The sequence below is a fragment of the Cenococcum geophilum genome, assembly GCF_001692895.1.
Source record: "Cenococcum geophilum 1.58 unplaced genomic scaffold K441scaffold_14, whole genome shotgun sequence".
In the NCBI taxonomy this organism is placed as follows: Eukaryota; Fungi; Ascomycota; class Dothideomycetes; order Gloniales; family Gloniaceae; genus Cenococcum; species Cenococcum geophilum.
In genome coordinates, this window is record NW_027137572.1 from 2308471 (window position 1) to 2380559 (window position 72089).

The following is a 72089-nucleotide window of genomic DNA, read 5'->3' on the forward strand; positions in this document are numbered from 1 at the left end:
AAATCCTTTTATATATCTAAGGTCTGCCTCTAGGCCGCTAAAGAGATCCCTAGCTAAGCAAATATTAATACCGTAGAGCGCCATAATATATAAGGACGAGTAGCAGAAAGAGATAATAATGGCAATATAGAAGATAAATAGGAGTTTAAAAAAATCCTTAATATATATAACAAAGACCCCTAGGGCTTAACTTATAAGATTAAATGGAAATATTATAAGGATATAACCTAGCAGCTAAAGGAAGACCTAAAGGGTTACGAATAAGCTATATAGCGCTTCTATAAGCAACACCCTAAGAAGCTAAGACCCCCAGACTAGGCATAAGATAAGGAAAAGTCACGCTAGAGTCGCGGCCGACCACCGTATTAAAATTTATAGTGGTTAAAATGTTATAGAACTTTAACTAGCGGTTAAAGTTATCTAATTAGCCAAATTCTTGCTAAGAAACGCCACGCGGACTAATTTAGGTGGCGGTATAGAGTTCTGCCGGCCTTACTTACTAAACTAACTAATTAGGATTTTCTATGCCCGGTATAGAAAATTGCTATTAGCTTAGTTAAGGGCGATAAGCGGAACTAATATCTTTACAGTAAAAAATAGACAACCCTATATACTGCCTATTTTTAAATTATCTATTCGGTTTAGGGACTAAACTATCTAGGGGAAAGGAGTACTGTTACGGCACTAACCTAACGCATACTATCTTATACTATTTCCTACTGTTAGCTAGCCCACCACTAGCGACTTAGCGGCCGGCCCTACTATTTATATATAATACCCCCTTTCCACCTTCTTCCCCTCTTTATACCGTAACGTAGTTATTTAGTCTACTTTATTACAGCACTGTGACAACATCTATAAACGCTAAAGATTAATTTAACTTATATACCTGGGCTTAACAGGAGCTTAGTAAGGTTATTAGCGTTTTACTTAATACCATTAATATAAAGGAGCTAAATAAGCTAGCTAAGAAAATAGCTAACTTATAGAGTATTATTAATTTAATAAAGCCCTCCTGTTACTTCTTTAGTAAAGAGTATAAGTTATATAGTAAACGTATACGCTAAATAAATCTTAACGCCCTGGTTAAGAAGTTACCCCCTAATATTAGTAGTACTACTTAACAGTATTTTAATTAGTGGATTACCGTAGTTAAGAACCAATTTAAGGTTAATAACACTAACTACGACTATAAGTAACCCACGCGCTAGGCTATTAAAGGTCTTATAAAAGAAAAGATAATTACCTAACTAGTTTATTACCGGTTAGGTACTAAGGATAGGGGTCCTTTACTATAAAATAAGTTTAAAACTATAGTCTAAGACTAGATTAGGAACCCTATAGTAAGACGCTTTAATAACGCTACTATATACTATACGGCTGTTATAAAGGAGAACTAGAGGTTTAATGCCTTTTTAGCCCATATACGTAGCTTAGAGGACCTCTTCTTATATATACCTTTTATTAATCCTAAACAATAGGTAGACTTTTAGTTTTTATACCTTCTAGTTTACCTATCAGCGGAGATTTAAATAATCCGACGGTCAATATTATTGGCCAATATTTAGTATTGGCCAATATCGCCAAATTGCCCAATATTGGCCAATAATTCTTGGCATTCCCCACAACCCTAAATTTCTTTTATAATATTTATTATATATATAATAAAATGGCTTCTAATAATAAAATATTAAATTCTATACTATCTACTAGTACGGAGAGATTAAAAGATAAAAGGAACCCTAAAATCTAGTGCTATAACGTAATACACGGGGTTTTGCTCGTCCCCTCGGCTTGCTGCCGGCTACTACCCGGAAGGAATGTGAGGCTCCGCGTATAAAAGCTCTGCACAAAGCTTTTATATAGAGCCTCCGTGGTAGAGCCGTCCAGAACCGTCGTACGCAGAGCCGTTCTGCAGAGCTTCCGTATGCAAAGCTTCGTACAGAGCTTCGTGCAGAGCCTCGTGCAGAGCCTCCGTACGCAGAGCTTCGTACAGAGCTTCGTGCAGAGCCTCCGCAGAGCTTCGTGCAGAGCTTCGTACAGAGCTTCGTGCAGAGCTTCATACGGAGCTTTGTGCAGAGCTTTATACAGAGCTTCGTGCAGAGCTTCATACAGAGCTTCGTGCAGAGCTTTTATACGCGGAGCCTTACATTTCTTCCGGGTAGTAGCCGGCAGTAAGCCAAGGGGACGAGTAAAACCCTAAGTATTACGTTACGTGGTATCTAGGATAAGTAGCTATATAGCGAAACTAAACAGATCACTATGTATACAGTTATGTAAGTTTTATTTTATTTTAATGTTGCGGAAATATAATTTTCCGGTATATATTGGCCAATAACCCAATATTGACCAATATTTTATTGGCCAATAAGCGATATTGGATCGACATCGTATTTGCTTATTTTTAACAAGCCTGTTACCTATATATAGAGCTCTTCTGCTAGAAATTCGCCTAATAGGTAAGAACCGCTAAGAACCTTTTTAATAAAATCCGCTATATAGAGTAATTGCTTAATACTATAAAGCTCGCGAAAGACCGTATAAGTAGTAGTAGTAAATTATTATAGATAAAGCGTGGTCGTAGTATAGGCTCTATAAAGTTAGGTTTAGGGAATAGAATCTAAAAAGGGTAACGCTTTAAGTAAACTCCTAGGGAGACTACCTAAAAGGCAGATGGCTTAGGGGACCCCCTAGACGCTAATACTATATAGGCGAGTTAAAGGACCGTAAGCGGCTATTATAAGGAATACTAGAAGTATGCTAATAAAGAGAAGTTAGCTTAGCCTTTAGAAAACCTAAAGCCCTAGTAGTGTATCTTTCTTAACTGCAACTAGGGCCTAATATAGAGGGAGAAAAGAAACGTATTATGGTATATATTGCGATGGATATACCCTAAGGTAAAGTCCGCCTACGTACTTTATATAATAATGGGTGCTAAATTAACCTTATTAATTAAGACGTTGTCTATAGGTTTAACCTACCTATATACTACGCGCTATATTTATATAAACCTATTATATATTTCCTTAATAGCAACTAGCTAATAATCTAGAATGCTTATAATCTAATAGTTACTACTAGCGACTTCTAGGGTACCCCTCGCACTATTAGTCCACAAACCTTTTAGGGCGGCTTATTTAATAGTTATAATATAGTTTTTAAATAGGATTAGCTTACGGAAGTAGATCTATTAATTAGCTTTCGTTCTAGATAGTTTATCTAAAGTACTTTAGACCCTAAACGCCTCTAAATAGTCACCCTTAATGCTCTCCTAGTAGACATTAAGGCTAGTAAAATAGTCTATTCACTATAGCTAGAAGACTTCTTCTTTATACTAGTTATAAATATAATAAAGGACCTATTATTACTGGCAGCGAGTACCTATATAAACCCTTTAGATATAGAGATACCAGTTATAAATATAGTAAAGAACCTGCTGTTACTGGCAGCAAGTACCTATAGAGACCCTCTAGTGCTAGCGTAGATTACCTATACATAAGGGGGAGGTAATTAAAACCCTAAAACTATTAAGTATACTATAGCAGAGCTATATATACTCTTAGTGCAAGCACACCTACGTACCGTATATCGGCTATATCCTTCTCTTTACTGGCTTTTAGAAGCACACTATTATATAATAGTCACTTTAACCCCCGTAGCCCCTAGCCTACTAGATATATATAAGGAGGAAATTAATATCTTCTCTAATAAGCTAGTAAGCATACTACTACAGAATTCTAGGTATAACTATGCGATTAACTTAGAAGAAGGCAAAACACTACCGTAAATCCCCTCTATAACCTCTTATAGAAAGAGTTATAGATTTTATAAGAGTACCTAGACAGTACTCTTAAAAAGGGCTAAATTAAGGCCAGTAAGTCGCCTATTAGAGCGCCTATCCTCTTCGTGCTAAAAGCAGACGGTATCCCTTAACCCGTTAATTTAGGTCCTACGGTTATCGATAAGGGACCAGCCAATCAGAGAACCTAGTTTAATGCAGGTGCCTAGTTAAATCTAGTAGCGAATTCTCTAAGGACCCTAACGGGTTAAGGGATAATACGGCTATATGTTAATTATAGACGCCTATATAAGATTACAATTAAGAATTAGTACCCCCTACTACTAGTTGGCGAACTCTTTAATAGGCTTAGCTATATAAAGATATTTATAAAGCTAGACCTTTATAATACGTACTATAGAATTTGCTTTAAAAAGGGAGATAAATAAAAGACCGTATTTAAGATACGCTATAGTTACTTTAAGTACCTAGTAATGCCCTTTAGTTTTACTAATACCCCTAAAACGTTTTAAAGCTATATTTATAAAGCTCTAGAAACCCTAGTAGATACTATCTATATAGTTTACCTAGATAATATTCTTATTTACTGAAATAATAAGAATAAGCACGTTAAGTACGTTAAGCAGGTACTATAATAGCTCCGTGCTTAGGGCCTATTCGCTAAACTATTAAAATATATCTTTTATACTAAGAACGTTAAGTTCCTAGGCTTTATTATTACCCCTAGGGGTATTGTAATAGACCCTAACCGCGTAAAAGCTATTAAAAAATAGCCTAAGCCTAAGTCCTATATGGATATCTAGGTCTTTCTTAGCTTCGCTAACTTCTATAAGCGATTTATTTAGAACTATTTGGATACTATATACCCTATACACGTATATCTTATATAGGAATATTATAACCTAACGTTAGATAGGGAGAAGAAGTAAAAGCATAAGTTAGAAGGGCCTACTAAATGGTATTAACCTTAGTCCTGGCCTAATAACACTTAATAGGCGTTCCGTAAGCTACGCTGTAATAAAGCCTTATAGTAGTAACTACGGTAGACTTATTAATAGGCTAGGTATATAGATAACAAGAAGTTAATAATATAATAATAACTAGTGGAGTGGTTACCTAATAGATTAACTTTAATTATATTCTAAGATTTACTATAAAGAAGAGAACTATCTAGGTAGGGACTATAGTCCTTTAAATACATAATACTACGCCTAAGAAATACTAAGTATATCGGTATATTAAATAATCTAAGTATATAACGTTCTGATAGATCTTATAAATCCTATATTTTAAACTTATAACGTAACTAGCCATGTAACTTAACTACCCCTTATTCTATAGCTTAATCGGTACTAGCGCCTCCTATATTATCTTAACTAACCCATTTATATCTCTTTTTAGTAGTTATACTACTGCTAATATAAGGTCCGTAATACCATCCCCCTCCTCTTTATCTTCGTCCTTAAAGATATCTCCTCTCTCTAAGTTATCTATTAGAGGTATAGCATTCCTATAAGGGTACTTTTAGTCCCTTACTCGGCTACATCCTAGGAGCTCTTAGGGGCTTCTAAGGCTAGCCTTTGGCTAGGCCTTAGCCACCCCTTATAAGCTTCTTAGGCTTACAGCCTCCTTTCTTCCCCATTAGTTCGTCTCTTTCTTTCTCTATACTAGGCTATTGCCTACCCTCATTACTATATCGTCCTCTTCTATCGACTCTCCTTATAACTCACGCTCGGTTTACCTACTCCCTACCATATACCCTAGCAATATGCCTTACAATTACCGTCTATAATTTAATAACCTTTATTATTTCTAATACCTTTTATTAGATCTTCTATATTTAAGCGTTATACTTATATAATTTTAATAATTCTTTTACTAGGTAAAATTATACCTCCTTATTCTTGTTATAAGGAAAAGAAGTTAGTATATATTATAATCGCGGCTCTATCCAGTCGCTAACCTTCTTTTTATACTAAGTGTACGTAAGTAAATATACGATTGTTCTATAATGTTTAATTTATCTCTAATGCTAAGTATATATATCTTATTAATCCTTTAAGTCTCTAACTTCCTTATCTAATTTGCTATAAGGTCCTATATTTAATCTACTGCTATAAAGCTTAATAAAGAGCTCTCGCTGGCCCTAAATAAACTTTATTATTTTTATAAGGTAGAGTAAAAGGTTATAAAAGCTTAGTAATAGGCCACTAAGGCTTACCTAGCTATATCTATTCGGCTACTTCGTCTTAAAAAGGTTTATAAAAAGGTACGCTTAAAGAAGTTTTATTTTATAGAGTAAGGTCTTTATAAGCTTAAGGCTAAGGAGGCTAAAAAGGATTCTAATTAAGAAGAGGCGGAAACAACTAATACGCTAATAGTAGATCCCCTAGATAATCTGGCTCGTCTATTACCCTTAACTAATCCCTTTATCTTTAGCTCCTTCTTAATATTGCCTAATCTATTTTCCTTTAATACTTTTATACCTTTCCTATAGCGTTTCCTAAATTCTATAGCAGCTCCTAGATAGTCTTATTATAGCCTATCCACTTTACTTTATACTATATTTTATTATTAATATCCTTATAACTAATAATCTTTAAAACTTACTATTTGTCTTCTTCTTATCCTCTATATATATCTACCTTATAAACTAGTAGCTCCGCGTTTCCATATACTGGCTCTAGTATCGTAATATACTATATAGGGTAGATCTTTATCTTTATTAGTAAGTTAAGTCTATATATAACCTTTAAAACCTTAGCTATAATTTTAAATAGTCCTAGTTTAACGTAGTTTAACTTCTTACTTAGTTGTTAACTTGTGAAATTTTTATATAATAGCTACACTTTATTCCCCTCCTTAAGATCTAGTCCCTTAGATCTCTTAGCATTATAGTACCTTTTAATTTTTTATACTAATTTTGCTAAAAAAATTAATGTCCTTATAGAAATTTATTAGAGTCTCTATTCTCTACTTTACTATTCTACTTGTCACGGAACGAGGTCAGGAGGCTCTGTGAACGTCGTAGCATTGACTATAGTACACGACAGGATATTGCACGAAGGTGCAAAGAGGTGCGAAGGGACCAGCACTCTATATACTGTGGGGTGCCAAGGCTCGCTAAGGGCCGCCAGGCCGGAATCTGTGACACTACTTATTTTCTTTACCTGTCTTAGTAATAATAATATTCTAGGCCTATACCCATAATTTGCCTAAAATAGTAATATCTCTATGCCTTTTTATGGTGTCACGTTATATATAAACTGTATAACTAGTAGTAATAATACCTAATTATTCTGCGTATAATTAATATAATATCTTAGATACTGCTCTAGTATCTAGTTTAATCTTTCTATCTATTTATCTGTCTATAGATAATATATAGTAGAAGCTACTGCTCTAACTCCTTATTCAACTAAGAATACCTCCTAGAATACTACTATAAATCTTAAATCTCTATCTAATATAATCTTACTTAGTACTCCGTGTCTTATAAATACTTCCTTAATATAGATTTTAGCGATATCCTCCGCTAAGATTTCTTCTATGTATGCTATTAAATAGCCCTATTTAGTTAACTTATTTACTATTATAAGGATTATATTATACTCCTATCCGGTAATAGGATCTTTTAACTTTAGCAACTTTATAATAAAGTCCTATAATATTGTCTCCTATAGACGTTCTAGTACTTTAATAGGCTATGGCTTTTTATACGGCTTATACCTTATTAGCTTATTCTATTAGGAATCTAAATACTCCTTTATAACTTTTCTCGCTAAGCCCTAAATTTTATAAATAATATATTCCTTTTAAAGTCTTAATACTAAGCCTATGGCTCCATTATATCCTTATATTATTCCCTTATAGAAATCTTTAATAAACTTCTCCACTATTCCCCTTAGGATATATATATTTATTCTCCATTTATATTAGTCCGTTTCTACATCCTTAGATTATACCTCTTAGATCCTTCTTATTTAATTGCTTTCTAATAGCTTATATTTTTAAATTACTATAATCTTAGGATAATTATACCTAATTAATCTATTACTATCCATACGTAGCATTACTCCTAATAGTTTTTCTGTTGGGAATAGGGCAAATTGCCGCCATATGCGGCAAATTGCCGTCACGTGAGGCAAGTTGCCGTCACGTATTGCCGCGGCACTAGCGTGGTAAGAAACCTTAAGTTCCTTACCCTTCCCCTTTCTTGGAAGAATATATAAGAACAATTATCATACTATCTACGAACCGTAGCTACGTGATATCCCCTTATAAGTCCAACACTAATCAGTGGTTAACTTTACAGTTATGCTATAGAACAGCTAGGTATTCACCAAAAAAAGACGAGCCACTATACTAGTGCTACTCGTGCTAAGGGAAGCTATTTTTTAAGGTTAGAACTGGTCCTAAACTTTAAATAGAACTCTTCTATAAATCTAAGGATCTAAAAGCCAGAACTAGTCCTAAGCCTTCCCCAGATTATAGATTCTTGCATTTATTACGCAGAACAATACGCGTTACAAGTCTTCGCAATTTAAGGCTAGAACTGGTCTTAAGCCCTATAATTATAAATATATGTTACGAACGCGTACCAAATAACAATCCCTATACTACTAATATTCCCTTCCTCCGAAGATATAACTATAGCCACTTTAAACAACTAGAGAGACTCCTTACCACTAAGGGTAGCTATATACGCGAAACTCATCGATAAAGATTAGGACGCATTTACCTTTAATATAACAACCTATACCGTAAAATAAGTTAACGGCTTTCTCCTACACCATATTCTATTCTACTAAGATAGCTACTACGCCAATTTACAGTTATAGGAATACTTTAGGGAGGATTTTATAGGATGGACCGCCGACACCTAGGCACTTGGCAATATTAATATTATTTAGGATTTTTAAGACTCCCTTTAAAGGAATAGGGTATATATTACTAAGGACGGTAACCTAATTACTAGTAATATTTACGCTGTTTTTACTAGTATAGAAGAACCAGTATAGATGGAAGCTAAGATTATATGTTAACTACGGAAACCTAAAACTAACCTATATTCTTTAAAAGGCAACTTTAATTTGGAATAAAACCCCTAGAACGCTACTCTCCTACCTAAAGGTGCTCTACCACCTAAAGGTGCTCTTCCTCTACCTCTACTACCTCTAACTCCTCTATTTCAGCTAACCGATAAGCCTCTATTTTAAGAAGTCACGAATCTAATAAAGGTATATTTAGACAAAGAGAAGAAGTTTAGAGGAGAATTATATAATATACTTAGAGCAAAACTATAGGTCTTTTATAACTGCTATAATAAGGTTAGAATTTAACGCCACTAGTTCTATTATACTTTCTCTATCATATTAAAGGGACGGGCGGTGACGTTCTATTATAACCATATTACAGGTAAAAACTATAGCTTTAATATAATGCTTTAGCTTACTAGAGCCTACTTTAAAACCAATAAAAACCGCCAACTCTATATATCCGAATGGCGGGAAACTATATTTTAGAGAGTTATCGCTTCTAACCCAACAATAACTTGCCTAGAGTGTCTTTAACTACTCTTTAATAAACTCTAGAAAATCTAATATAATCTTACTAAAACCTATTAAAACGAGAACAGTCTAAGGGACTAGGTTATCTTAGCATACCGTAGCGTTCCTAAGTACAACTTGGCGCTATACAAACCTATAAATATATTTAAAGGAGTATATACTAAACTACGCTTCGCCGTAGGCACTACAATACAAATATAAAAACCCCAATAATTCTATACCAAAAGCCCTACCCAACTAAGCGTTCCCAACCAATATAATTATAACTAGACTAATCGAATATATAGCGGCCGTGGTAGAGAATACGGTAAAGGGTACAATTAATGTTAACTATAAGGTAATTATAGAGGTCCTCGTAGAGGTTTATTTCAAAGTAATTACTAAAAGAAGTGCTACGTTTGTAAGAAGCCAAATTACTAGTTAACTAGACACTCCCTTAATAAGCGAAAAGAGGTATATAATAAGTTCCGTTAAAGTATAAGAAACGTCGGAAATTGCGAAGTTACTATAGCCTACTTCTAAAGCTTCCTAGTTTAATACAAAGGTATAGAAGACCTTAAGGGTAAGGTTAATAAGACTAAACAGCTCCTTATAGATATAGAAATTAAGGACTACTTACCTAACTAATACTTTACTAAGTATGGTAAGGTAAATAGCATATAAACCGTCGCTATTCTTAATGACCAATCTACGCTCCATTTTATTATAAAGTTAAATATCTTTAACAAGCCAAAGGAGAGCTCCGCGTTTTCCTTCAACGATAGATACTCGGCGAACGTCTTCTATAGTATTATACCGGATACTAGAGCCGCAAAAGTATCTATAGTAGGAGAACCTCAAGTTCGAGCCCTTTAGTAGCTTAATAGCTCTATTTAGATTGACTATTTAACGGCAGGCCAACACACGATTCGTTTTAGTAAAGGTACTGCGATTTCTCTCAACACAATTAGGGTTTAAACCCCTTTAGGGTATATCACTTTTCACGTTATTCCCACAAATACCCCATTTCTATTTTGCATTAGAGATATAGACAAACTAGGTGTTAAGCTTAATAACCTTAAGAATATACTCATATAGGGAGATAATTAGGTGCCTATTATACGTAAATAGGGTTACCCTTAGCTGCTCCTTTAACAACCAAAAAAGAGTATTGCTTAGAGCCATTTAACTAAGTTAGAGTTACGCTAACTATACCGTCGTTTTAGTTACCCATTAGTTTACCAATTACTTAGGGTTCTTCAGCAAGTAGGCCATAAAGTTAAGGTTAAGGCAATTAAGCATCTTATAAAATACTATTACCACTACTAAATAAACCAGAGGTCCCCTAGCCGATTTAAGTTTACCCTTAAAAATAACTACGACTTTAACTTCTATATCATCGTCAACATTATATACCTTAGCGGCAAGCCAGTACTCTAAGTTATTAACTTCTTAACCTCCTTCTAAGCCGTATAATTCTTAAAGGATATATTAGCTAGAAACGCATAAGATACCCTTTAGTTATACTAGATTAATATCTACCTAGGACCCCCTAATTAAATCGTCTATAACGTAGGAAAGAACTTCTTATTTATAAAGTTCCGACAATAAACAAAGGCAATAGCAATTAAGGTTAAGGAAGTCCCTATTAAGGCATATAATAGTATCAGAAAAGTAAAGCGATATTACGCGCTATTACACCGCGTATATAAGATTATCTCTTCAAAACTAAAGGATGCTAGTAAAGAACTTACCTTATAAATGGCTGTTAAAGCTATTAACAATTCCGCTGGCCCGGATAGACTCGTACCTATATTACTAGTCTTTAGCGCCTACCCTTAAATAACTAATAATTCTCCACTATCTCCCTCTATTGTGTAATAAGCTAAGGCTATTCGCAAAGCAACAAAGGAGGTATAACGTCTATACGCTACGCGCTAGGTCAATAACACACTAGGAATAAGAAATAGCCTAAATACCTTAACTACGCTTAATCTGCTACTCCAATCTAAAGTATAGGTATGGCGTAAAAAGGGAGGATGGTTAGGCCTATATAAACTTATTACAATTAATAGTTAAACTTATACTCTTTAGATGCCCCATAGACCTACTTAATTCCGTTCAACCGTTATTAGGCCCTACTATAAAGATAACAGTTCCAAGCCTTTACAGGATACCCTAGAAGATGCCCTAGAAGATGCCCTAGAGGAGAACTACAATTAACGTGCCTTAGAAGGCGACTGTAATCCTAATACAATTGTAGTAGACATGCCGCAACCACAACGCGGTAGAGGTCGCCCGAAGGGATCACAAAATCGCCAATATCTTATTAATTTTAAAAAGTAATTTGTTACTGCTATAGAGAGTAAAGTTAAGTTATTAATAGCCTTTATAACAGCTAAAGAGAAGGCTAACTTTAAGCTCGCAAAATAGCTCCGAAAGGAAGGTCGTATTATAACCCCAAGAGCTCCTTTCCAAGCATCCAACAAGCAGGAGATCGACGGTCTTATCATAAGAGGAGTCTTTAAATTCGAGAAATATAACCCTACTAAGTTCAATGGAGTTCGCATCTTTAAGTCAAGAATAGTCAACGAAATTAAGGGCAAAGCTACTAATGCCCCATTTAAGAAATCAAGGCTTATTATTTAAGGTTACAACAATAATAGCAAAGAAATAATTCTTATACAATCTCCCATAATTTAACGAGCTAGTTAGCGAATTATTATTATATTAGCTCCCTCCTTAATAAAGAATAAAATAGTAGTTTATTTGTGAGATATTACTTAAGCCTACACCTAATTAGAGACGCACCTTTAGCGCTTAATATTGGCATACCTTCCGGAGCAAATTCGCCACTAGTATCCTAAAGATATAATTATAGTTGTGCTTAAGCCATTATACAAAATCGCAGAGGTAGGAACTTATTAGTGGGCTACTTACAGTAAGTACTATAAAGAGAAGCTTTTAATAACTACTTTTATATTTAATCCCTACTTCCTTATTACAACTATAGGAACTCTATTCGGAATCGTCGGCATATAAACTAATAATATAATTATCTTAGGAGACGACCAATTCTTAGCTCTTAAAGAAGATAAGCTAGTAAAGGTAAATCTTATAGCAAAGCTAAAGGAAAGACTTAATTTAATAACACTATTGCTCTTTAATAAATATATCCTTTCTATAAATAAGGATTCCATTGCTTTACGCCAGAAGGGTTAAGGCAAGAAGATCAACGTTATTAACGTTAATTCTCTAAAACAAGAATATATAGAATAACGCGCTTACGGGGCTTATGTTACTTTTATCTATTAACCTAAGGCTTCCTTTAATCTCTCTATTGCCGCCTAATACCAGAAACTAACTAAGGATGACGTTCTTGCTCTAAATAAGCGCCTTTCCTAGTAGATAAATCATCTCAACTAAGGGCTACTCTATATACCTATTAATCTCCCCACCGCCAAGATCTTTGTATTTGTTAATAAATCATTTACTAATAATAAAGATTTTAGCTCCTAGTTAGGATATAAGATTATTATTACGAACGAATCTACTAGAGAGAATAACTTTATAATCTACGGCAACCTTATCTATTAGAGCTTAACTAAAAGTAAACGCGTTACTTAAAGCGTTCTAGCGTCAGAGATATACGGAATAGTTAGCGGAGTTAATATAGCAATTATAATTAGAACTACCCTTAAGATAATTATAGATTAACTTAAAATTCCTACTATTCCTACAATCGTGTGCACTGACTTATACTCCCTCTATAAGTATTTAGTTAAGCTTAGCACCATAAAGGAGAAGCGTCTTATAATTAATATTATAGCACTTTAGCAATCCTATAAGCGTTAAGAACTCTTTAAAATTCGATGGATTAATAGCCAAGATAACCCAGTAGATGCGATAATAAAGGTAAACCTAAACAAGGTACTAGAGACATTCGTTAATATAAATACTCTATATATATAAGTTAAAGGTAGGGTTAAGAGGGAAATTTAGAGAAGTTAAGATCTTATAGAACTTCGACCGCCGGTTAAAGTTATCTAATTAGTTAGATTCTTACTAAGAGCGCCGCACCTAATTAATTCGGGTGGCGGTGTAGAGTTCTACTAACGCTATTCGTTAATCTAGCCAATCAGGATTTTCTATACCCGGCATAAAAAATCGCCATTGGCTCACTTACTACTAGCGCCTCGGCGGCCCACTTATCTTCGCGTTAACCCCCTAACACCCTTCCTCTTTTCCTTCTTCCCCTTAGCTTTGTACTTTTATATAGTAGCAATCTATAGGTGTTTATAGATGGCAACTACAAAAAGAAGAGTTGCTAGTGTTGGGAATAGGGCAAATTGCCGCTATATGCGGCAAATTGCCGTCACATAAGGCAAGTTGCCGTCACATATTACCGCGGCACTAGCGTAGTAAGGAACCTTAAGTTCCTTACCCTTCCCCTTTCTTAGAAGAATATACAAAAACAATTATCATACTATCTACGAACCGTAGCTACGTAATATCCCCTTGTAAGTCCAACATTTTCCTTATTCTATAGTTTAGCTTTTCTACTTAATACATTAGCTCTTATATTCTTAGTGCCCTTAGTATACTAAATCTTAAAATAGTATTCCGTAAGCATCTCCGCCTATTTAACTTATTTTTAATTAAGTTCTTTTATTATTAGGAACCCCGTTAAGTTTTTATTATCTATTTTAACTATAAATAGTTTCTCTATGCTTTATAAGAATACTCTTTATTCCTTAAATACTGCGATTATATTTAATAACTCCTTATTATAGTTTAACTCTAATAGTATTATTTTCCGACTATAGTATGCTACTAAATGCTATATGTCTTTATACTTTTATAGCAAATATACTCTTAGTATAAAGTTTAATATTTTTATTTTTATAACTGTCTCTAATCCTAGTTAATAAATTTTAAGGATTAGTTCCTAGGTAAATAACTCCTTAAGTTCCTTAAATAACTTCCTTTATTTGTTTCCCTATATATATAGTTCCTCTTTCTTTATAAGTTTAGTAAAGGGTTTAATATTCTTTAACTATTATATTACAAACCTTCTATAGTAGTTACAAAACCTAAAAATAACCTTAACTGCGTTACGTTCTCTAGTTCTTACTAATTTACTATAGCTTTAATCCTCTTTAGGTCCATACTAATATAACCTAGTTTAATAATAAATTTAATATACTAGGACATAGTTATTAGTACATGTTAAGCTGCCCTAAGGGATTCATATATATAGGACTATAGCGCCATAGCCTAGAGGCTGCATGCGCAGTATTGTACGTAGTATAATACAATGGATATTTAAAAATTTTTTAATAAAATCCGTCTTCCTTATAAAGAACTCGCATTTCTTAATTACTACTAGTATTTGTTCTTCTTATAGTCTCTTTAAAACCCATTTAACGTATTCCCCGTGTTCTTCCTTAGTTATATATACTATAATAAACTTATTAAGGTGTTCTCCTAATACGCTATTAACTCGCTTCTTGAACATTACTAGTGCGTTTATAAGTCTGAATTATATAACTAATAGCTTATATAGTCCTTCCTTTAACCTAAAGGCTGCTTTCTATTTATTATCTTCCTTAATTCTAATCTAATAGTATGCCTATCTTAGATTTATCTTTATAAAGATTTACGCATTACCTATCTAATCCTAGATTTCGCTAATTAAGGGTAAAGGATACCTATCCTTTGTAGTAATGCTATTTAACTACCTATAGTTAATATATAGCCTAAGTTTTCCGTTCTTCTTTAGTACGAATAGTACTAGATATCCTATTAATAACTATAATGATTTAATATATCTCTTTTATAAGTTCTCTTAAACAAATTCTTTAAGTACTTTTAACTCTTTTTTAGTTAGCTTATATATTAGAAAGAACTTTAAACTTATTTCTAGTTCTAACTCTATCTTATAGTCCTATATTATATACTTTAATAGCTTTTTACTTTCTAGGCTCTATAGTTTTTTACTATACTTATAATATCTCTTTAGTATATAGGATAACCCTTTTTCGGTTTCCTTATATATTGCTCTAACTTAGTACTATACTAATTTAGTTACTATACGCCTTTTACGTCGTTAAGTATCTTTAATATCGACTTAACCTATAACCTAATTAATCCTTAGATTATATTTTTGTAACTAAGGCATGCCTAATACTGCCTTATCTCCCCCTAATAGTAAAATATTAAAAGATATCTTAATTTATCTTCCTTTAATGGTTATCTAAATAGGTCCTATTTTAAGGTTAATAATGCCTCCTTTATAGGCTATTAAATTTTTTAAAATTGTAACTAATAGATATAGGTGCTTCTTTTGTCTATATAGTAGCCCTATCTATTTCACTACTACTAATAAGATATAGTTCCTTATTGCCCTACTATCTATTAATGCTTTAAACTACTAATCTTACCAATTAACTTATAAATTTAGGTGTTATTCTTAAATTCCTTTAAGGGTCTAAGGCTCTACTACTAGCTCCCTCTAGTCTTATAGGCCTTTACTTTTCTTAACTATTAGCTACTTAATCCCTATATACTTAGCTTACTCTTTAGCTAATACTTAGTTTACTTCTTATCCTTAATATACTATAAATAGGTATTTTCTAAATATTCCCACAACTATTATCCGTTTAAGTATTCTTCTATAAGGAATCTTTTTAGTTAAAGTATTAAGTCTTCTGGCCCCTAAACTTCTACTAGATGCTATCCGTATATATATTTAGTATTTTTATACTATCGCTTATCTAACGCCGAATATATCCTTATAGGGTACTTCCAATTCTTTTTCTTTAGATTTTTGTATATATTATATATGTTATCTATATATACAATCCATACCAATATATAATATACTAGGTGTCTTAAGTTAACTCTTAGCTCGTCTTTACTTATAAGTTTAAACCTATATCTAGCTAATCTAAACGCTAGTCTATCGTTTACTAGTACTATAATTTACCTTTTACCCCTTTAGTCCTCTAATCTCTCTTCTAGTTTTCTTGCCGTTATAATTAACGCTCCTTTAATATAACTTGTGTGTTTTTCCGTAATTACTTAGTTTTAAATAACTTTTTTTATCTAGCTATATATAAAAGTCTTCCCACTTATTATTATATCGCTGCCTATACTACTTTTAGTATAGCTCTATAAGCGTATATAATCTATCTATAAGGAAATATTTTATTATTACTACATTATTATAACCTTTTATATGCCGTTCTTTAAATCTAGTTAAAACCCCTAGGTTTTCTTCTTATTCCAGTTCTTTAAGCTACTTTACTTTTAGCGTGCCTATTTTTAGTCCATTAGTAATCTTCTATATAGGTACTTTAACCCTAAGTCTACCTAGTATTCTTAACCCTTAGTAGCCCCTTTATTCTTACTACGCTTTAATTTAACTCTTAAATCTTTTTTAGTCTTTTTTTTAGTTTGCGTCTAGCTATAGAATCCTCTAGATCTATAAACTTTATAATTCTAGTATTAATCGTCCAACTCTAAGGCTAAATACTTTATTTACCTATTATAGGTACTCCTATTTACTCTTTAAAGTCTTAAGTCCCTAGGAATTCTCTCCCTATACTTATTCTTATATCTTTAAACTAAGCTACTGCTCTACTCTATTAATTTTCGTCTATTATAGGTCCTTAAATATATCTTACCCTATCTTAGGAATTTTAAGCGTCTCTTATCTCGCCTTAAGAATCTTAAGCCTTTGGCCTTTTGCCTTTATTAAGTACCAAAGTAGTTTACTATCCTACTTCTCTTGCGTTTTATAAAGTAATAGATATTATATATAATAGAGTCTTAATCCCTATTACTAATCCGTCCTTTATAGTAGATTTAACTTCTACCTCTATTATAACATCTCTAAGGTCTATATACTCTTAGTAAGCTACCTTTATTACCTTATTATTATTAAAGGTTTCGCCTATATTAAATTTATCGTCTTTAATATCCGATCTACGTAATAGTTTATTAGTTCCTCTAAACTCTAATAATTTTAGCTCCTATTGTAATGGGGTAAAATGGGCCACTACTATTGCCTTAGCATTTCCCTGTATATATTAAGCCTTTGGCTTCTCTCCTTCTCTCTATTACGACCTACCGGAATACATTCTTTCCTTTCTTCTTACTGACTGCTTTTCTACTGATTGATTATAACTGATGACCGACTAACTAACTAACTGACCGACCGACAGACAGACAGCATTGTGACTTCCTATCTAAGAGGGACCGCGTACACCACTACACTATGGCTAATAGCTTACGCTATACTTAGCGTCTTTATAAATTTAGTATGTGTTATTATAATAAAACGTAAAGCTCTTAATTAAATACTCTTTTATTCCTTATAGCATACTATTATCCCTCTATACGTATATATTGTCTACTAGCCTAGTTCCTCTAACTATCTTTATAGTCTCTAGTAAAGTAACCCTATTTTCTGCAATTTATATAAGCTCCTTTTTTAAACCATTTTTCTTATTATGGAGTCCGCCTAAACGTCTTTTACTACTAAGATCCCTGGTTTAGCCTCTACTTCTTAGACCTTTAATTACTTAATTCTTATCCTCTAGGTTTCTATAGTCGTTTACTTCTATACTCTTTAGTACTACTTAAGTCTATTAGCTCTAGTCCGCTATTTTATAGTTTCTAACTTAGTTAATACGTGCTTTACGCCTTATATAACTATAGAACTCTATTCTAACCTTTCTTAGCTTATTGCCTTTGGTAGATTTTATTATTAATCTTAATTGCTTAATTAATTTATTCCCTTAGGGTATCCGCATCTTCTATTAGGATAATTATATCTTAGACTTTTACTTTAAGTCCTTATTTATACTATGCTATAAGCGCCTTATTGTTCCATTTAACTTATATAGCTAATATTTAAACTATATCGTATACTTAATTACTAAGGTTCGTTGTACTAGGTTTTAAAGCTTTTATTTTACTATAGTAGTTACTTCCGGGTTTCTAAATATCTATATTAATTATTCTGCGAACCTATTTTAGCTAGTAAATATATATTGTACTTCTTAATTAGTAGTTACTATACTGTGTTCCTATACTTCCGTAAGGTAAGATTTAAACTACTTAAGTGCCCTTCCTGTTAGGAACAATCCTATATAGACTACTTAGTCTATAGCTGTTACTAACCTCCCTCCTTCTTACGTAACCTTAAAGTGTATTTGCGTAAAGAATCCCTTAAGCTTTAACTTTTCTCCTAAGAATTACTTAATTAATAATAGCTTAACCTTTACTACTCTAATCCCGTTAATCCTTTCTTTAAATATCCTGTTATTATCTGTTAATTAATTAACTATTTCCTATAGCTGTCTAACGATAACTAGTTATAAGTTAGTATCTGCTATACTAGTGTTATTACCTAATTCTAAAGTAGTTGCTGCCGTTAACGGCGTTATAGCTGCTATTTTTAGTAATATATTGTTTAACTTATTAATACTATAACTAGGTAGTAAATATGTAATAAAGCCTTATAGTAGTAACTACGGTAGACTTGTTAATAGGCTAGGTATATAAATAAGAAGAAGTTAACAATGTAATAATAACTAGTAGAGTAGTTGCTTAATAGATTAACTCTAATTATATTTTAAAATTTACTATAAAGAAGAGAACTATTTAGGTAGGGACTATAGTTCTTTAAATATATAATACTGCGTCTAAGAAATACTAAGTATATCGGTACGTTAAATAATCTAAGTATATGACGTTCCGATAGATCTTATAGATCCTATATTCCAAACTTATAATATAACTAGCTACGTAACTTAGCTACCCCTTATCCTATAGCTTAATCGGTTTTAGTGCCTCCTATACTATCTTAACTAACCCATTTATATCTCTTCTTAGTAGTCATACTACTACTAATATAAGGTCCGTAATATACGCGCTGCGTTTATATAGGCTTTACTACTTTATTACTTTAACCTAAATCTACTCTTAATAGTAATTAATAACGCTTCTAATTATGCCTATAGCGGTATACTTCTATAGCCTTTAGGATATAGAGACTAACTCTACTAGTACCTAATTGCTTATTATAGTTAGAAGCTTACTAGCTTAAAAGTATAGTATAATACGCATAATAAAGAACTGCTTACTATAGTATAATACTTTAAGATATAGCGCTATTACCTTAAATACGCCGCGTATACACTACAATTATAATAATCTTAGGTACTTTATAACCACTAAAAGCTTATTTACTCGCTAGGCCTAGTACGCTAAAGAACTAGCTAATTTTAATTTTAAGATTAAATATAAGCTAGGTAAAGGAAATCCTACTAATATACTATTTTGGCGCCCGGATTATACTAAAGGCTTTAAAAATAGTAGTAAGAGGATAGTTCTTAATGATATACTGCCTATATTATAGCAAAAGTTGTAGGTTATAGGCCTTGTGGGCGGCTCTAGTGCTATTATACTATACTAGTAAGTAGCATGTATGTAGTATACGAGCAACCCTTATAAACTTGGCGCCGACGAACTAGAGCGCCCTACTATTCTCTTTAAGACTACTTTAACTGTCCTAATGGCGCTTAACTCTAGGGAAGACCCCTTAGCTTAGGCTACGGTCCCCTATAATAACCCGGCGAGTTACCTATATATTATACGTTACTTTACTAGTACTAACTTTACATAGAGTCTTATGCCACAGTAAGAGGTAGTAGTAGCTGCTTTAGCTAAAACGGCGTTTATAAAATACCCCCCTAAGTTACTGGTTAATTTTATTTATAGAGTATAAAAAAGAGACGCCTTTATACGCTCTATATATAATTAGTTAACCTAGAAATAAGTTCCTACTAGTAATAAGGACTATACCATCAGGAAAATTTTTTTTAGGCGCGTTGTTGCAGCCGAAAATTGGGGTCTGCAAAACCTGCGTAAGTCGCGATTTTAGCGATTTGCGGTAACTTGCGGCAATTTGCTACAAATACACAGGCTACTCNTGCAAATTGCTGCAAATTGCTACAAACACACAGGCTACTTGTGCAAATTGCTGCAAATTGCTAAAATCGCGACTTACGCAGGTTTTGCAGACCCTAATTTTTGGCTGTAACAACGCGCCTAAAAAAAAACCTAATACTATAACCATAAAGCTCTGCATAAAGCTCTGCACGAAGCTCTACACGAGGCTCTGCACGAAGCTCTACACGAAGCTCTACACGAAGCTCTGCGTATAGAGGCTCTGTACGAGGCTCTGCACGAAGCTCTACACGAGACTCTGCACGAAGCTCTACATCTGCACGAAGCTCTACATGAAAGCTCTTGCACGAAGCTCTACACAAAGCTTTGCACGAGGCTCTACACGAGGCTCTATACGAAGCTCTGCGTATAGAGGCTCTGCACAAAGCTCTACACGAAGCTCTACACAAAAGCTCTATACGAAGCTCTACACGAAGCTCTGCGCAAAGCTCTACATAAAGCTCTGCGCAAAGCTCTACACAAAGCTCTGCGCAAAGCTCTACATAAAGCTCTACGTAAAGCTCTACACGAAGCTCTGCGTAAAGCTCTATACGAAGCTCTACACGAAGCTCTACGTACAGAGGCTCTGCACGAGGCTCTGCACGAAGCTCTGCGTACGGGGCTCTGCACAAAGCTCTGCATAACACATTACTATCGAGGTCCCCGCTATATTCCCGATAGCCTCTACACATACACCGTAGGTAGCCACCTTATTTTTTACCCTTCCTTCCTTACATCCTCCCTACCTAGGGAGGCACCAGAACGGCAGCCAGCTGAGGACCGTCCGCCAGAACCAGACGACCGTCGACCGTCGCCAGAGCCAGACGACCGTCGCCGGAGCCAGACGACCGTCGCCAGAACCAGACGACCGTCGACCGTCGACCGTCGTCAGAGCCAGACGACCGTCGCCGGAGCCAGACGACCGTCGCCAGAACCAGACGACCGGTCGACCGTCGCCAGAGCCAGACGACCGTCGCCGGAAGCCAGACGACCGTCGCCAGAACCAGACGACCGTCGTCAGAGCCAGACGACCGTCGTCAGAGCCAGACGACCGTCGCCAGAACCAGACGACCGTCGACCGTCGCCAGAGCCAGGACGACCGTCGTCAGAGCCAGACGACCGTCGCCAGAACCAGACAACCACCGTTCGAATGTACAGCCAGCGAACGGCCGTAGAGAACGATTCGAATTAATACGATCAATCGAATTAGGCGGAGCCTTCAATCGGGCCAACCTTTCCAAATTACAGACAGGTAGGCATAGACAGTAGCACAGACAGGAGGCACAGACGGTAGCACAGACGGTAGGCACACAGACAGTAGGCACAGACAGGTAGGCACAGATAGTAGGCATAGACAGTAGGCATAGGCAGGTAGGTATAGGTAGGTATAGATAGACAGATAGACAGATAGGTAGGCAGGCAGATATATAGACAGATAACAGATAGACAGACAGACAGATAGGCAGGCAGGTAGGCAGGCAGGCAAGCACTAGGCCTAGTTAGGAAATCAGTACACGGCTAGTGGATTATCGGGAACACCGCTAATTGACGATTTGGAGCTTTTGCGAAAGGCTTCCCCTCCTAAGTAGATAGCTCTGTATTTTATATAGTTATAATATAAATATATTTAAAAGTATATTATAGCAATCTGTGGTAATATATATAATTTAGTTACGATTTATATAGTTATTATAATTTGTATAGTTCGTACAGTTTGTAGTTCGTACAGTTTGTATAGTTCGTACAGTTTGTACAGTTCGTACAGTTTGTACAGTTTGCGCGCTATATAATTATAAGGTAGCAAAATGCTAGCATTAGTTTAGTAGTTAAGTATTTTGCTGCGATTTGCTAGTAGACGCTGCAAACTTATTGCGAAATGCGCGGTTTGTACGAATCGCTAACGACCATATACGACCGCCGCGATCGTACAGTTTGCGGCAATTTGCGGCAAACCGCAACAACCTGCCACAAAAAAAAATTCCTGATGACCCTTAATAATTAAGGACTCCTAAGGTAAAATAATAAGGTTTAGGTACTAAATTATATACTACAATAATAGGAGATCCTTAAGCGGAATTATGACGATCCTATAGGCGGCTACTATGGTTTTAACAGTACTTTTAAGGTAATTATATAGAAGTATATTTAAAACGGCCTTACCTAGGACCTCCGCAAATACCTAGATAATTATAATACCTACTAATGCTTTAAATCGCGCCGCTATAAACCCTATAGTAAGCTATAGCCTCTCTAGGTCCCTACCTAAGCCTAGCGGCATTATTTACTTAACTTTATTATAGATTTCCTAGAGTCTAAGACTCCTAATAGCGTAGAGTATAACTCCGTTCTTATTCTTATAAACTATTTTATAAAGCTAGAATGCTACTATCTAGTATGTAAAATAATTAATACTACGATTCGCAGAACTCTTATTTAGAGTCTTTATATAAATAGGGCCTTTAAATAATATTATCTTTAATAGGGGTAGTATATTTATAAGCGAGTACTAGAGCACTATATCCTACTATCTTCGCATTTAATGTAAACTTAGCACTATATTCTACCCGTAGATAAATAGTTAGATATATAGCGTTAGAATTAGGAGCTTAAGGTATACCTACGTATATTTATAAACTGGGAATAGTCTAATTAGGCCTCCCTACTTAAAGAAGCAGCCTTTACCTATAAATTTAAGGTCTATACTATAATAAAGCGTTCCTTTATTAAGCTCGCCTATAGCTAGCTGCCAAACGTCCTAAACGGAGCCCTAGACGGCGTCTAAGACGCCTAGCAAGGTAGGGAGGGGTCTAAGTTAACAAATATTAAACTTATAGAGACGTATTTATAACGCCTGCGCTTTATATATAAGGTAGTAGCGGTGTTAATAATATATACCTAATAGCTTTAGGTAAAATACTATAATCGTCACTATCTAGCTAAGCATTTCGCCGTCGGTAAACAAGTCCTGCTCTTTTTTAAGAATATCTATACAAAACGTCCTTATAAGAAGCTTAACAGTAAGTTTATAGGACCGTTTTAGATTATAAAGCGCGTAGGGCAGTAAGTATATAAGCTAAAGCTCCTACCTACTATAGTATAGCTCTACCTAGTCTTTTATATCTCCTTACTAGAGCCTTATAGATTACGCCCTAGGTTTTAACCCCTAGTAGTAAAAGAGCTTAAGGAAGGCAGCTAGGAAGTAGAAGTAATTGTTACCTATTAAGATCGTGCTAAATAACCATAGTACCTTATTAAATGGCTAGATTAGCTAAATAAGTATAATAAATAGAAATAGAAGACAGAACTTAAGAATTGTTAATAACTACTAGATAAGTACCGTAAGTAGGATACCCTAGCTTTATAGCCAAAGCATAGGCAAAAGTAAATGCTACTATTAAAATATAACCTGCATTAAAGCAGAGTAGAGGACGTCCTAAGGGATTAAAGAATAAGTAATAATTGCTATAAGAACTGCGGCGTATATATAGGGTAAAGTTTTAATTTATTAATATTCTATATAAGCTACACTCTAATATAACCTAGCAATGCTAGTAAGTCGCAGGCGACTTATAGGCGAGGCTATAGCATATGCTGGCAATAAAGCTTAATTTAAAAAGTACCCTTCTTAAACCTAGTCCGTTACTCTATACTAGCTAAGCAGATTGCTTATATATTAGAGAATAAGCCTATTTATAACTAGGGTCTATTTAACTAGAATTTATAACCTACTAGTAACCCGCTAGTAGTAACCTATACTAATAACTTACACTATTTTATATATATACTATATAGATAACGCGTAAGGCTAAAGTATAGATTAGCGGCGGATTTAACGAGTATATAGCCTTACTATCCTAAACCTAGCTATATATAAGTAATCTATAACCTACCTATAAAGTATATATAGCGCTACGCTGGTATAGCCTAAGGCTTAAGTAGGGTTAGTGGTAGATTTAATAGGTATATAGCCTTACCATTTATAAATCTAGCTGTATGTAAATAACCTATAACCGACCTGCGAGGTACTAGCGACCTACCTATATAAGTAAGCTTTTAGAATATTTCTAGTCTACTAAATTTAGGTGACGGTATTAAGCTCTACTAGCTCTACCTATTAAATAGACTAATTAGGATTTTCTATACTAGGTATATAAAAGTATTATTAGCTTAGTTAAATATAGGGAAGTTTAGGTAAGGCAAATTTAATTAATTAGATAACTTTAACCGCCGGTTAAAGTTCCTTAATATCTTCACACCGTGTATATACACCACCTGTCTCTCTATACGAAAAATTAAAACACTTTTTCCCCTCTAAATTTTTTCCTTATTAAGGCTTAAGTGTATAAAGGATTGGGGACAATCCTTTTAAAAGGGGGGGCATTATTAGGTAAAACCTAAGTAGATAGTTATATAGCTGCAAGGTATAGGCGACTTAGGGGTAACTCGCCTATAAGGTATGTGCCCTATACGTACCTAGGGAAACCCCATTCTACCTCGCACATAGACTCCTCCTTTTCCCTTAAGAATTTGTCTCTGTCTATATAATATACCTATTATTCTATTATTGGACTCCCTATTTACATCCTTACTTTATATAAGCATTTAAAATAAGATAAAGTTGCTACTATTTTGATTTTGGAACCGGTAATATACTATATTAGGAAGGCGGTAAACTTAATTAGGAAGGCGGTACTAGTCGACCGTTATAACCCTATCGCCGTTATAACTTTATTACTTACTATGATACAGTATCGCCCTTCTGCTAACTTTATAATGAATTATTTTAGAGCTGCGTATAAGGCCTGCAAATCTTATAAGGTTAATCCTTTTTTTACTCTCTTTTATATTGCTACCTTTTTATTTAACTCTATATATATATAGGATAAAAGAAAGGGATAGGTACGGTTCTAATAATCTTTAATAAAACCCTCTGTAGGCCATAAACCAAACTATAACTGCCGCTGCCCCCGCTGCTACCCCCGCTACTACCCCCACTACTGCCCCCGCTGCTACCCCTACTGCTACCCCCGCTGCTACCCCTACCGCTATCCCCGCCGCTATTCCTGCCACTACTTCTCCCTCTACTTCCCGCCTTCTTATACCGCTTATATCAATTCTGCCGCGACCTATTATAGTCCGTCCTATTACGGACCAGTTGGATATTAAGCCTATAAGTATAGCCACTATTACTATAGTCCGCCCTATTGTAGACTAGTTAGATATTAGGCCTATAAATACGGCCTATAATTACTGCAAAGCTTTACACTAAATAGATAAACGGATTAGTTCTATATGGGCTAAATAGCCTTGCTTTAAGAGCTGCTATAAGTAAGGTAATATTATTCTACCTTTATTTAGACCCCTACCGCGGTATTTATAGACCCTACTATAGTCCTAGGAACGCTTCGCCCGTACATTTTAGGACTAGCTCTATTTATATAACGCAGCTTTAGCTTTTACCCTATTAACTACACCGTTACTAACTATAGTGCTACTTTAGCCAGTATTAATTGTTTCCAGATTTATAGCGAACTATACTACCTTACTAGGCCTATAGAAGGTCCCTCTAAAGCTATACCTTAATATACTTAGCTTTACTTTTATAACCCCGCCTATACTACTAATATCCGTCTATAAACTAACCCGCAGCTTAATGCGGAGGTTTTATAGCGTCTTACTAATATGCTATATAAGATTGGTAATCCTTTTATTACCTTATACCGGACCGCTATAAAATAGCTTTAGGCGTAGGTATAAGCTACGTCTACTTCATTATAGATTATTCTAAACCTATAAATATAGCTAATTATTAAGGCGGGCGCTAATTAGCGCCGTAAAAATCTACCTATAGCTACTAAGGTCGCTATTATTATTCCTAATAAGTATAAAAGCGCTAGCTTCCGCAATATTATTCTTACTAACTATAGCCGGCCTAGGGAGCCCCTATAGTACCACTATATTAACTTAAACTATGCCACCTATATACCGCTATACTACGTACTACTCTTTTCTTACGGCAACCCTAGCTGGCACTAGGGTATGCAGCTCTATAGCGAGTCCTATACCTACTAGTATAACCGCCTTCCCTAATAAGCTTACTTTCGGTTTTACCTTTACGTCTATAACGGCTCTAAATTAGTACCGTTCGCCTTTCGGCGCCTATTTTAATAGTATATTATTAACGCCTAGGCCCTATATAACCAGAATAAGCTTAACTAAATCCGTTCCTACTAGTCTAATATCTATATAGACCTATATAACGGTATTGCGGATACTATCTCTTACGGAGATATTAACCCTAATTCTATTAGCCGCCGCGTTATTCTTCCTTTAAACTACTTTAGTAGCCCCTACTTTATCGGCTAGTGCTACCAAGATTCTATAGCTATAGTCCGCCGTTACAGCCGTTTAAGCCTATTTATTACTTTTATAGCCAATCTATAGTGGGATAAAATTACCTATAAGCTTTTACCTTACTAAACCGCTATTAACCGCCCTAATTTAGTTACCTGTGTCTTCTATATAAAGGTTATCTACCTTCTAAACAACCTTAAGAAAAAGTAGATTTTTAGTAGATTCCTTAGCTGCGTTTAGACTATTAAATATTAAAAACGGTGCCTAGTATATTTTTACTTTCTTCTCTTTTTATATCCAGAGGACCGTAATATGTTAATAGATCTTATAGTTATTAACTATTATATATCCGCAGAGCTTCTATAGCCTTAAAATAACCCTACTAGACGGCTTACCAATATTATACGGACTATAATAGTTTATAAGCCCTATAGTACTAATAACCCAAACGCCCCCTATATAGTCGCCGGTACTTTAGGCCGTCCGCTAGCCTACTTAAAGTAATTTCTAAAGCCGTTCTACCCCGTAATAGCCGTATATAATAATAGTTACCCTTAATATCGCCGCTATAATAATTTGGTCGTAGCCTACCTATATACTAGGCGGTAACGGTGCTACTATAAACCTTAATAACCGCTAGGCTGTACTATATAATCCCTATCTTAGCGTAAAGTATAGGGCCTATATTAACGTTAAGGTCTGCGCCTTTATATAGGCCGTAAAGTATATCTATAAGTATATTTATAAGGGGACCAACCAAACAATTATATAGCTCTTAGACAATAACGACGAAATTAGTAGGTACCTTTATAGTAAATATATTAGCCCTATGGAGGCCATCTAGCAGCTATTTAAGTTTCCAGTTTATAAGGAATACCCCCCTATAATATAGCTTACCGTATACCTTCCTAGCTAGTAGCCTATTTACTTTAACTGGATAAGTCTATAGAGGACCTATAATAACGCCTTAAAATAGCCCATTTAACTTTAATTACTTAGTTTTGGTACAACTCTAAAAATATAAATAGTTGTGCTATGCTTTACTAGGACTTCCCTTATAGATATACCTTTATAATAAAAACATGCTAATAGCAGCACCACGTCTGCCTAAAGGATACCATTATCGGCTATATATATTACTACAGCCCCATTACTAGTAAACGGTATTATTTATAGCTACTACTTACCGCTGTTTCTGGCGCTACCTCTTTTAAATACCTCCGTACTATCGCTAGCACTATTTACCTAACCTTTTAAGCCGCTTGCGTGGCTTTAGGGCTCCTTAACAACTATAAGTGGGTTAACTGCCTATAGAAAGAATCCGTATTCGCTACTAGCGCCTAGCTATAGTCTCTTTTTATAACTACTTTAATCTACGGCCCCATAAGTAACCCTCCTGCCCTTTAGGCAAAATTTAAGCCGTTTCTCTATAATAATCTCCCTTACGTTTTAGAGCGTTAGCCTAATTTTTTAGGTAGTATTAACAATATATATCTAGATTACGGCCTATATCTTATCTAGCGAATGCTTATAGACTATAGCAAAACTCTTATAAATTACTTTTTACCTTTATTATAACACCGCTAGAACCTTATAGATAGTAACCTACTTATTACCGTAGAGCTTAATTACAGCACTATTAATAAAGGCCGCCTTTTTACAGAGCTATATTTTTAGCTAAATTCTAACTAGGCCGCCTACTTTACTATAGTTACTACCGCTATAGATACGGACCCGCAAACCGCCTATTTTTTCTTATAGGGCCATATAAGCACCAGTAAAACCTTTCTTTACCATTATATCTACTACTACTACCGCTCCCGCGGCCGCATTGTTCTCTATATCGCCTCTTTTAGTATAGCTGCCCTTTTACTGCTTAGCAGCCGAACTGCCCACTCCCGTTTTTATATTCCTATTAATCTATATAAGGAATCTATATATAGCGTACCTAAAGACTTTTAGCTAGCACAGTGACTGCGCTCTACTGCCCTTATAATTTAGGACGAAGTGCTAATATAGTACCGTTACTGCTTTAAAGCTATACACTATATACTTATAGACGTCCGTTCTAATACCTAAGCTCTTTTTAGCGGCGTTCCTATTATTTTAGGCGGTAATTTTATTTAAATTCTACCTGTTATAAAACGGGGGACCTATACTAATGTTATTGCGGCCTACTTACGGCAGTCCTTTTTATAGCCTTCCCTCTATATTCTATTGCTACGCTAAAATATACGCGTTTTAAAAGGCGAGCTAAATTAGCGCTTTACTACCTAGGTCCGTAGTCATTCTTATAACCCTACTCTTACTAGCGGCATCTAGTTGCCTACCGGTATCGCCCAGTTTACCAGTCTATAGCCTTTTTTTACACTTTTTTTACCCTCCTACTCTTTTACGGTAGGCCTATACTAATCTCTATACATTCTACGGCCGTGCTATTTTAACTATCTATAACAACACCGTTACTACTATTAATAATACTATTCTCGACTCTCTTTATAGCCCTAAGTTAGTTTTCTACTCTATAGATACTATAGAATAGGATAATCTAAATACTAAAAATACTTTCCCCCTAGAGCTTTTATAGAGCTTTAATCCTATAGGCCTTCCTCCTATACGGCTCTACCTTAAGGTTAATGCTCTAATAATTCTTTTACGGAACCTATATCCTAAAAAGGGCCTCTATAATAGTACCCATATAGTTTTTACCTAAATAGGCCGCTGCTATCTTAAAGCCCGTATTCTTAGCGGCACCTTTACTAACTAGCTATAGGTTATCCTATAAATTAAGCTGTCTTCTATAGAAGGCGAGCTACCGTTTATTATTAATTAACGGCAGTTTCCTATCTATTTATCTTTTATAATAACCGTAAATAAGTTATAGGGTTAGTCTTTTAACTTTATAGGCGTTAATTTATAGATGCCGGTTTTTATACACGGCCAGCTCTATATTACACTATCTTAGGTTATTACCGTAAATAGTATTTCGGTACTGCTTTCCCCAAATTAAACAGAAACGGACAATATTATATATCTAGAAGTTTTGCTTTCGTAATATAGTAGTAATAGTAGTAGCAGCGGGAGCAGAAGAAGGCGCAGAAGCAGGAGCGGCAGCAGTAGCAATAGTGGTAATAGTAGTGCTAGTACTATTGCTTAAAAAAGAAGACAATAACAACAACGATGTAAATAGCTATTATTAATATATATTATATAATTAATTATATAAATTATATAGAGGCCACCTAAGTTAAAACAGCGAAAGGCTACCTGAGTTGAGACAGCGAGACGCCACCTCGCTACACGAAGTAGTAGATTGGATTTCCTCCTAGTAAGATAAGATACTACAGAGTATCCTTTATACACAATACAACCAACTTACTAAACACGAAGCTTCTATTAATACCGCTTATATTTCAACACATCGAGCTCCTAGCGCGCCGCCAAGAATTAGTTATTTAGAGTGGATTTGTAAGCTTTTGCAGTGTATGGAAATTAAACAAGCAACTTGATTGTAAATCTATGGAAATCAAGAGGTATATATACATGAAATGGTGTAGGTAACAGGATGAAATGGGAACAGTGATCTGCAAGCAATATTGATCTGCGATCAATATATAGGGTGGCGTTGAGGCTGTCTCGGCAGCACCCGTAGTCGGTTACTGAGACTCCCCACCTAACGCACGGCCCCCACCTAACGCATAGTCAACACCAAAACTTCGACATCTTCATACGCCCGCCACTACCCCAATATATACGCTATGGAGGCCGCGCTAGAGTCGCTAAAGTCGCTAAAGCTTGGAGAAAAGCCTAATTATATGCAGATTGCCAAAAAGTATAGTATTAAGCGCTTAACGCTGTCGCGCCGTTACCGTGGGGTACAGGGCAGCTGTACAGAAAAAGTTAATATTAGCCGCCTCCTTAATGCTACCTAGAAATCCGAGCTTATACGATATATAGATAACCTTTACGCAAGAGGGCTACCTTCTTTAAGGTAGATAATATGGAATTTCATAGCAAAATTAGCAGAAAAGGAGCTAGGTAAGAACTGGGTTAATCGCTTTATCTTATAGCACCGCATTAATCTAGTTACTTAATAGATATCTAGCATTAATGCTATACGCAAGCGCGCTAACTCTGCCTTTAAGTATAGCCTATATTTTAGGCTTCTAGGCAATAAAATTAAGCAGTATAATATTAAGCCTCGAAATATATATAATATAAATAAAAAGGGCTTCCTAATTAGGGCGCTATTAAGGATAAAGCGGGTGTTCTCCTAATATTAGTATAACTAAGGAGGAATTAAGTAAATAATCCAGGACGGCAACCGTAAGTGGATTACGACGATAGCATATATTTACGCCAACGGCAGTTACCTTACGCCTTCTCTAATTTATTAGGCCGCCTCTAGAAATATATAAGACTTATAGCTTTAAGATTTTAATTCTATAGAGTATAAAACCTTCTTTACCTTATTACCTAGTAGATAGACGAATAATCAGCTAGGGCTAATATAGCTATAATAGGTCTTTAATCGCGAGATAAATGCAAAGGTAAGGCGATCGTACCGCCTAATTATCCTTAATGGCTATGGATCGCATATTACGATAGAGTTTATTAAGTATTGCGACAATAATAGAATCCTCCTAGCTATCTATCTACCTTATTTAACCTATACCCTACAGCCGCTTAACGTCTGCCTATTTAAGCCTCTTTCGTCCGCCTACTCTATTAAGCTCACTAACTTTATATATAAGTGCTAGGGCATCTTAGCAATTACTAAAAGAGACTTCTTTCGCTTATTCTATAAGGCCTAAAATATAGCGTTTAAAGAAGAAACAATCCTCTAGGCTTTTAAAGTTACTGGCATCTCACCACTAGATTTAAAGTAGGTACTTAAAAGATTTAAGATAGAGGAGCTTAAGAGGCCTTCCTCTAGCGATAGTATAACATTCGTACTTAGCGCGTTAGACTAGAGGAAGATTAAACGCTTACTACGCCAGGTAGTTAAAGATATCTACGATTTATGCTCCTAATAGCCAGTAATCTTCTTAGACTGGAGTGGAGTGGATCTGAGCTCAAATCCACTCCATCCAGCTAGTAAATTGTTTGACTCCAAGAGCTCCTTAGAGCTCCAGTAAATTTATATACTAAAAATAGAAAGGCTTGGCATCGGCATAGTATTATAAAAAGAAGAGTAGATATAGGATAACTGACTAAAAGCTACCTATATTACTCCTCACCAATAACCTTAGCCTTGTAGTTAGTCTTAATAGCTATATATTGCTTATCTAGCTCCCCTTCCTCCTTATTAATTACGTTGTCTTCTACCTAAGCAGAGGCCTCTATAGCAACCGCAGCAGCAAGCCGGGCCTCTACCGCTTCCTTAAGGGACACCCTTTCGCAAGGCTCTTCTACCAAGTTATCTACTTCCTTATTATCAAATATACCCTTTAGCGGTGGCCCATATACATGCCAAAGAGCCTTATTTGCCCTAATAATATCTATTTGTAATTAAGAGCGCCGGTTATTAAGAAGAATCTTACAGCTGCTAAAGAGTTATTCGCATTCGTCGCTTATAGGAGGTATAGCTAATATATTAAGCGCAAACCGGGTAAGATCTGGCTGGCTCTTATAGCAATCCTGCCAGTATTATATAACGTTAAGATATTGGTTCTCGGTAAGAAGTACAGTTGGTAGCAAGATATTCTTTAAAGCAATTAATTGGCGCCGGGCCGTACATTTAGGGTGAGTTGTCTTAAGGCGCTTGTGAGCTCGGGTAGAGGTATAGATCTTCTCTCTTGTAACTGGCAGTAAGAAAGAAGATGAGGATAAATTAATTAAAGTAATAACAATGACGACGACGATGACGACGGGCGCAGGAGGAACGACACTTGTATATACCAGAGTTTTTAGATTATATAGCTTGTACACCCAATTAAAATTAAATCTTATTATTGACGTCGCTAATTAGCTCTATCCTTATATGACACCTACCGAATTGGGTTAGAGAATTGGAGCTCCAAGAGCTCCGCAGCTTCAAATCCACTCCATCCAACCAATTAAATTGACAGGATCCACTCCGATCCAAAGGCGGCTCCGCCACAGAGCTCCAGAATTTACCCAGTCCAAGAAGATCACTGCTAATAGCTTAGTTAGACGATCCATACTATCCCTTAACCCGCCGGAATGCGTCCTACCGTTATCGATAAGGACTAGCCAATCAGATCAACCAAATCGAATCGTCGTAGGAGTAAAATCGGGCAGCGGCCATGGCTTCGGTGGTGGCTTTTCAGCATATCGATTTGGCTGAACGTTATACTGAGTCGGTTGGACAAGGCCTATATCATTGGAAGTANGATTGGAAGGCATTTTTAATAGTAATTAGCTATACATGTTATTTTCATTCTGGTGTTCAAGCACGGACCAGCTTCCGGTAGGACGCCGGCGGGTTAAGGGATAGCTATTCAGAAGACGCTACTATAACATAAAAATAAGTAACTTAAAGAGGCCCTAATAAACGAGAAGAAGCGCCGATAGCGTAGCAAGCCTCTACTACTTAAGGCACCGCAGGAGTACAATAGTGGCGCTGTCTTTTGGTCGCCATCTAAGGTTAAGGACGCTCGCGCCCGGTAGGCCCAAAAGGACGCCAACAAGCAGTTACTATAATACCAGAAGGACAAGGAGATACAGCATAAGAAGGCGGTAGAGTGGGCGGAGGTAGATATGCTTAAGGAGAGGTGTTATATAAGGCTGGCGGCAAAGGAACTCTAGATCCAGTAACAGTAGATAAAGGCTGCTAAGTGCGAGGAAGCTTAGATCGCTCAGGCAGTAGAAAAGTAACTCCACCAGGATATACAATTATCTAAAAAGGGTAATCGACGTAGTCATAAGCCTCCTCCACCTACTATAGATGTCGCTGAGGAGCCTAAGGCTGTTGTTGCGGATTTACAGTCCATTGTTAATGAGGTGCCTATATCCGGCCCTATCCCTTTACACGGCAATTTGGGTCCTCAGGTTATCGATAAAAACCAGCCAATCGGAAAAGCTGGGTTAATATAAATATCCAATTGAATCCAGTCGTCAATATAAGCGAACTTGGCAAAGGACCCTGCCGTGTCAAGGGATAACGCGTACCCGCAATATATAACTCCCACAGCGCTATCGCATATAATTTATTGTTGCCAATTAGTTTATATAGCAGCTTAGAGTGCTATAATAAAAAATCTAGTGATAATACGATTTATATATAGCTCTACAGCCTCATTTGTCGTCGTCGTCGACACCCTAAAAGTGTGCGCCAAGAGGGGGTCGTGCGTCAGGTGGGGAATCTCAGTACAGGATTTAAAGGCCTCTACCAACCTACGCCAATCCAAATAGATCACTGCGTAGTTGCCCCCTACCACATCATTATTGTCACAAGCAGTCGATAAGGTGTGTATAAATCGATGGCGCTAGTTAATAGGATAGTTTACCTTATAAAATAAGAATATTAGAACACTGTATCCGAGAGTCAATAAGCATAAGAAACCCCAACTAACTCAGACGTGCTCAATTTTTTCCGCAACTATGGCCTTCTCGATCTCCGGAGTAATACCTTGCTCAGTTGCCACATAGGTGAGCTCGGTACCCCTGCCGCCATGTGTTTTAACAACTAACTCGTGCGTGTTATGGTCGATAAGAATGTCTTCTGCGTAAACTATGACATCTTCAGTGTCTCCAAAGATCTTCGCCATTTCCTCCAGGGGAATTCCTTTCGTTTCGGGCAGAACGAAGAACATGACGATTGCGCCAAGGCCGGTGATGATTATAAACACCTACAACGAACATATTAGCTGCTAGTTTCCTTCCGAGGGGCATACTTACAAGATAAAATTTCCAGCCAATATTTGCAAAGGCTGTAGCACTAGCCTGAAGATAGACGAGATCCGTAATGGCGATTGTGGCCATTGACAAACAAAGACCCTTTGCGCGGACGTGGTTGGGGAAGAGTTCGCCATAGAACACGACCCCAACCACATCAATTCCTAAGCCGTATATCGCGAGGAATATATAAAAGGCGGCAACTCCAACACCCAAACCGACCTTGTTTGTGCCTGCTTCAGCATAAGTAGCTACTATAGCAGCTTCGAGGATGAGTGCTACGCAACAGCCAGAAATTCCGAATAACATGAGCGGCCGACGGCCGATCCGATCCATTAAGGCCGCTCCGACGAAATTAGAGATAATCCCGACTGTTATCCAGCCACATTGAAGTGCGAGCTGGTCCTTTGTGCCGTATCCAAGAGCTTTATACAATGTCGGGCCGTAATTGTTTATGACCAGCACAGCTGTGCTCTGCCCGATAAACGCGAAGCCCATTGCCAACAACGAACGCTTGCGGTAACTTGGTCTTCTAAACATTTCCACCTACTTCGCGTCAGTTCATTTTATATATCCCTAATAGACCGTCCGACATACCCATCCAGGATTTAGAGTTCGGTCAAGCTCTGATTGCTTATGCATCTGGTAGAACTCTCCACGTGCAAACTCTTGGTCGGGATCACTTTTAATTGTGTGAAGCTTGTACACAATCTCTCTTGCTTTCTCCACTTTCCCCTGCATTAAAAGCCATCTTGGCGACTCCGGTGTGAAGAAGGTAATAATGAGCATCATCAGCGGCCAAATTAATGCTAACCCCAATGGCCCGCGCCATTGGGTAACGGGGTCCTTCGCGAAATAGAAAGCCATGCCCATATACGAGGCAAGACCGTATCCTAAAGCAATATTTACGCCGTTCATACCGACGAAAAAACCGCGTAATTCGGGAGGAGCGAGCTCGGCGGAGTATACCGGTGCTACGGGAGTCAGCATTTTACACAACTTTCACCCCAGGCATGGTATACTTACTGACGGCAAGGAAACCCCAACTACCAATTCCAGCAAAAAACCGGGCTACAATAAACATTGCAGCGCTCTTCGAACCGACGAGAAGAGCTCCACCAAACAGGGAGAAGACAGAACAGTATATGACTCCAGCTTTTCTGCCCCATCTGTCCATAACATAGCTCACAACTAGGATTCCGAAGAAAGCACCAGCCTGTCATTATCAGTGCACGATTCCAGAATGGCCCAGATCACACGGACCTGAAAAACTCCGGACATGGCTCCGATAAGTTCATTGGCATTCGAGGTCAAAGCTTCAGACTTTAGGTCGAACAATTTCATGTACACCAAGAATGACGGTTCTCCTAAAGTAGTACCGATAATAGATGCTGGGTATCCAAATGCAATCTGCCCAAGGGAGACAAGAAAGCAAATAAAGAAGTTGTACCAATTGAATTGGCGTTTTTGTAGGGACATGATGGCCAAATCGACGAATAAAAAAGGTTTGATTTCTTGCTTAAAGAGTAAACTCTAAAAGATTTGCACGTGGGTATCCCAAGAGCCTTATATTCTTCCTCTCCATCATAATAGGCTGAATGTCGGATCTCGGATTCCTCTACACTCGACTCAATGTGCCGACGTACGGTGTTACCTTCCTGATAGGGTATAGATTAAGTGGTACCAGTGACCAGGGTACCAGTGACCCACCCACTCCGTGTATTTATCCGCTGGCGTCTACGGAGTAAGTGGTCCGTGCAAAACACCGAATCCAAGCAACGGGTACAGTCGATTGCGTTGATTTAATTGGCTAATTCTTATCGATAACGCGTGGACGAATTTCAGCGGGTTAAGGAATAGAGGCTCAAAAGGCCTCATTTCAAAAGACAGAGGTCTCATTCTTGATCTACCGATTGACACAATGTCGTCGATTGGTAACAACATCATGATTCGGGGGGCGCCCTGTGCCCCGCCTGGAACACACTTCACAGGACCATAAGACTGACTTATGGGCCCAGGCCGTCTCAGCTAGCACCGGAAGGCAGGGACCATATTTAGCAAAAAATCCGGGGAAGAACATGGAGTCAAAGCGAATATATGTGGGGAGAGTGGAGCCTTTTTTGGAACTACAGGCAAAACTCCTTAGTACGATACCGGGTATATAACGATACCATTGGTATTACAATCTACACGCCCTGATCAAGCCTTTTTTGGTGTAATTAACGATAATCTGACTTTTAACGATCCCTTTGTGTGGCAACCATTTCAAGGACTTTTCGTATATGCACGCCTCATAAGCCAATCTAGAGGCTCTATACCGTATAGAGCTTGGTGTTGAAGTCTCGAGTCAGTACGTCAAGGGTGCTGGCGCCTCATTTGACGCTTGGATATTGCGGTGAACAGCAGCGACGTGGCCAGGAAGCCTATAATATTTAGTGTAGTTGATCAAAAGGTTTCAATATTGCTGCCGTCTATTTAATTATTAAATTATCAGTAAAATATCGTCCTTATGCCGCCCAAAAAACGTCGTGCGTCTTTAGCTCTGAAGCCTCCAAAGCCTCCAAAAGCACCTCAAGCCTAGGAGCCCTATTCGCAGACCTTTTAAGCGACGCAGTATATACACGATAGCTTGTTAGCAGTAATTATACAGCCTCTAGAGGCTTTAGTGGCTTTAGTAGCTACGCAGCAGGCAGTGGTGCTAATTAAGGATATTAAGGAGGCTTAGCTAAGCAGCTAGAGAGGATATTGAGGACGAATCAGGAGCCGTTTTTAAGGCCCGTGGCGAAACTACTAAGGATGAGGTAGATAAGGTAGATGAGACTGAACTACTAGAGCTATTAGCTGAAGAAGTTACAAAAATGGGCCTTCCTGCTGTTCCTACTTTATAGGAGCCTATAGCCGCTGTCCCTAAACTAGACCGTAAAGTTATTAACCTTCTAGATAAGTTAATATTTGCCGCTTAGCGTACTGGTAAGCCTATTAGTGGTATTAACGCGGGCGTTAAATCTAATAACCTTCCTAATTAAAATAAGGATAATAAGCGTGCTGCTTATTATATACTAGCGGATTAAATTTATATAGAGTCTAGTGGGTATAGATCTGGATAGAACCTGCCGATTTAAGTATTCCTACTATTCTTTAATATTAGTGTATTTAAGAAGCTTATAATTAATACAAACCTATATATAGCCTCTTAAAATGCTAGCGGATATTACTAATTAGGATAATATATGGGTAAATAATTACAGACGTAAAAGGAGACCTCTGCTAGTAAATTAATAATTTAGGTAGAACTTATTATCTATATAGGCGTCTTTAAAGTCACCTAGGTAAGAGACCTTTGGGCTATAAATCCTAAATATCCTAAATATTTAATTAGCTTATTTATAGGCTAAAAGAGATAGAAGTAACTTAAGCGCTTTTTCTATACCTTACTATCTCCACTAGAGGGTATTAAATATTAGGGTTTTAAGAAAATTAAGCCGTTAATAACTCCTTTAAGCGAGGCGTTTAGGAAGTATGTTATACCTAAATCTATAGTTAGCTTTAATAAGATAATAGTAAGGTTTACTAAACAATCTATAGCTATAATTAAATTGCCTAGTAAGCTAGTACCTAAGGGCTTTAAGATATTAAGCCCTTATTAATATAGGTATTACTATAGCTTTATATTTACCTCACCTAGCTACTTTTTTAGGCTTCCTTCTTAAATAGATTATTAGGATATTGTCCTCTTAAAGACCTTTAAGTACGTCCTCTACTTTACCTAATAGCTCCCTCTTTACGCTTATTGATTTTGCCTATTCTTAAATAACTATTTTACGAATATTCCGTTGCTTTAGGTGCTTTAATAACTTAGAATTACTATAGCTAGTATAGCTTAATTAAACTTAAAGGACTATTTAGAGGTATATAAAAGGGCTAATAATATAACGGAACCTTATAGCAAGAACTACGGTAGGCTCGTTATTGGGCTAGGTGTGTAGGAAATGCAAGTATAAAAGTTAACAACGTAATAACAACTGGTGGAGTGGTTGCCCAATAGATTAACTCTAATTATATTCTGAGAATTACTATAAGGAAGGAACTATCTAGGTAGGGATTAAGGGTCCTTAAATACACAACCGTACTCCTATAAAATCCTTCTTATATGTAATATACGTCTTATACATAAGGTATATAAGTTCCTCTTATTCCTCTTGTTTAATATGTAGCACATTATATAACCCTAGTTACCATTCCTCATTATATAGTTCTATCAGCTCCATCCTAGACCGTGCCTAAATTAACTAACTAGCTTCTTCTGTCTCTTCTCTAAGTAGTTATAACATTATACTTAAAGCGTCCGTAATACCATCTCCCTCCTCTTTATCTTCGTCCTTAAAGATTTAAAATATCTCCAAGTTATTTACTAGAGGTATAATATCCGTCTAATTAATTTGGTTAATATTATTACTTATTATACCTAAAGCAATTTCTTCTTTATATACCCAACGTCGTGCTCGCACTGTTGCTGCAATATTATCTCTTAGTGAGATTATACCGTCTCCGTATTCTCGTTATTTAAAAAAGGGGTTAGTTTATATTATGTTGGCGAACCCATCTTTATAATAACCGTCCTCTTACTTAGAGTATATTAAAGCGAATATTTATTCGTTTTATAACGTTCGCTCTACTTCTAATGCTAAATATACGCGACCTATTACTCTTAATAGTCGTCTAATTCCCTAATTAATTTGTCTTAGGGTTTTGTGTTTAATCTACTGCTGCGCGGCTAGATAGTAAACTGTCGTAAGCCCTTACTAAGTTGGAACGTTCCCGTAATGCGGAACAGAAGGCCCTAAATGCTTAAATTGCGGCGTCTACTCGTTTACTTCGTCTTAAGAAGGTTTATAAGAAGGTTTGTTCTAAAAAGTAGAAACTTATAGAATAAGGTTTATAGGAACTAGGTAATAAAAGAACGGATTCTCCTCTAATAGAGAAGGAAATAAATCCAAGTAGTTTAGTAACTGCTCTTCTTAGGTCCCCCTTAGGTAACTCATTCTTTAGCGATTTTTCTTTATTAATACTGCCTGACCTAATTTCTTCTAATACTCCTATACCTTTCCTATAGCGTTCTTTAAATTCTCTAGTGGCTCCTAGGTAGTCTTAGTATAGCCTATCCACTTAACCTCATACCATATTTTGTTGTTAATGTCCTTATAATTAATAATCTTTAATACTTGCCATTTATCTTCTTCTTGTCCTTTATACATGTCTACTTTATAGACTAGTGGCTTAATATTCCTATATACTGGCTCTAGCATTGCGATGTGCTATATAGGGTAGATCTTCATTTTAGCTGGTAGGTTTAACTTAAATATAACCAGTAAAATCCTCTACGTAATTTTAAAAGGTCCTAGTTTAATATGGTCCAACTTCTTACTTAATCGTTAACTCTTAAAATTTTTGTATAGTAGCTATACTTTATCTCCCTCCTTAAGATCTGGTCCCTTAGATCTCTTAGCATTATAGTACTTTTTCATTCTCTTTTATACTTCCTTTGCTGATTCCATAAGGTCTATATAAAGATTTATTAACGTTTTTATTCTTTCTTTAGCTATACTACTTATTTTCTTTACTTGCCGTGGTAATAACGATATTCTTGGCTCATATCCATAATTTGCCTTAAATAGTAATGTACCTATTCCTTCTTAAGGTGTTATATTATATGCAAACTGTGTAACTAGTAATAGCAATACCTAATTATTCTATGCATAATTAATATAATACCTTAAATACTGCTCTAGCGTTTAATTTAATCTTTCCGTTTAACCGTCTATCTATAAATAGTATGCGGTGGAAGTTACTGCTTAAACTCCTTGCTCCACTAAGAACACTTCCTAAAATACTACTATAAATCTTAGATCTCTATCTAATATAATCTTGCTTAGTACTCTATATCTTATAAATACTTCTTTAACGTAGATTCTAGCAACATCTTCTGCTGAGATTTCTTCTGTATATGCTATAAAGTATCCCTACTTTATAAGCTTGTCTATTATTACCAAGATCGCATTATAATCTTGTCCGGTAATAGGATCTTTTAATTTTAGCAACTTAATAATAAAGTCCTATAATATAACCTTCTATAGTCTCTCTGGTATTTTAATAAGTTGTAGCCCTCTATATAGCTTATACCTCGTCGGTTTGTTTCTTTAGCAATTTAAATATTCCTTTATAACTTTTCTAGCTATCCTCTAGATTCCGTTAATAATATACTCCTCCTAGAGTCTTAAAACTAAGCCCGTAGCTCTATTATGTCCTTAAGTTAGTCCCTTATAGAAGTCTTCTATAAACTACTCTGCTATACTTCTTAGGATATACTTTACTTCTCGATTTTTGTATATATCCGTCTATAGATCTTTTAGCTATGCTTTTAGAATTCTTTATACCTAAAAGCTTTCCGGTGTCTCGTAAACTTTCTCTAGTTTATTATCTTCTTAAGTTGCTATAATTTTTAGATAATTATATCTAATTAATCCGTCTATATCTTTTTGTAATAAAGCCCCTAATAGCTTCTCCTTATTTTATAGTTTAGCTTTACGGCTTAGAGCATCTACCCTCGTATTATCTATACCTTTAGTATACTAAATCTNNAAATAGTATTCNGTAAGNATCTCTGCCTATCTAACCTATCTTTAGTTAAGTTCCTTTATTATTAGGAATCCTATTAGGTTCTTATAATCCGTCTTAATTATAAATAGTTTCTTTATGCCTTATAAGAATGCTCTCTATTCCTTTAATGCTATAACTATACCTAACAACTCCTTATTGTAGATGTTATAGTTTAACTCTAGTAGTATTATCTTTCGACTATAGTATACCACTAGGTGCCATCTATTTTAATACTTTTATATAAAGTATGCCCCTAGTATATAGTCTAATACATCTATCTTTACAACCGTCTCTAGTCCTAGTTAATAGATCTTAAGAACTAGCTCCTAGGTGAACAACTCTTTGACTTTCTTAAAGAGTTCTCTTTACTCCTCTTCCTATACCTATAGTTCTTCTTTCTTTATTAACCGCGTAAATGGCTTAATATCCTTTAACCACTGCGTTATAAACCTTCTGCAGTAATTGCAAAACCCTAGAAATAATCTTAACTATATAACGTTTTCTAGTTCCTGCTAATTTACTATAGCCTTAATCTTCTTTGGATCTATACTAAGTTAGCCTAGTTTAATAATAAATCTAACGAAATTAGTCTTCCTGGTAAAGAACTCGCATTTCTTAATTGCTACTAGCATCTGTTCTTCTTATAGTCTCTTTAAAACCTATTTAATGTGTTCCCTATATTCTTTCTTAGTTATTAAGTAGATAATAATATCGTTAAGATATACTATAACAAATTTATCTAAGTGTTCTCCTAATATATTATTAATACGCTTTTAGAACGTTGCTAGTACGTTTATAAGCCTGAATTGCATAACTAATGGTTTATATAGTCCTTCCTTTAACCTAAAGGCTACCTTCTATTTATTACCTTCCTTAATCCTAATCTAATGGTACGCCCATCTCAGATCTATCTTTATAAAGATTTGCGTATTGCCTATCCTATCTTAGATTTCGCTAATTAAGGGTAAAGGATACCTATCCTTCCTAGTAATGCTGTTTAACTATCTATAGTTAATACACAGCCTTAGTTTACTATTTTTCTTTAGTACAAATAGTACTAGATAACCCGCTAATAACTGCGATAGTCTAATGTATCCCTTTTATAGATTTTCCTAGATAAACTCTTTTAACGCTCTACCTTCTTCTTTAGTAAGCTTATAGATTGGAAAGAACCTTAGACTTATTCCTGGTTCCAACTCTATCTTATAATCCCATACTGCATATTCTAATAGCTTTTTACTTTCTAATAACTATAGTTTCTTGCCGTACTTGTGGTATCTCTTTAGTATATAACTTAGTCCTTTTTCTATTTCTTTATAGGTTGCTCCTACTTAGTACTATACCAACTTGGCTTATTATCACATTTTATAGCGTTAAGTATTTCTAATATTAACCTAACCTATAATCTAATCGATCCTCAGATTATATTTCTATAACTAAGGCATGCCTAATACTGCCTCGTTCTGTCCTAATGGTAGGATATTAAAAGATATCTCGATTTATCTCCCTTTAATAGTTATCCAAATAGGTCCTATTTTAAGATTAATAATCCCTCCTCTATAGGTTATTGGATCTCCTAAAATCGTAACTAATAGGTAAGATTACTCCTTTTATCTATAAGGTAGTCCTATTCTCTTAACTGCTGCTAGTAAAATATAGTTTCGCGTTACTCTACTATCTATTAGCACTTTAAACTGCTAATCTTACCAATTAATTTATAAATTTAGGTGTTGTCCTTAAATTCCTTTAAGGGTTTAAGGCTCTACTACTAGCTCCCTCTAGTCCCGTAGGCCTCTACTTTTCCTAACTATTAGCTGCTTAATCCTAGTATACTTAGCTCGCTCTTTAGCTAATACCTAGTTTACTTTTTATCTTTAATATACTATAGACACGTGTTTTCTAGGCATTCCTACTACTGTTGTCTATCTAAGCATTCTTCCGTAAGGAATCTTTCTAGTTAAAGTACTAAACTTCCTTTCTCTTAGACCTCTGCTAGATGCCATCTATATATATATTTGGCATTCCTATACTATTACTCGTCCGTTATCTAGTATATCCTTATAGGGTATTTCCAATTCTTTTCCTTCGGATTCTTATGTATTTTGTATATATTATCCACGCACGCAATCCATAATAACGTATAGTGTGCTAAGTGCTTTAGGTTAACTCTTAGCTCGTCTTTATTTTTAAGTTTAAACCTTTATTATGCTAATCTAAACGTTATAACTTTATTTATAGGTACTAAGATACGCCTCTTACTTCTCTAGTCCTCTAAATATTCCTCTAGATCCTTTAACGTTATAATTAAGGCTCCTTTAATATACGTTATAGCCTTCTCTATAATTAGGTGGTCCTAGATAACTTTTTTATCTAACCACATATAGAAATCTTCCCACTTATTATTATGCCTTTGCCTATACCACTTTTAGTATAGCTACTAGAGTATATACGGTCTGTCCGTAAAGAAGTATCTTCTTATTACTATATTATAATAGCCCTTTATATATCATTCCTTAAACCTAGTTAGAATCCCTAGATCCTCTTTATCTTCTAGTTCGGTAAGCCACTTAGCTCTTAGTATACCTACTCTTAGCCTATTAATAATTCTTTGTACTAGTGCTCTATCCTTTATACGTCCTAATATACTAGATCTCTTATCTAGTTTCTATTCTTGCTATACAATAATTCTTTACCTAAACTCTTCTATAGTTTCTTTTAGTTTGCGCCTTACGCTCTAATCCTTAAAGTTATCTTGCTTCTTAATCCTAGTATTAATTTTTTAATCTTTAGTCTAAACACTTTGTTTAACTAGTAAATCCTCTAGGTTTATATATTCGTCTCCTAGTCTAATTACTATTTATACCGCAGATTCTCTAATCTATAAAGAAGCTCCTTGCCTCTTATCTATAGGTGTCCTAATTTATACTCCGAATTCTTAACCCCTAGGGTTCTTTAATCCCAAGCTCGCTTTTAACTTAAGCTTAGCTCCAGCCTTAGTCCAACTAGGCTTACTTAGTGTTCTTATCTCGTCTTAAGAGTCTTAAATCTCACTTATCTTGTCTTAAGAATCTTATGCCTGTAGGAACTTCTATCCCGAGCTTATTTGTATATTTTTAAACTAAGCTGCTACTCTACTCTATTAGTTATCGTCTATTATAGGTCCTTAAGCTTACCTTATCTCGTTTTAAGAATCTTGGTTATCTCTTATCTCGCTATAAGAATCTTAAGCCTTTAGCCTTTTGCCTTTATTAAGTGCCGAAGTGGTTCGCTATCCTACTTCTCTTGCGTCTTATAAAGCGATAGATATTATATTTAGTGGGGTTTCAATCCCTACTAATGTTCCCTATTCTGTAGTAGAATTATCCTTTACCTCTAGTATAATATCTTTAAGGTCTGCTCGCTCCTAGTAAGCGGCCCTTATTGCCTTATCGTTACGGAATATTTTACCTAGGTTAAATTTATTGTCCTTAATATCCGATCTATAAACTAGTTTATTAGTTCCTCTATATCCTATAGGTGCTAGCTCTTATAGCTAATAACTTACGCCATACTTAGCGTCCTTATAAATTCGGTATACGTTATTATAACAAAACGCAAAACTTCTAATTAAATATTCTTTTATTCCTCGTAGTATATTGTCGTTCCTTTATACGTATATATTGTCTGCTAGTCTTATACCCTTTACTATATAGTAACTCTGCCCACTTTTATAATCTCTAACATAATAACCCTGTTTTCCGCAATTTATATAAGCTCCTTCTTTAAACTATTTCTCTTGCTATAGAGTCCGCCTAAATGTCTTCTGCTGTTAAGATCCCTAATTCGGCCTTTGCTTCTTAGACCTTTAATTACTTAATTCTTATCCTCTAAGTTTCTATAGTTTGCTCTATCTCTTATAGGCTTCTTTAATGCCACTTAGGTCCATTAGCTCTGCGCTATACCATAGTTTCTAACTTAGCTTTTATTGTTGCGTACTCTACGCCTTATATAACTATAGAACTCTATCCTAGCCTCTCTTAGCCTATTTTCTTTAGTAGATCTAATTATTAATCTTAATCGCCTAATCTATTAGTTCCCTTAGGGTATCCGTATCTTCTATTAGGATAATCGCGTCCTAGACTTTAGCCTTAAGTCCCTATTTATACTATGCTATAAGCGCCTTATTATTCCACTCTATTTATATTGCTAGTGTTTAGAACTATATTATATACTTAATTGCTAAAGTTTATTACACGAGGTTCTAGAGTTTTCTTTCCGCTATAGTTATTTCTTCCGGGTTTTTAAATATCTGTATAAGTCGCTCTACAAATTCTTCCTAACTTAAGAATATAAATCGCACGTCTTAGTTAGTGGTCGTCATTCCGTTTGCCTATATCTCCGTAAGGTAAGATTTAAACTACTTAAGTGCTTTTCCTAATAAGAATAGTCCTATATAGGCTATCCGATCCACGGGTATAGGTAACTTTACTCCCTCTTATAAGACCTTAAAGTGCATCTACGTAAAGAATCCTTTAAGCTTTAACCTCTCTCCTATAAATCTCTTAATTAATAGTAGCTTAATCTTTACTGCTCCTATCCCATTAAGTCTTTCTTCTAATACTATATTGTTAGCTGTTAGCTAGTTAACTATTTCCTATAGCTATCCGACCGTTATAGGTTGCTATAAGTTAGTATCTGCTATATTAGTATTACCTCCTATCCTTAAAGTAGTTGCTGCCGTTAATGGCGTTATGGTGGCTGCTTTTAGTAGTATATTATTCGACTTCTTATATTAATACCGTAACTAGGTAGTAATTATATAACGGAACCTTGTAGCAAGAACTATAGTGGGCTTATTATTAGGCTAGGTATATAGGAAATGCAAGTATAAAAGTTAACAACGTAATAATAACTGGTGGAGTGGTTGCCTAACAAATTAACTCTAATTATATTCTAAGAATTACTATAAGGAAGGAACTATCTAGGTAGGGACTAAGGGTCCTTAAATACACAACCGTACTCCTATAAAATCCTTCTTATACGTAATGTACGTCTTATACGTAAGGTACGTAAGTTCCTCTCGTTCCTCTCGTTTAATACGTAGCACATCATGTAACCCCGGTTACTATTCCTCGTCACATAGTTCTATCGGCTCCATCCTAAACCGTGCCTAAATCAACCAACTAGCTTCTTCCGTCTCTTCTCCAAGTAGTCGTAACATTATACTTAAAGCGTCCGTAACAAATAAAAGGAAGGAAAGGCTACCGTTTAATTTTATTACAGAAGTAGTCATTAGAGTAGTTAATTTGGTGCTTTTAATCGTATAGTAGGACAAGAATTTAGTACGGTTTTTAATAATAGCTCACTTATATAGCAATAAGGATATTATTACGGCACTGACCTAACGTATACTGTTTTATACTGTCTCGTACTGTTTCCTACTATTAGCTAGCCCACCACTAGTACCTTAGCGGCCAGCCCTACTATTTGTATACAATACCCCATTTCTACCTTCTTCTCCTCTTTATACTATAACATAGTTATTTAGTCTACTTTATTACAGCACTGTAATAGTTTATAGTATCTCTAATTGCATCCCATTACGATCTTTATTTTTCCTAATCCACTATCTCTGTTTTCTTAGTATAATTACGGTCTAGCGTAACTAATAATACTATACTACAGTCCTATACAATCTTAGCACAGTCTTAGTATAGCCTTAGTACAGTCTTAGCAATCTTAGTATTATAGTTAGCCTTATAGATTCCGATTGCCTTACCCAGATCTCCTAAAATAGGCGACTATAATATAGACGACGTCCCGCCAATAAACCCTCGCGAAGCGCTCGCCCGCCTCCTTAACACTTTCTATACTAATATTACCTAGGTAATTAGGAACGGTCCTAAATACCTAAAGAACCTTAATATGGCAGGAACCTTTTAGCAACTCTCTATATATGCAGCTTTTTTAACTAGTATTAAGAGCGGCCTTTAAGCTATCTAAAGTAAAGGCTAAGCTATAAAGTCCTAACTTAAAAAAGCTTAATACAGAATTAACTCCCTTAAGACACTTAAACTATATATTAAACAATATAAATAGTAAGCCCTTATATACACCGAGACTATATAAAACTTAAGCTCTTAAATTACTACACTTACCAAGACTATTACCAACAAGAACCCTACTACTAGCTCCCCTCTTTTAACTAAGCCCTATAGAAAAAAGCGTAAAGTAAAAGATCTAACCCTATTTAATGGTAAGGGATCACCAATTAAAAAGTAAGAAAAATTTAAAATATAGGAAATAAAAATTTAAGGTATTTTCTAGAGGGATATGAAGTGCTTTAAGACCCTAATAGATAAAATTCTCTATATATTAGACATGCTAATAGATAAGGCTTATAACTATGTTAAATATAGCCTTAATACGCTATATATATACCCGAACGACCTAAGTAAATAGACCTTTTCTAACTGAGAGTCTATGTTTATATATATAAGAGAACACTATAAGACTATAGATATAACCTAAGCGGCTAAAAATAAGTTGGATATCTTAAGCTAAGGTAAGCGTAACTACTGGTCCTAGAAAGTAGAGCTTAATAAGTTAATAATTAAAGTAAATAAAACTAAGGAATAAAAAGTAGATTTACTTAAGAAGAATATTTCCTTTAAGATAAAGAACCTGGCCCTTACCTTTAGCTGTAAAATCGGCGATACTAACTATAAAGGCTAAAGTAAGTAGATAAATATATTCGCTTATAACCTATAGAACTATACCTATTATACTAAGTTAAATACTGCTAAGCTAAGTGCCGCTAGTAGCTATTAACCTATATTATTATAGAATGACCTAATAGACCTAGACGCCGTTAAGTTTAGCAGTAATAGTAATAGCCTCTTTAATAACATCTAAAGATATTGTATAAATAATAGACTTTATATAGCGTGTGGTTAACCTAGCTACTAAAAAGATGCTTATAACCCCTAGTAAAACCTAAATCCCCTTTTAATACTACCGCGCTAACTCTTCCCTAGCCGCGGCGGATTCTTTAATAGAGGGGATAGTAATTAAGGTAGTAACCACGGATAAGGATATAGGTTTGGATATAAAAACCTATCCCTATAATTCCCTTCCCTAACGTAGCCCTAGCTAATAGTCCTATATATAAACTATAGACAAGTACTCTATATTACTACTAACCGTAAAACCGGCTATATTATTAGCGAAGTACCCCCTAGTATATATACACTGTTAAAGACTAATACGTTAGGATATACTAGCTAAGACTATAGCTACTAGCTAAGCCCTATAACGCAGCTATTAAAAGGCTAACCCTTAAACTAAGTCGCCTTTAAGGGTTAAAACTATACGGAGAGGAGGATAAAGGGATTAGATTTATACTACTAGATTAGTTAAACCTTATTTTAAGCCAGCTGCTATTTAATCTTAGAATAGTAAATAACAATAGAAATTCCATTCTTATTTAGACTTACCTCTCCTTACTATATAACCCACTCCTAAAAGTTCTTATCGAAATAGTAAGCCTTATTAATAGTAGTAGTATAGCACTAGCGTTTATAGATAAAGACTCGCTTATAAAGAAGTATAATATTATAATAAAAAGACTCCTAGTTCTAAAACCACTCCGCCTTACTAACAGACTCCAATCTAGCTTTATTACCTATTACTTTACAGCAAAAATAATAATCGGCCACTATATAGAATCTATACTTTTCTATATTATAAAGTTATTACCTTTAATACTAGTAATTCTTAAAATACCTTAGCTTAAAAAGCATAACCTAAGTATAAACTTCCCCGTTCTAGGGCTTAAGTTTAACTCTAATTACTATACCTATAACTGTCTTTTATAGCATATCCCTAATTATAACTAAGTAGCACTATACAGATGTATTATACGGCTAACGCTTAAATACTATTAGTTAATAGTAAAAGAGGTACCTAATACTAGTGAGCTAATATATATAGTAAACAAAATAGAAACTCTAGAAGACTAGACTACCACCCTACCCCTAAAAAACACCGCCCTACCCTTAAGAATATAAACACCGCTAGAACTATAAGTCCCCTATATATACCCGCTTAACCTAGGCTAGTTAATAAATACCTAACTTTAAGTTATTTGCTATACGTATATATAACCGCGCGTATAATAGCTAAAGGCGTTATAGCTAAGACTAAAACCAAAGCAATTAAGACCTTCCCCCCGTAACGCCTAACTTTATATCCGTCTCCCGCGTATACCGTATAGGGCCGCCGTCGCGTTTCCGCCCCCTAGGGCCAACTAAGCCGCGTTAGCCTAGCTATAGCACTAGAGAACTAAACACGCCCTAAACTGGACGACATTAGATGCACTTATGCCGTTAATTTTACCCAGTTCTATAAATAAAAAGGCGTAAAGGTAATAAGGATCTATATAGCGGAGCTAGTAGAACTAGTTAAATAAGAAGAACACTAATAGCTGCTTAAAGAGCTGCCTATAGGCCTAATAGAAGTATTAAACTTATTAAAAAAGTCTTTCTACTGGCTAGTAGAGGGCGACTATATAATAGAAGAAGCCCGTAAAGCGCTACCCCTTTATTTTTATAATTTCCTTAAGACAAACCTAAAAACTAAGCCTAAGTCTCTACGCCGGAAGATAGTTAATACTAATATTAAAAAATTCCTAAAAGGTAAACTAGGATTAACCTATAAAGACATTTTATAACGCTTACTAAAGGAGTTCCGCGAATATATTAAGCACTTTTTCCCTAAGAATATAGATAAGCTGCCCCCTTACTAACCATAGGACTATAAAATTAAGATTATTCCTAGAAACTAGGCCCCGTACTATAAAAATAGACTACTCTTACCTGCTAAACTTAGGTGTGTAAAAAAGTGGATTAATAAGATATTAGATAAGGGTTTTATCCGTAAATTAACCTTACTAGCTACTATACTACTCCTCCTTACTACTAAGCTTAGTAGTGGTGTATAAATCTATTATAACTACTAAGGCCTAAATATAGTTACTATTAAGAATTAGTACCCACTGCTACTAATTTATAAGATACTTAACGCACTTTATAGTGCTAATTACTTTACTAAACTTAATATAATTGCTATATTTAACTAAATCTGGATTATAAAGGGCTATAAATAGCTTATAGCATTTATTACCTAATTCGGACTCTATAAGATACTAGTTATACTATTTAGCCTCTATAACGCACCCGCTATATTCTAGAACTATATTAATTATATCTTATATAACGCCCTTAACAACTACTGCACTACCTACCTTAATAATATCCTTATTTTTTCTAAAATATATATTAAATATACTAAGTATATAAATAAAGTTATCTAAAGACTTAGTAATGCTAGACTTTAGATTAATATTAATAAGTTTAAGTTCTACTCTACTAAAATAAAATACCTTAGTTTAATTATTTTAACTAATAGTATAACTATAAACCCTAAGAAGGTATAGGCCTTATAGGAATAGAAGGACCTAACATTAATTAAAGAACTATAATAATTTCTTAGCTTCGCAAACTTTTACTAATAATTTATCTAAGACTACTCTACTATTGCTATACCTATAACAAAACTCCTAAAGAAGGATATTAGATAGCTATAGGGACTAAAATAAGCCAAATTGTTTAAGGCCCTTAAGGGAGCCTTTACCTTAGCACTAGTACTAGCATACTATAACTATATAAAGAAGACAGTAGCAGAAATAAACGTATTAAATTAGGCTTTTAGCGAAGTCCTTTCCTAGTACAATAATAACGGTAAATTAAAACTAGTCGCATTCTTCTCCATAAAGCACTCTATACTAAAGTATAACTACAAATCTATAATAAAGAACTCTTAGCTATTATTAAGGCTTTAAAGGAATAGCGTCCTAAGCTATAAGGGACTAAGGAGCCGTTTAAAATTATTACCGACTATAAAAACCTATAGACGTTTATAACTACTAAATAGCTAAATTAACGCCAAGTCTAGTAGGCAGAGTTCCTTTTATAGTTTAACTTTATAATTATATACAGACTTAGCAGCAAAGCTACGCTCCCTAACGCCCTAAGCTGGCTACTAAGAATAAGGCCTAAGGACGCTAATAATAAACGCCTCCGCTACTAAGCCTAAGTCGTTATACCACCCTAGAAAATTAACCCTATAATCTTAGAAGAATTACTATATAAGTCCCATAACTCTAATAATGCGGAGTTTATAGCCGCTTTAGACCCTAAAATAGCTAAAAGGTTACTAGACGAGTTAATCTAGTTAGGATACTAGGAGAATAAACTTATAAGAGATATAGTAGCGGCCCTATATAATTAGAAAGCTCGCCATTAGCTAAAGAAGATTAGGAAATTACTTTGTTGCAATAAGTTAGAATATAGTATTATTAATAAATAGATCTACTTCCGCTAACGTCTCTTTGTCCTTAACGCCCTAGACCTCTACTTAGAAGTTATTTATCGCTCTTATAGTAGCGGCCCTACTAATTACCTTAGCTGGGTTAAAACCCTTAACCTTTTAAACCAAATATATTAGTGGCTAGGAATCTTCTAATTTATAGCTACCTTTATTAAAGACTATACCCTATACTTTTATACTAAAACCCCCTATTCTACCCCGCCTGGTTTTTTAAAGCTATTAAAACTACCCACTCGCCTATAGACCGATATTTTAATTAACTATATTATAACGCTGCTAGTATACTAACGCTATGGTAAGGTATATAAATATATCCTTATTATTATAGACTACCTAACTAAAATATAATACCTTATTTTAGTAATAGAACTCTTAATAAAGGAGCTAGTTAACGGCTTTATTAATAACATATATAAGCTCCACGGTATACTAAGTACGATTATCTCTGATTATAGTATATAATTTATTAGCGACTTTTAGTAACGACTAAGTAAACTCCTTAAGATAACCTTAAGACTAAGCTTAACCTAGTACCTAGAAACAGACGGCTAAACTAAAATTATTAACGCTGCCATAAATAAGTACCTTTATGCTTTTATTAGCTTTATATAGGACAACTAGGTTAACTACTTACTACTTACTAAGTTTACTATAAATAACTAAGTTAATAAGAGTATAGGCATCTTCCCGTTTTTTATAAACTATAGCTTTAACCCTTACCTCGGAATTAAGCCTACTGGCCCCTACTTATTAACACTATTAGTATAAGTAAAAAAGGAGTTCTTTTGCGTAGACTCTATAGCTAACCGCTTTAAGCGGATATTAATATAGCTTAAGGCCCTAGCCCAGATTTTACAGTAATACTATAAAGATAATACTAATACCTATAGGGATAAGAGCGTGTTATTCTATAAAGGTAATATAGTTATAGTTAGCTTAGAAAATATAAAGATAAATAAACCTAAGAAGAAATAGGACGATAAATAGGACGGCCTATACCCTATACTTATAGTATACTAAGGGGCAGTTATAGTAGACCTCTTAGACTATATCTAAGTAAATAAATCCTTCTATATATCTAAGGTCCGCCTCTAGGCTGCTAAAGAGATCCCTAGCTAAGTAAATATTAATACTATAGAGCGCCATAATATATAAGGACGAGTAGTAAAGAGAGATAATAACAGTAATATAAAAGATAAATAGAAGTTTAAGAAAATCCTTAATATATATAACAAAGATCCCTAAGGCCTAACTTATAAGATTAAATAGAAATATTATAAGGATATAACCTAGTAGCTAGAAGAAGATCTAAAGGGTTATAAATAGGCTATATGGCGCTTCTATAAGTAATACCCTAAAAAGCTAGGACCCCCAGACTAGGTATAAGATAAAGAAAAGTTACGCTAAGGTCGTAGCCAACCACCATATTAAAATTTGTGGTGGTTAAGATGTTATAGAACTTTAACTAGCGGTTAAAGTTATCTAATTAGCCAGATTCTTACCAAGAAACGCTATACAGATTAATTTAGGTGGCGGTATAAAGTTCTGCCAACCTTACTTACTAAACTAACTAATTAGGATTTTCTATACCCGGTATAAAAAATTACTATTAGCTTAGTTAAGGGCGGTAAGCGGAACTAATATCTTTACGGTAAAAAATAGGTAACCCTAAATACTGCCTATTTTAGAGTTATTTATTCGGTTTAGGGACTAAACCATCTAGGGGAGAGAAGTACTGTTATGGCACTAACCTAACGCATACTATTTTATACTATCTCGTACTATTTCCTACTATTAGCTAGCCCACTATTAGTACCTTAGCGGCCGGCCCTACTATTTATATATAATACCCCATTTCTACCTTCTTCTCCTCTTTATACTATAACGTAGTTATTTAGTCTACTTTATTGCAGCACTATAACAGATATTAATAAAGTTAATTAGTGTTAACTACGGGTATATAATTCCTTCCTTAAGAAGCTAGTAGCTAATATTTAGGGCGATAATTTAATTAAGAAGTTAACGCTCCTAAGGCTTTTTATTAACTATAATAACTAAATAGGCGGCGTTAATATTTATAATTAGCTTTAAAGCTATTATACTACCTAAATTACTACTATACGTACCTAGCTGCCCTTATTCTTCTAGGCGCTTAATATAGCTATAATTAATACCTATATTATTAGTAAGAAGATCTTCTAAACGTTAAAGAAGCCCTTCCTTTAAACCCACCGCCATTTCCGTATATAACTAGCATAGAACCTTATTATTATAGGCAGTTGGCAGATAGGCCTAAATAAGCATAATACTAAGCGTCTTCTTTATTAAAGCTTACTAAAATCTAGGTGATATTAATCTGGTATTAGGCCTGGTTATAAAAATAAAACAAATTAAAAAACTACCTACTGTTAGCGACTTAGTTAATTAAGGTATAAGCACAGCAAGAGGGACGCGTAAGCCTATATAATTAGTAGTCTATAAACAAGGATCTAAAGCTAAAAAAAGGAAAGGAGATAGAGAGTAGTATCGCTTATCGTTATATACAATCCTCTAGTTATATAATAGCAATTATCTAAAACTATATAAAACTATCTACGACTATCTATAACTGTCTGCTATAATCCACTAATATCTATTAGCTATAATCTACCAGTTTCCACTAGCGCTATAATATTACCCCCCCTCTAAAAAAAAGCCTGCCCTTGGGCTTTATACATCCATATTTATAAGCTTTTGCAGTATAGGAAATAAATAAGCAACTTAATTATAAATATAGCTCTAAAGTATCTATATATACACAAATAAAGGTAGGTCACTAGTACCCCTTAATCTTATCCTCAATATAGCCGTAATTAACATTTTAGGCTAATTAAAGCCGGCTATAATCATTGCGGTCCACAGTACGTGATATAGTAGTATTTATAACGTAGTACTAGTAGTCGGTTACACACCCCCCTAGATTTAACGGTGTAGTTAAAGCTATAGAAAATAAAAATAAATGTAGAGATTATACCAAAATAGGAAATTTAGATACAATTTAGGAGTAGTAAAAGGATATAGTAACCGTGACGGATATTGCGAATATCGCGGATATTGCGGATATTGCGAATGAAATTAATTAATCTAACGTCGAATATCTACCAAATTCAATTGCTTTATCTAAGCCTTATGCTTTTAACGGGGTAGGACCTTAGTAAGGCCGTCAGTAGGCATCTTATCTATTGGGACCCATCGGACGTCAATCTTTTTATTTTAGACTTCCTATCTAAGCCAGTGCTAATACACGTCAATATATCGAAGCTTGGTGTCTAGTTTTGGTATATCTTATCTTAGCAGGCGGATAGTCTGCATATTATTACATAGCAGGGTAAATTCGCGCTCTATATTAAAGCCAATTGCCTTAAAAAATCGTTACCACCAGATGATCTTAACAGTAGCAGTAGATAGGGAGAGAAGCTCTGTTTTGGTAGTTAAGCGAGTTACTAATTATTATAGGGTCGCTTTCTAATTAATTAGTCCTCTAAATAGGATAAAGAGGTATCCTTAAAAGCTCCGTCTAGTCTCCTTATAGTCCATAAATACTGCATTAGATGCTCTATAAAAGGTAATATCTTCTCCTTTAGGGTTTCTAAAGTAGATATAGGTTCTAAATACTTCGCCAGAGTATTTAATAGCTGTAGATTTTGTTCTAAGACAGTAGGTAATAGCTTAGTTTGCTACATTAAGGTGTTTTTAATTTGGATTAGTAAGGAATTCGGCCAGCTTAGAATGCGTCTTAGTAATATTAGGCCTTTTAAATACGGCGAGGTGTGCAAGAGAACTAACCCGCTGCTAGTAGGCTAGTGTCCTTTAAGGGTTCATCTACTGGTCGGATAGAATTAGTTCTTCGGCAGGAAGTAGTAACTTAGGAAATCTTTCTAATAGTTAAATATTAAATTAATTGGCTATCCTTTTAATATAGGAATCTTGGCAGAGCCAGAGCTTTTAATTTAGTCGATCTTATTTAATTTAAATTCTTAGGAACTACTATAGGTCTCCTAGTACATAGATCTCGTATCATTGTAGAAGCTTAGCTTTAAATTCTTCAAGTCTTAAAAAGTCCTTTTTGGTAAATAGAACGGCAATGTCATCTACGTAAAAGAAGATAATAAGTCGTCTATTAGTGTATAGGCAGTTAGTACCTAGAATAGGCTTTAATCCGAATTCGGCCAGTATACTAGTAAGCTCTTTATACTATAGTAGCGGTAATATTTTTAATCCATATAGCGCCATAAGTAGCTTTAGGACATATCTATCTTAACTAAATCCTTTTAGGTAGTAGCAGTAGACTGGTTTACTAAGCTTAGCGTTTATAAATGCGTTTACAGCGTTATACTATCAAATTTACAAATTAAATGCGGCTGCTATAGCCATAAGAGCACGGAATATTCGAGCAGCTAGAGTTGCTGTATAGGTCTCTTCTTTGGTAATCTATAAGTCTCCGCAGACGCATAGTCTAGCTTTAAGCTTTTATAGGTAGCCGTCACTATCGAGCTTATATTTAAAGACCTATTTTAGTAAAAGGATCTGCTTATTGCTTGCTTCTTCTTTTAGTGCAGTCTTAAATGTCCCTTAGCGTTTTAGGTTATTATATTCTTTTTCTATAGCCTTTTAAAAGCTAGTAGTTAAAGGATACTTTCTTAGTTCTTTAAGGTTCTTTAGTTTAAAAGGAAGATTGTCCTAATATAGAGATAAGGATAAGAATCTAGTTCGGCTAATGTCCTTTACTAGTCCTATAGCAAATCCAGCGTAGTAACCAAATAGGGTAGATAGATTAGCTAGGGCTGTCGCATACGCTTAACATCAAATTCGTTTAGATCCTTTTGGTAGGATAAGGTCGGCAGAAGGTTTGGCTAAGACTTCGTTAGCTTATAAAGCTATATTTAACGGTTTTAATAAACTGCTTAGCTAGGTAAGACTTATTTCAATTATATCTAGAATATCGTCTTAAAGTCCTCCTGGTATAGTGTTTGTTTCTAGCAGATCTAGAGATACCGTTCTACTAGGAGTTAGTAACTACTTAGTATCCTTTATAGGAGGCTCTGCTAAATCGTTCGATTTAGGTATAGTCGTTTAATCTATATTTAAGGTAGGTCTATATAGGATAGATTTATCCTTAGACTTATCCTTATAAAGAGGTTCTAGTAGACTAATTGTCTATAGGGTGTCTTCTAATACTTCCCTTAGCAGGTAGTTAATGTTTTAACCCTTAGGGTTATAGAACAAGGTCTTATTAAATATAACGTCTCTAGTTTAAATAACCTTATAAAAACTTAGAATCCAGATTTAATAAATATTAGTTAAATTATAGCCGACTAGGTGTCTAATCAATGCACAAGAAGCTAGCTTATCTCCCCTTTTAACTCTTTTATCTAGCGTATAGGTCTTATAACTATATACATGCATATAGGTAAGAGATGGCGTCTTGCCGTAGGCAATCTTATACGGAGTTTTCCATCCTAGCTACTTATTTAGTGTTTAATTAAGGGCGTATCTAGTAGTAAGGAACGCCTCTAGTCCTAAAGACGGGGGTAAAGAAGCTTCTAGCTGTATAGCCCTAGACCGTTCTATAAGGGTTTGTCTAGATTATTTAGCTCCGCCATTTTATTCTTCTGTATATAGGGCTTAGCATTTAAAAGTAATGGCTTCGTCTGCGCACCATGTCTGTAGGGTATCTCCTATCTATCTAAAAGCTTGTTTATTATTGCTCCAGAAGAAGATAACGTCTTAGTAAAATCGTATTTTAATTAGCCGGTAAGTCTTACAAATAGTAAGTAGGATAGTAGCTTTATCCTTATTCTTTAAGGTGAACATAAAATTAAATTTAGAATATATGCAATAGAAGTATATTATATATCTATCGCCGTTGTACCCTAGTTCTCTAAGGGTAATAATATCGAATACTACCCGCTTAGATGGTTAAGTGGCTAGGAATTTATGTTCTTGTCTTTAAGAGATCTGCTATATATACTTTAATATTAAGCAAACTTTATATTCAATCTTAAGTGGTGCTCGTTTATTAATTAGCTCTTCAAGCTCTGCGCTATTAACGTACTTAGGAAGCTGCTTAATAGTATCAGGTCCTATATAGCCAAGTATTTTATGCCATTTTATAGCTGTGGCTCTGACTAGTTTACGGGCCATTCTGCTTAGTTAGTGTCTTCTTATTAAGAAGGTCGATTAAGTTGTTGAATTTAGGGTATTTATAGGCTTAGGCTGTCTATGCATTAGCGCCTAATAGCCCCCTAATTATTTTGTATAGTATACTATTTTACTAGTTGCTAGACAGTAGAGCAAGTTTCGTCCTAAGTTAAAATAGATATCGTTATCTATAGCCCTTAATAGTGCTATAATATTTATAAATATAGTAGGTACTAGTGCTACATAGGATAGCTTTATTTTTAACTTCCTAGTAGGTGTATTAATAGTAATGGTTACTATTCCGTAAGCTTAAATCTTTTTAAAATTTCCGCTAGTAATTAGGTAGTTGTCTTCTGCTTTTAAGTATAAGAAGGTAAAGTCTTAGTTATTGTAGATGTGGGTATCTATACTAGGGTTGAGTATCTAGGTGTTCTGGAGTTTAAATAAAGTTTAACTAGTATTAAATACGGCAGTATAGCTAGTCGGGGTTTTAGAAGGTAGGGTTTTAGAATTAAAATCAATTATAGATTCTATGCTCTTTTAATTATCCTTCTTCACCCCTCGTTTTTTAATCTATTTAACAATGCGTTTAATCCAAGGTGTAGATAAGATCTTTTTATCTACTTCCTTCTAGATGTCTAGGTTTGGTTTCCATCCTTAAGGGCGCTTATACTTAATAATATAGTAACAGTCGCCAAATTAATATACGAGGCCGTATATGCATTCCTTATTCTATTTAAAATTAAAATTAAAATTGCCGTTAGAATCTAAATTAGAATTAAAATTACCTAGGGTTGCAAAAGCAGAGTTATTAGCAGTAGTAGCAGAGGATGCTACTTGCTGCATGCGGTAGTGCTCCTTAAATTCCTCAATTAGTTTAATAATAGATAGTGCATCTTCGCCCTTCCGTTCCTTGCGAATAAGGTCTACTTTTAGGGCTTCTGCAAAGCTAGCAAAGATAGGTTTAATTGCTTAAACGAAATTATAGTGTGGCCTAAATCCCTGCATATCCGGTAGCTCTAATTGCTCCATAAGCTTATAGACGTTCCGCCAGCTATTTAACCATTTATTAATACTCTGCTTCTTATTATAGGCCTTTAGAGCTGTATATTAATTAAGAATATTATACTTTTAACCTAAGGAGGTAGGGGCAAGTGCAGTCTTTAATGCTTAAAGCCGTTTGTGTACCGTGTTAAGGCCGTTAATAAGTAGAAGTTAGGCTACTAATGTAGTGCAAATGATGTAGTTGCTAATATCGTTTATAGCCTATTTTTGCTTCTAGTATACGCGTAAATCGTCCTTATATTTAGCGTAGAGCTAATTATAAGCAATAAGTTAGTTTGGGTCTAGCTTAGCTATCAATATAGCATTAGGAAGTACGTCCGCTAGTATAGGTCAATGCAGTAGTTCTAGCTTTAGAAGCTCGTCTTTTGTAAATAGGTCGATGTACTGCCATACCTTATTAGTTGTGGCTATGTCTTAGATAATAAAGAACTACTATATCCAATTAGAAGGCTGGTTAAGGATAAGGTTAACTTTTAATTCGTTTATAGTTGTCATTTTTAGAATTTATAGGGTTAGGTAGGGTCCAATTGGTGGCTTAGCAAAAACCTTATTTTAACGTTCCGAACTCTTAATTTAATTCATCAGTTCGTTTATCGGTCGGGTACGGTCATTAGTCGAGGTCAATCGTCCGTTTATTTAATAGGTAAAGAAGCTTAAGACACTTGCAAAGGTAATAGAAGTAGTGACTTCTTAAATAAGGTAGTAGATTAATTACTTAGCAGGTAGTACAACCCGGGCTTATAACTGTAAGCTTTTACAGTATGGGAAATAAATAAGTAACTTAATTATAAATGTAGCTCTAAAGTATCTATATATACACAAACAAAGGTAGGTTACTAGTACCCCTTAATCTTATCCTCAATATAGCCGTAATTGACATTTTAGGCTAATTAAAGCCGGCTGTAACCATTGCGGTCCACAGTACGTAATACAGTAGTATTTATGACGTAGTACTAGTAGTCGGTTACAGTATTATATCTATAGGGTATTCTTATCTTTATGCTTAATAGGCAGCTTATTATCTTCGCTATTTTAGCACTTTATTTACTTATTAAGGTACTTTAAGGGTCTAGGTTTATTAGGGTAATAACTATAAAACTTTTAAAGCTTATAGGGACTACCTATGAAGTTCTATATAGGGTACTAAGTAGGGTCTAGGTTATACCCTTTCTAACTAATATAATATTTTAACGTTCCCCTCATAAGCTTATAGGCTAGTATTTCTTTAATTTCCTATTTATTATTGCTATTAACTTAGATTAATAGGGGAGGTTTATTCTTTTATCTAGGTAATAGGTTGTTTATAGCTTTCTATAGTTTATTTAGAGAGAAAATAGGGTAAACTTTAATTAAATCTAGGAGCTTTACTTTATATAAGTTGCCTATCTTCTTAAGAACCTTATACAGTTCTACTATCTAATAGTTTAGCTTATGGCTAGGTCGTTCTATAACGGGACTAGCCCAGTTACAGTAGGAACGTCTTGGTAAAACACTCGACAGATAAATTCTAACACTTTCTCCAAATTCTGCCGAATTCTACTAGCTTAATTAACTTCTGCCAAGTTCTACTAGACCTATTAAATTCTACTAAAGTCTATCGAAGACCGCGTGCGTATATGCGCACGCATCGACCACCAAGCCCCTAACTATTTAATTATATAATTCTCTTGTTATTCCTTTCTCTTCTTTACGCAACGTCTTGTTCTTAGCAAGAGCTATATACCCTTAGATTTAGATAGAATTTATATCATTCCTTTAAATCTTCCCTAAAGTCTCTTTACGCCCTTACACGTTCTGTTTTTTAGTTCTTTATTATAACCTAAACTATATCTTCTACGATAAAGTTAAGCTCTCGTCTATACTTATTTACCTATTATTATATTAATTTTTAGGCCTTTTCTAGATTTATACAGGCTACCGTCTAGTTTTCTTTTAAGCGCTTAGCGTACTACTATGCTTCCTTATAAAATAGGTTTTCGCGTATAGTTTAAGGTCCTTCTAGTTTTTTCTAGTTAAAGCTTATATAGGGTAAGTAACCTATTTTTAGTTAAATAGGGGCAAATCCTGTAGAGTTATAGGGTAAGGTCGCTTGGGTATAGTTTATTAGGGGTAGTAGTTTAGCCTAGTTATCTTAAAAGTAGTTAATAAAGGGCCGAAGTCTCTAATCTAAGTATTAATTTATAATTTCCGTCTAACTATCTATCTGGGAGTAGTATACTATAAAAAGCTTTAGCTTAATGCCTAAGATTTAGGTAAACTTGTTCTAGAAAGCCAATATAAATTACGGCCTGTAATTAAATATAATAGCATCTAGTAGTCTAGAAATTTGGTAGACGTAGTAAATATATAGTTAGGCCGCTTCTTTAGTATTAATATTCTTATAATATGGGATTAAGAACGGGCGCTTACTAAAGTGGTTAACTATAATTATAACTGTAACCGACTACGGGTGCTGCCGAGACAGCCTTAACGCTACCCTATATATTGATCGCAGATCAATATTACTTGCAGATTACTGTTCCTATTTTAGCTACCATTTCATATATATATACCTCTTAATTTCCATAGATTTACAATCAAGTTGCTCGTTCAATTCTACACACTGCAAAGCTTACAATAACTATATTATATCCGTTATGGTCTATAGGTAGTTTATAAAAGTCTATAGAGATATAGTACTAGGGGGGTTCTAGTATTAGGAGTGATTTTAATAGTCCTAGGGTCTTATCTTATGGGATTATAAATCTATAGCAGCTATTATAGTTCCGTATATAGCGGTTAATATTTATAACTATTTTAGACTAGTAGTAGTGGTCACTAATAATCTTATAGGTCTTATTTTTTTAGGGTAGGCCGTAGAGACCTAGGTATAAGCTTTAGTAATAAACCAGGTCCGTAAGTTCTGTTTTTTACCTACTACTAGCTATTCCTAGTGCTTAAGTAGTCCGTTTTTAAGGGACTATAGGCTAGGAATGTTCTTTACCTTTTTATAGTACTTCTATAGAGAGGGGGTTATTTAGTTAGCCTATAGTAGTTTATTAATAAGGTTAAGTTTAAGGGAGTTAATAGGATATATCTCGGCGCCTAAGGAGTCTATGCTTAGTTCTACCTATATTTAAGGGTTAAGGTATTCTAGTTATAGTAGCGTCTAAGTCTTTAATAAGATCTTTACAGCCGTCTAGTTATTTAGGTCTTATTTACGCCTTATAAAAGCATCCGCACGGTTTATAGTGCCTAGTCTATATATAATTAAGAAGTTAAACTAAAATAAGGTATCTACTTAGCGTGCCTACTAGGCTATAAGGGCCTTAGTTATTATAAATATTCTAGGGCCTTATAATTTAAAACCACCTTAATCGGCTTAGGGGCCCCCTCTAGCTATATACGCTAATGCTAAAAGCTAGAGATAATAGCCAGCATTTCTTTATTATAGATATAGTAGTTTAGCTTAGCATTTATTATAGTCTTTAAATAGTATATAATAGGGTGCTATTCTCTATCTAGTTACTTCTAAGGAAAAATATTAGCTATTACGCTATCTAAGGCATTAGTTTCTAGCATTAAGGGCCGTTTTAGATTAAATAGGCAAGTAGGGGAGCCGATACTAGCCGTTTTTAAGCTTATTAAAGGCCTGCCTATATATAGCGTTAAAGTAGAAGGGCTAGTCTTTTTTAGTAAGACGATTAAGAGGCTAGGCAATTATACTATAGTTTTTAATAAAGCGGTAGTAGAAGTTACAAAAACCTAAAAATAATTATACCCCCTTTACGGCCCATAGGGGTGCCTATTAGTTAATTACAGCCGTCTTTTTTAAGTTAGCTTTAATTCCGTCTATACTAATAATAAAACCTAAGTACTTTATATGCTTAACACTAAACTCTAACTTCTTAATATTAACCTAGAGGCTAGCCTTATAAAGCCATTATAGGACTTTATAGACGTGCTCCTTATATTCTAGCTCGTTCTTAAAGTAGATTATAATATTATCTAAATAGGCCGTATAGAAGTTGTTAAGGTAGTTAAAGAGTATATTATTTATATACCGCTAGTATATAGCTAGTCCGTTAGTTAGTCTAAAAGGGAGTACCTTATATTTATACGTTTTATAATAGGTCTAAAATATAGTAAGATCCTTAAACCTAGGGTTTATTTTAATTTAGTAAAAGTCCTAACGGATATTAAGCTTTATAAAGACCTTAGCTCTACTTATTTAGGCTAAAGTCTTATTAAATAGGGGTAGCGGATAGCGGTCCTTACGGGTTATATTATTTAGCTTATAGAGTTAATATAGAAGCGGAGTCCTCTATTTAGCTTTTTAATAAAGAAAATAGGCAAGGTAAAAGGGGCTTAGCTAGGCTTAATAAAGCCCTTATTTAGGTTATTAATAAGATACTACTTTATAGCCTATAATTCGGTAATAAACTACTTATAGAGGGGGCTAAAGCTAAGGGTGTTTTTCTTGCCCTGCTTAATTTTAATCTTATAGTTATATAGTTAGTAAGGTAAAAGTATATTAGATACTGCTTTAGAGAATACGTTCTTAAATTTCTAATATTAATAGGGTAGCTTTTATTCTACTAGTTCCTTATCTATAAGCTCGCTTTTTTATCCGCTAAGCTCGCCTTCCTTTTCCTTAATTATTTAATTAATTTTATATAAGCTAGTTATAAAGGTAATAGTATTAGGCTAAACTAAGTTCTAGTAGAATCTTACGGCACTAATATAGCAGATATTAACTAGTAGGAGGTTTGCTAGTTTCTTTACAAATATCTATTAGGTTATATTTTGCGGTATAGGGTTTATAGTCTTTTTTAGCTTATGTTCCATTTTCTATAAATTATCTTTCCTATCTATTAGTTTAGTATAGCGTCTAATATTCCTAGCTTTCCTTTATAGCTATATAGGGCCTAAGTTCTCTATAGTTAACTTAGCTAAGTTACTACTAGCTTCCTAGGTCTTTAATATAGGTGGCGTAGTATAGCTAGTCTAGGGGTAGCGTAGTATACAGATCCGTTATAGGTTAAGCTGCATATCTTTCTTAAAGGCCTAGTCCTTACGCATAGTATCTACTTAGTAAATAGTATTAATCTAGGACCGTATAAGGTTTTCCATTATAATGCTGATTTCTTTTATAAAAGAAGGGGTTAGGGGTAGAGTTTTAGGCTAGATAAGCCGCCTAATATATATATTAAGCTATAAGCCTAAATAGGCTAGCCATTCTCTTTTTAAGATTATATTATAGCTTCCTAGGTCTATAATAAGAAAAGGGATATTATATTACCTTTGTCTATTAATATAGAGGTAAATCCGCAAGATAGTTACAATAGGTGGCCCTATCCGCCCATTATACCTATAAATAGGAATTAGTTTAGGCAGTTCTTTAATAGGTACATTTAAAAAGTTAGCTAGCTTTATAGTATACTAGGTATCTATTAAAGTAAAGATATTTACTCTAGAGTTAGCTAAAGTAGAGGTTAAAAATTAATATCTATTACAGAATAAAGTATAAGGGATAGTGTAGCTTTTTCTACTAATTAGCTAACCTAGATTAATATATAATATATTAATCCCTTTTAACCTTAGAGAGGAGTCTTTCTTTAAGGATCCTCTTTTTCCAACTTTATGCTATCCTCTTAAATTAATAGGACCTTATTCGCTTTTATATTTATTAAGCAATCCTTTATATAGTAGCCTTTCTAACTATAAGAGAAGCAAGCTCCTTAATTACTAAGGGCCTATATATAGGGGTTACTATATATAGGCTAAGCATTCGCCAGACCTATAATAAGACTAGCCGTATAGCTAGCTACTAAATTAGCGGCGGGCTATACGGGTAGTGCTATAAGGGTTGCTAATTATACTGGGATATTACGGGCTGTTCTTATATTACTTGTGGTCTAATTTAAAGGGTTTCTAGTCTTATACTATTTAGCGCGTGCCTTAATTTAGTAGAGGCCTTAGTTAATAGCTAAGCACTAGTCTATAAGTTCCTTTAGCGTCTATATAATAGTAAAAACTAGTAATACGGCTCGCTGTAGGTCTAGGGTAAGCTTACTAAATAGGTCTAGTATTAGATCTTCCTAGGGAATTTAAACCTAGCTAGCTAGGTGCAAAAAGCGGATCTAAAAAGCTAAAAAGGTCTCTATCGTTTTTATATTTAGGCTTTTATAATTAAGTCGGGCGTTCTATACTTTAAAGGGGTCCTTATAAATAGAAGCTAGGTAAACAATTATCTCTTCTTTAAAGAGGAAGGGATCTGCTAAGTCCTATATATATCGCAGACGTAGGTATATCTATATGTCCCCGCCGGTACGGCCAAAAACGTAGGCCATTTTAGCTTAAGTAGTAGGGAAGTAATATGCATTAACTTTAAGCTTATTTTATAATTAAAGCTTCTAATTCTTAAATATAGGGTTAGTTCCGTCTATAAGTAATAGGGGGTCCGTGACCTTCGCGGACCGTAATAATGCTAATACTATATATTAGATTAGGGCCTTAAAAACTATAATAAGTCTTTAGGTATTTAATAACCTATTACTAGGTATAGGGGTATCCCTAGTTTTAAGCAGCTTTTAAAGTTCTTTAATTTTAGTATTAGCTACTATAAGCTTCTTCTAAGAGTTTAAGTTAGTTAATATTTTATTATTAGAGGTAGTTAAAGGTTCTATAGCTACTTTACTAGCTACTATATTTCTTAGTATAGTAGTAGGGGTATTAGGTAATTTCTAATGGTTTCTTTAGAGGCCCTAGTCTATATAGGCCCTCTATAGAACGAAGTCTTATAGGAAATACTATGGTAGACTTATTAATAGGCTAGGTATATAGGTATAGAATAGTCAATAATATAAATATAACTGGTAGAGTGGTTGCCTAATAGATTAACTCTAATTGTATTCTAAGATTTACTATAAAGAAGAGAAACTATCTATAGAGACCGTATGTCTTTAAATATATAACTCCTCCCTATAGTAAAGGGTTTAGTATATTAGTATATTACGTTCCTATATTCCTACATTCCTATATTCCGAATTTATAATATAACTAGCTATATAACTTAGCTACCTCTTATTCTATAGCTTAATTAGTTCTAATGCCTCCTATACTATCTTAACTAACCCATTTATATTTATTTTTAGTAGTTGCACTACTGCCGATATAAGGTCCGTAATACTATCCCCCTCCTCTTTATCTTTATCCTTAAAGATATCTTTTATCGCTAAGTTGTCTATTAGAGGTATAGCATTCCCATCTTTAATTTAATGACCTTTATTATTCTTAATACCTCCTATTAAATCTTTTATGTCTAATTATTATAACTAGCTAGTAACGTTTATTTTTTCATTTAGTAAAGTTATACTATCTTATTCTCGTTATACGGAGAAGAAGTTAGTATATATTATAATCGCAGCTCCATTTAATTGCTAACCTTCTTTTTATACTAAGTATACGTAAGCGAATATACAATTATCCTATAATGTTTAATCTGTCTCTAACGCTAAGTATACGCGTCTTATTATTCTTTATAACCGTTTAGTTTCTTATCTAATGTGCTTTAGGGTTACGCGTATTAGTAGCAGCTAAAAAACTAGAGAGTAAGCTAGCTAAGGCCCTTATTAAGGTTTAGCGTTATTTTAATAAGGTGTCTTAGGCTCTAAAAGCTTAACTAGATACTTATACTCGCCTAAGCCGTTTAATAAAGGTTTATAAAAAGGTATACTTAAAGAAGTTATATTTAGTAGAGTAAGGTCTATTTAAGCTTAAGGCTAAGGAATTCTAGTTAAGGAGAGGTAGAAATAACTAATACGCTAGTAGTAAATCCCCTAAATAATCTGGCTTATTTATTACCTTTACTTAATTCTTTTATTTTTAGCTTCTTCTTAATATTACCTAACCCGTTTTTTTAAATACTCCTATACCTTTCCTAGAGCATTCTTTAAATTCTATAGTAGTTTTTAGGTAGTCTTATTATAGCCTATCTACTTAATCTTATACTATATTTTATTATTAATATCCTTATAACTAATAATCTTTAAAATTTACTATTTATTTTCCTTTTATCCTCTATATATATCTACTTTATAAACTAGTAGCTTAATATTTCCGTATACTAGCTTTAGTATTATAATATACTATATAGGGTAGATCTCTATTCTAGCTAGTAGGTTTAACTTAAATATAACTAGTAAAATTCTTTATATAATTTTAAAAGGTCCTAGTCTAACATAGTTTAACTTCTTACTTAGTCGTTAACTCTTAAATTTTTTATATAGTAGCTATACTTTATCTCCCTCCTTAAGATTTAGTCTCTTAGATCTTTTAGCGTTATAATACCTTTTTATTCTTTCTTATACCTTTTTTACTAATTCTATAAGGTCTATATAAAGATTTATTAGTATCTTTATTCTTTCTTTAGCTATATTACTTATTATCTTCGCTTATTATAGTAATAATAATATTCTTAGCTTATACCTATAATTTGCCTTAAATAGTAATATACCTATTCCTTCTTATAGTGTTATATTATATATAAACTATATAACTAGTAATAACGATACCTAGTTGTTTTATATATAATTAATATAATATCTTAGATACTATTCTAGCGTCTAATTTAATCTTTCTATTTAACCGTCTGTCTGCAGGTGATATATAGTAGAAGTTAGTACTCTAACTCCTTATTCCGCTAAAAATACCTCCTAAAATACTATTATAAATCTTAGATCTCTATCTAATATAATCTTACTTAGTACTCTATATCTTGCGAATACTTCTTTAATATAAATTCTAGCGATATCCTCCGCTAATATTTCTTCTATATATGCTATAAAGTAACCCTATTTAGTTAACGTGTCTACTATTACTAGGATTATATTATATTTCTATTTAGTAATAGAATCTCTTAACTTTAGTAACTTAATAATAAAGTCTTATAATATAACCTCCTATAGTCTTTCTGGTATTTTAATAGGTTATAGCCCTCCGTATAGCTTATACCTTATTAGTTTATTTCTTTAGCAATCTAGATATTCTTTTATTACTTTTCTAGCTATGCCCTAGATTCCGTTAATAATATATTCTTCTTAAAGTCTTAATACTAAGCCTATTACTCCGTTGTGTTCTTAAGTTATTCCCTTATAAAAACCTTCCATAAAACGCTCTACTATGCTCTTTAGGATATACTTTGCTTCTTAGTTTTTATATATATCTACCTATAAATCTTTTAGCTATACTTTTAGAATTCTTTATACCTAAAAGCTCTTTAATGTCTTATAGACTCTTTTTAGTTCTTTATCCTCTTAAGTTACTACTAGCTTAGTATAATTATACCTAATTAATCTATCCTTATTTCTGCGTAGTATTACTTTTAATGGTTTTATATTATTCTGCAGTTTAGCTTTTCTACTAAGTGCATTTACCCTTATATTCTTAGTTCCTTTAGTATACTAAATTTTAAAATAGTATTCTGTAAGTATCTCTACTTATCTAATTTATCTATAATTAAGTTCTTTTATTATTAGGAACCCTATTAGGTTCTTATAATTTATCTTAACTATAAATAGTTTCTCTACGCCTTATAAGAACACTTTCTATTCCTTTAGTACTATAACTATACCTAATAACTCCTTATTGTAGATGTTATAGTTTAACTTTAGTGGTGTTATCTTCCGACTATAGTATACTACTAAATGCCATATATTCTTATACTTCTATAGTAAATATACTCCTAGTATAAAGTTTAATGCGTCCGTTTCTATAACTATATCTAGTTCTAGTTAATAGATTTTAAGGATTAGCTCCTAGGTAAATAATTTCTTAAGTTCTTTAAATAGCTTCTTCTACTTATCTCCCTATGCCTATAGTTTCTCTTTCTTTATAAGCCTAGTAAATGGTTTAATATTCTTTAACTATTATACTATAAACCTTCTATAGTAATTACAAAACCCTAAAAATAACCTTAACTATATTATATTCTCTAGTTCTTACCAACTTACTATATCTTTAATTTTCTTTAGGTCTATACTAATATAACCTAATTTAATAATAAATCTAATAAAATTGGTCTTCCTTATAAAGAACTTGTATTTTTTTAATTATTACTAGTATCTATTCTTCTTACAGTCTCCTTAAAACCCATTTAACGTATTTCCCGTATTCTTCCTTAGTTATTAAGTAGATAATATTATTATTAAGGTATACTGTTGGTCACATAGGGTGACTCACCAATAACGACTACTCGAGTAGGGTTACAGTAATGTTAGTTAATAAAGCTTATTCTATTAGAATAAGGAAGGGTAAGGAGCTTAAGACTCCTCGCTACGCTAGTGCTGCGGCGTTACGTAACGACCGCTTGCCTTATTCCCAACACTAGTAACTCTTCTTTTATAGTTGCCATCTATATATAAATACTACTTAACTAGCGTAACAAATATTAATTCTCCTTACTTACTATTGCCATTGTAATATAAGTCTTACTATCCTAAAATTTGCCTCTTAGCACGTGGTGCTTTCTTACTTAAAGTTGTGGGTAGATATTATATTAGGGCCGCCAAGGCGCTAGTTATAAGCGAGCTAATAGCAATTTTCCATCCCGGGGATAGAAAATCCTAATTAGCTAGGTTAAGTTAGGGTCTATAGAATCTAGCCAATTAGACAACTTTAACTAGCAATTAAAGTTCCTAGACATCTTAAGACCTTACGTAACTAAGAAATTTTTAGGGATTCCCTTTTAACCTAACCTTTAACTCGTATACGTAGAGTATTTATATTAATAAACGTCTCTAGTACCTTATTTAGGTTCGCCTTCGTTATTACATCTACTAGGTTATCTTAGCCATTAATCTATTAAATCTTAAAGAGTTTTTAACACTTATAGGATTACTAAAGTGCCATAATATTAATTATAAGGCGCTTCTTCTTTATAATACCAAGCTTAACTAAATACTTGTAGAGGGAATATAAGTCAGTATATACAATTATAGGGATAATAGAAAGTTCAAGTTGATCCGTAATTATTTTTAGGGTAATTCCAATTGTAATTACCATATTAACTCCGCCAACTATTTTGTATATCTCCGATGCTAAAACGCTTTAAGTAACGCGTTTACTTTTAGTTAAGCCCTAATAAATAAGATTGCCGTAGATTATAAAGTTATTCTCTCCGGTAGATTCGTTCGCGATAATAATCTTATATTCTAGCTAGGAGCTAAAATCTTTATTATTTATAAATAATCTATTAACAAATACAAAGAGCTTAGCAGTAGGAAGATTAATAGGCACGTAGTGTAGTCTCCGGTTAAGATAGTTTATTTACTAAAAAAGACGTTTATTTAGGGCAAGAACGTCGTCCTTACTTAGTTTCTAGTATTAGACGGTAATAGAGAGATCGAATAAAGCCTTAGGTTAATAGATAGAAGTAACATAAGCTCTATAAGCGCGTTACTCCATATATTCTTATTTCGGAGAGTTAATATTAATAATATTAATCTTCTTACCTTAACCCTTCTAGCGCAAAGCAATAGAATCCTTATTTAAGGAGAGGATGCATCTATTAAAAAGTAATAGTGTTATTAAATTAAGCTTTTCCTTTAGCTTTACTATAAGATTTGCCTTTACTAGCTCGTCTTCTTTAAGAGCTAAAAACTGGTCGTCTCCCAAAATAATTATATTATTAGTTTATATACCGACAATTCTAAATAAAGTTCCCGTAGTTATAATAAGGAAGCAGGGATTAAATATAGAAGTAGTTATTAAAAGCTTCTCTTTATAGTGCTTACTATAGGTAGCCCACTAGTAAGTTCCTACCTCTATAATTCTATATAATGGCTTAAGCACAACCATAATTATATCTTCGGGATATTAGTGGCGAATTTACTCTAAAAGGTATACTAATATTAAGCGCTAAAGGTATATCTCTAATTAGGTATAGGCTTAAGTAATATCTTACAAATAGACCGCTATTCTATTCTTTATTAGGGAGGGAGCTAGTACAACAATAACTTACTAACTAGCTTATTAAATTATAGGAGATTGCGTAAGAATCACCTCCTTACTATTATCGTTATAACCTTAGATAATAAGCCTTAATTTCTTAAATAGGGTATTAGTAGCTTTACCCTTAATCTTATTAACCATTCTTAACTTAAAGATGCGGACTCCATCAAATTTAGTAGGGTTATACTTCTTAAATTTAAAGACTCCTCTCGCAATAAGACCATCGATCTCCTACTTATTAGATACTTAGAAAGGAGCTCCTAAAGTTATAATACGACCTTCCTTTTAGAGCTATTTTACGAGTTTAAAGTCAGCCTTCTCCTTAGCTATTATAAAGGCCATTAATAGCTTAACTCTATTCTTAATAGCGGCAATAAATTACTCTTTAAAATTAATAAAATATTAATAATTTCGTGATCCCTTTAGGCGACCTCTACCGCGTTATAGTTGCGGCATATCTACTATAATTATATTAGAATCGTGGTTGCCTTCTAGAGCACGTTAATTATAGCTCTCCTTTAGGGCATTTTCTATAGCATCCTATAAAGGCTCGGAGCTACTATCCTTATAGTAAGGCTTAATAACAGTTAAACGGAATTAAGTGGGTTTATAAGGCATCTAAATAGTATAAGTTTAACTATTAATTATAATAAGTTAATATAGACCTAACTATCCTCCCTTTTTACGCTATACGCGTACCTTAGACTAGAGTGGTAGATTAAGCGTAGTTAAGGTATTTAGACTATTTCTTATTCCTAATACGTTGTTAACCTAGTATATAGCGTAAAAACGTTATACCTCCTTTATTACCTTATAAATAGCCTTAGCTTATTATATAATAGAGGGAGACAGTAGAGAATTATTAGTTATTTAAGGGTAGGCGCTAAAGACTAGCAATATAGGTATAAGTCCATCCAGGCCAGCGGAATTATTAATAGCTTTAACAGCTATTTACAAGGTAAGTTTTTTACTAGCGTCCTCTAGTTCTAAAGAGATAATCTTATATACACGGCGTAATAGCGCGTAATATCGCTCCACTTTTTTAATACTATTATATACCTTAATAGGGACTTCCTTAACCTTAATTACCATTACTTTTATCTATTATTAAAACTCTATAGATAAGAAGTTCTTTTCTACGTTATAGATAATTTAATTAAGGGGTTCTAGGTAGACATTAATCTAGC

At 34.3% G+C, this 72089-nt stretch overlaps 1 protein-coding gene across 1 annotated transcript; it reads right to left on the reverse strand.

Annotated features, from left to right (window-relative positions):
- Positions 1-33978: 33978 nt before the first annotated feature.
- K441DRAFT_657692 (general substrate transporter) lies at positions 33979-36111 on the reverse strand. Its single transcript, XM_067648224.1, has 6 exons — positions 35845-36111; positions 35608-35797; positions 35179-35555; positions 34585-35127; positions 34260-34535; positions 33979-34193 (listed from the first exon to the last, which is right to left on the reverse strand). Exons 1-5 carry the CDS (start codon positions 36058-36060, stop codon positions 34260-34262), a joined length of 1602 nt encoding a protein of 533 aa, XP_067505776.1. The 5' UTR covers positions 36061-36111; the 3' UTR covers positions 33979-34193.
- Positions 36112-72089: the final 35978 nt, after the last annotated feature.

What these genes read in the sequence shown, in the direction of transcription:
- K441DRAFT_657692 (XM_067648224.1), bottom strand. Translation starts at nt 36,060, where the DNA reads ATGTCCCTACAAAAACGCCAATTCAATTGGTACAACTTCTTTATTTGC. An exon ending in GAACTCTAAATCCTGGATGG is followed by an intron (nt 35,128 to 35,178) that starts GTATGTCGGACG and finishes GACGCGAAGTAG; the next exon opens with GTGGAAATGTTTAGAAGACC. An exon ending in TTGGCTGGAAATTTTATCTT is followed by an intron (nt 34,536 to 34,584) that starts GTAAGTATGCCC and finishes TGTTCGTTGTAG; the next exon opens with GTGTTTATAATCATCACCGG.